The sequence below is a fragment of the Haliotis rufescens genome, unplaced genomic scaffold, assembly GCF_023055435.1.
Source record: "Haliotis rufescens isolate VD_foot unplaced genomic scaffold, xgHalRufe1.0.p SCAF_19, whole genome shotgun sequence".
Taxonomy (NCBI): domain Eukaryota; kingdom Metazoa; phylum Mollusca; class Gastropoda; order Lepetellida; family Haliotidae; genus Haliotis; species Haliotis rufescens.
This window is the reverse complement of record NW_025963879.1, coordinates 3,493,056-3,556,470: the sequence shown is the minus strand read 5'-3', so window position 1 is coordinate 3,556,470 and position 63,415 is coordinate 3,493,056. Positions and strand designations below refer to the sequence as shown.

General features: G+C 42.9%; 2 protein-coding genes across 2 annotated transcripts; both read left to right on the top strand.

Annotated features, from left to right (window-relative positions):
• Positions 1 to 5,490: 5,490 nt before the first annotated feature.
• LOC124121468 (60S ribosomal protein L14-like) lies at positions 5,491 to 7,514 on the top strand (the record flags this gene model as incomplete). Its single annotated transcript, XM_046484477.2, has 4 exons — positions 5,491 to 5,625; positions 6,097 to 6,291; positions 7,071 to 7,124; positions 7,407 to 7,514. Coding segments are annotated over 4 exons (453 nt in total), but the record flags the coding sequence as incomplete, so codon positions are not given.
• Positions 7,515 to 16,874: 9,360 nt separating this feature from the next.
• LOC124121457 lies at positions 16,875 to 32,741 on the top strand. The gene is made up of 4 exons (XM_046484454.2): positions 16,875 to 17,026; positions 25,871 to 26,011; positions 31,327 to 31,446; positions 32,518 to 32,741. The coding sequence occupies exons 1-4, from the start codon at positions 16,928 to 16,930 to the stop codon at positions 32,674 to 32,676; spliced, it is 519 nt and encodes a 172-aa protein (XP_046340410.1). The 5' UTR covers positions 16,875 to 16,927; the 3' UTR covers positions 32,677 to 32,741.
• Positions 32,742 to 63,415: the final 30,674 nt, after the last annotated feature.

Sequence of the window (63,415 nt, the reverse complement as noted above, 5' to 3'; positions counted from 1 at the left end):
TGATCGTTTGCAACTTTGTGCAATTTTGTGGATCACTTCACACACGATTTTGCCAAAATTAATGTATACAATATTGAATGAAATTTGGAATGAACTTAATAAAGTTGATTACAAACATAAGTTGTAATATGCGATGAACATTTCTTATGATCAGATACTGTAATATAACAGGACTAACTGCATACTTCTGTACAGCTTTGTTAACATGCTATTTCCGGTTACATGTAAAACTTCATTAAATGTGGTTGTGATTGTGCACAGGAATCAAAGCATCGTGGGGCCTGGGTATAGTTACGAAATAGCTTGTGTGATCAAAGATACTCCAATGTCTGTTTCAAATGGTCTTTGTACATACCGGTATGGGAAGAAGGACAATATCTGACAATACCAATTCAGCGTTTGTTTGGAAGGCTCATGGATGGTCTTAAGAGAAGATTGTAATATTACTATTAAGGGATGTAAATAGTGATTGGATGTCATTGATTATGGCAAGCAAGATCAGTGCACTGTGATTATTTTGCATGATGTGGAGCATACAGTAAGCTACCATCTTGTCATGACCTGCATATTCACATGTAATGATGAGCCTTGTATGATAGGAATTGCCGTCAGAATTGTATTGCTGACAATTTCTAATCTGAAACATGTGGGTTGTAGGTTATACACAAGACAGGATACCAATTTGTGAATAAATTACTCAATTGTGATGGCTTTTTTATGTTAACCAATTGCAGTTTCACAAGTCCCTCGCTTACACTATCATAATTTCTTTCATCAAGGAAAGAGAGAGTATAGTATCATCGATTACTCACAAGGATGTTATATATTGTCCACATCTTTGATCAAATAGGATTCAGGGGCCAGCCACACAGACTTCATACAGAAAAAAACAACCTTAAAAGGACTTGGATTTTACTGATTTATCCATTAAAAAACAACATTAATAGTTCTCTACACTGAGAATAATCATAGTAATTTGCAATCTAAAGTCTATTCTTGCTGCATGTATTCCATTATACCATAATTTCTTTGTATTAGACATCTAGGTTGATGAAAAAGTTCTTAAAAAAAGTTATAATACTATCTGTTTAAATTGTTTGCCTAGTAGTGGTCCTCTTTAATTAGGAGGCGTTTTCAGGTGATAATTATCAGATTCATTGGTTTTGTCTAACGTAGATCATGAACACCAATGCCACCATACCAGAATCTTTGCACTATGCTCAATGTTAATGATATGTTGTTTATATCTGTTTACTTTAATATCTTTCTAAAATAATGTTGTATGTTGTTATGACTTAGGCTTTTAGTATACTGGTTGATGCATGTCATCGATCCGATGTGCGTGTGGATCGGTGCTCATGATATTAAAGACTGGATTGTATGGTCCAGACTCGATTATTTACAAACCGCCGTCATTTAGCTGGAATATTGCTGAGTGCGGAGTAAACAACACTCCAATCAAGAACCAAGAACTCCAATTAAGATGGCAGGGGGTTTTAACAGTGTACACAGATCAGGGTTTCAAGTTAGTTCTTTGTCTAGGGCATGGATAGATGGATAATGTCATCCAAAATGTCAAAAAATATTTTTTAAATTTGGAAATGATGCATCAGTAGTTAATAAGATCATGAAAATGTCCTATTGCCATTTGTCTTCTGTAAAATCACTATAATTACATTTTAATGGTTAAATTTGAAGATGTCAATCGTGATAGTATCATAGAAACCCATCGTTTGTTGCATTACAGCTCTATCCAGTCAGCTTCTCCACATGAAATGATGAGCCTTGTATGATAGGAATTGCCGTCAGAATTGCATTGCTGACAAATTTCCAATCTGAATCATGTGGTATTGATAAAACAAACATATGTAAATCTGTTCACTACAGTTTAGGAGATTCACTTGGTTCCTATTTGTGTGGTCACATTCCCCTAAAGCATTTGACTCTCAATGTTAGTGGATGATAAACCTTAATGTGTCAGAGACTGAATCACATGAAGGGAGCTAACTGCATGTACACCAATATTTCTTAGGAACTTGAAACACCACATTGCCTATCTGCAAAACAGTTAATATTGTCACATGATCAATTTTATGAATGTGTGGAGTTTTGACCACATGTTTCAGCATGAATGCAGTGTTTCCATCGCCATGTTTTTGTCAGCTTGGCCCCGCACAAGTTGAATTAAATAAGCTTTCGTAAGTGATTTATTATCTATAATTACCAAAGTTATTCAAAATACAACATATTTGTTTGAAATGTGGCCCCAATGTATGTAGCTGAAGAGGTTGCGACATGCCACTTCTATTTTCAGATGTTTGGATTGTAGGGCTGGGACAGGTAACTCGGGTCGGGTGGGTCCTGGTTGGGACCCGGGAACTGGGAACTAAAACTCTATGTTTAGACTACAAGTCACTAATGTTCACAGTTCTTCCTGACTACTACGCCCTTTCCTTCTCACTTTTATATGTTTGAATAAGAATAAAACTTCAGTGTATACACCTGATCGTTTTATAAGTGTATCTTAACACATTTTACAGGCTATGGTCAAACTTTTCCCAATCAGATAGTTTGTACCAACCTCTTGAGACCTACAGCGAGTACCTGGTACCTGGGTAGGGTCGGGTAATAGTGGGGTGGGTACCCGGGGAGTAAATTTGGACTTGTCCCAGCCCTATTGGATTGATATTCATTTTTGAGGTTTACTCATATTTAACAATACAAACGCAAGCAGATTTTTTTTTTCCTGGTTATTTTGAGCTTTATTGCATGTGTACCCATGCTTCACGTATGTATAGGCTTAACAAAAATGTCGGAAGTGAATACCAGCATCATGGCATGGTACTCTTAACATAACTCTTTTTCACATAAAATTACACTTCTTCTTTTTAATACTCATAATACTACAAGCCAAACTTTTGTTGCATTTCCAAATAGTTCTTTAAACTTGATGTTTTGTCCAATCTGTTCACATGAAATGATGAGCCTTGTATGATAGGAATTGCCGTCAGAATTGCATTGCTGACAATTTCTAATCTGAATCATGTGGTATTGATTGAAGAATTTAAAAAGATCCATAACTCCATCATCTAAGTTTGTGTATTGTCCCAGCCCTAGTGGCTATTGGTGTCACCTAAGATGGTCGAAAGGCCGGATAATCTAGACATTTCATGTTTCTTGGCACTCACGGGTCGGTTAGGTAGCCTAGTGGTTACAGAGTTCGCTTGTCACACTGAAGACCCCGGTTCGATTCCCGACATGGATACAATGTGGGAAGCCCATTTCTAGTGTCCCCAGCCATGATATTGCTGGATTATTGCTAAAAGTGGCTTAAAACCAAACTCACTCACTCATTCAGTTTGAATTGAAGTTAAAATAGGCCTCCAGAGACCAATGATTGTCATAAGTGGCAACTAAAATGGATAGTTGTCAGATTTGGTGGCTTTGTTGATTGTATGTTGTCACTACCTGATGGTAGAAAGGTGCTTGTAATATCAGCCTCTTGCTTGTTTGTTCCAGACATGATTGTTTGTTGGCTGCTGTGGTGCAGCTGGAATATTGCTGACTTAAGCATGAAACATTTACTGACTTCACTCATTATTTCTTTGCACTATCCAAACGATTTGTACAAACAGTATTAACATGTTGGTTATTGCTGATTGTTCGGGGCTCTGTTTGCATTTATGACAGGAAGAAATAGTACTAAATGATGAGGTAGATTCTTACTGCCTGTACAGACCTACATGTTCATGATGAGCCTTGTATGATAGGAATTGCCGTCAGAATTGCATTGCTGACAATTTCTAATCTGAAACACATGGTTTGCAGGCATAGTTACTACATGTTTAGTGTTGGTATGTAATGTTCCCCCCTTTTGCGTGTCAGTCAAGATGCTCTATTTTATGCTACCCTGGTTGTTACTTTTACATTAAGTATTTAACACTACTATCAGGAAGCTTCAACATCAACAGACTAGACCATTAGTTGATAATAAGTATGCTTCTTTTAAAGCCAATAAATGTCAGATAATCAATATGACTTTGCATAAAGGCTGAATGGGTCAGCATTATAGGATCATACTTACATGTTAGGAAAAAACCAACATAACTATCAACTTCCAGCTGCAGTGGACACACAAGTTGCTCAGGGCAAAACAACAGTTTGAATGTATGAACTGGGATGGGTATTTTGTCTTGGCTAACCCTTTGTTCGCTCAAGGCAAATTACCAGTATTGTGTCACTAGAAGTGAAGGAAATAATATTTGTTGTTTTTCTTGAATTAGTGGAAGGAAGTATTGGTAACATAAGATAATGAACAAGGTGTTCAGTAGCTGGCTACAGTGCAGGTTAAACAGATCCCAGACCATATTTCTTTCCCTGAGTGTTACAAAAAGAATTTGGATTTGGTCTAACAGTCAAATTTGCACTGTAATGAAGTGATTGAGGTACCAGCGTTAGAAATTGGCACTAGTCCCATAGTCCTTGCTAAACTGCCCAATAGTTAAGGTATCATAAGGACTAGTAGAAATTTGCTATTTTAAAGGTGTTTGCTATATGTTATCATTATAAAAATATAAGGACTAGTGGACTAAAACGGTTAGTTTCTACCACTGGGTACACATCAATAAACCAACACGGAAGTAAAGAGCTGTTTTGACTGGGTACAGTTATCACAATTACCCAAAATGTTGACATTCAAATAATGTTTTGAAGCCTCCATCCCATAAATGATATGTATCGATACTTGAGTTGCCATTTACCTTTTTAAATGTGTACAAACATGATCAAAAGAGTCTGAATGTTAATTTTATTACTTGCATACAGAGAAGTCAGATGTACGTTTTGGCCTCAGTATTCTAAGGATAGGATTTTGACAAAACTATTGTTTGAGGAAATAATGAGTGGTACCAGACAAATTCCAATTTGGACGTGTACATGTTTTTGTATAGGCCTAACAAAATTGTCGAAGTGAATACAAGCGTCATTGGCATGGTACTCTTCACATAACTCTTTTTCACACAAACTTACACTTCTTTTTTTTAAATACTCATAATACTACAAGCCAAACTTTTGTTGCTTTTCCAAACAGTTCTTTCAAAATGATATTTTGTCCAATCTGTTTGTCCACATGAAATGATGAGCCTTGTATGATAGGAATTGCCGTCAGAATTTGCATTGCTGACAATTTCTAATCTGAATCATGTGGTATTGATTAATTGATTTAAAAATGTTAATTTCATTACTTGCATACAGAGAAGTCGGATGTTCGTTTTGGTCTCAGTATTCTACGACAGTATTCTATTTTGACAAAACTATTGTTTTAGGAGATAATTCCATTTTGGACGTGTATATGTTTTTGGTGAGAGGTCCAGTACCAGATGGCTTCTAATAGAACCCCTGCAGTCTTTTGGTGGTATCATAGAGTTCAGAATGTTTTAAAATCCCTGATTTTCCCTTCAGATTTATCAGAGATGGAACTATTAACATTAAGACAACTATCTGGACCTTTTTCTTGTATTTCAGCCTTTCAAACGATTTGTGGAAGTTGGTCGTGTAGCCTATATCGCCTTTGGCGATGACAAAGGAAAACTGGCTGTCATTGTTGATGTGCTGGATCAGAACAGGGTAAGGGTGGTGCGACAGTAGTAGTGAATCATCCATGTTAATGATGAGCCTTGTATGATAGGAATTGCCGTCAGAATTGTATTGCTGACAATTCTAATCTGAGACATGGATGATCAAGGTTTTTAATTTTCCCAGACAAAATTTTGCAGTGCCTAAATATGAGAAAATACTTCATATTATTTCTCATTGATAAATTTGTGCGCACTTCTTATGTGACCTTGACTGTAGACTGGGCACATCAAGATGAAGGCTTAGATTCAATATTGGCCTGCTGTTCACTTTTCTGGAAGACCTGTTTGGTTTAAGGATGTCAGACAGACTATCTTCTCGAGACAATTTTAGAGAAAGTAAATATCCTTGCAGATATTTCATGACTAAAGCTGATAATTGAGAAATGCATGTACCCAAATATTGATGCATTCTTGTGCACTTGCAAGGGCATTTGCCTCTGACTGTGTTCCATGTCAACAGGCTCTTATTGACGGACCCTGCTCCAACGTGACCCGCAACAGCATCAACTTCAAAGCTCTCCAGCTCACCCCCCTCAAGCTAAAGCTGGGCAACTCTGCCCGCACTGGCACAGTCGTCAAGGCATGGAAGAAGGAGGGTATTGACAAGAAGTGGAGTGAAACCACATGGGCACAGAAACTCGCCAAACAGGAGAAGGTAACTCCCCATGAGCTACTCCTTTCTCTTCACACAAATACATGCACACCACAAACACCATCTGATATCTCCTTGCCATGGGCTCAGAAACACGCAAAACAAGAGAACGTAACTCATGATCATGATGATGGCCAAATCTGAGAAAGTGTGATCACATCACAAATGCCTGCACAACATCACACCCAATCTGATTCGTCCCTGACTGTCAGTGTTGTTGACCCGCAAAAGCAAACACAGGATGTCAAGACCAGTGAAGATTCGGGGTAGAATAGGTCTTCAGCAACCCATGCTTGTCGTAAAAGGCGACTAACGGGATCGGGTGGTCAGGCTTGCTGACTTGGTTGATGCATGTCATCGGTCCCAATTGCGTAGGTCGATGCTCATGATGTCAATCACTGGATTGTCTGGTCCAGACTCGATTATTTACAGACCGCCTTCATATAGCTGGAATATTGCTGAGTGCGGCGTTAAACAACAAACCAACCAACCAAATCAATGATGGGACCAAATGAAGAAGGGTGGGTGATTTCTCATCTGCTGCCATTGGTTATGAACCACCTTTACCAATAATTACCCAAAACTGTTGCTTGGAGAACACAGGAATACAAATGGGGTGTTCTGGGGCTTCTCATGTGTATGGAGCAAACCTATTTGATGGCAGAGAGGGACGTTGCAGGTGAACCTCTACAACTTCTCACCTTTGATGATAAACGTCCAATATGAATACTGTCCTAACATTTGTGTTCCTGCTCTTACTATGATTTATTCTTCCTTGACAGAAGTCCAAGTTGTCTGACTTTGACCGATTCAAGCTGATGAAGGCCAAACAAGCTGTAAGTGATTTTTCTGAATGTTTTAACATAATAACAAATATCTTTTGTCTCTTGATCAAAGTTTCTAATATTGTTTCTTTGCTGGAAATGAATTAGAGATAGGAAAATGTTAGTCATATTTATTAACAAGATAATGTATACAATTATGTTCATTAAAGGAAAGAATATGAATTTTAGAAACAGTATGCCACAATGGGTCTTATGTTGTTTTGCAAACATATGAATTTTGAAGTTCACTTTCATTGTGTATAAGCACTGCATTGTTGTTTTTTCTTCCTTCAGAGAAATCGTGTGATTAAGGCTGAGTTTGGCAAGTTGAGGAAAGCAGCCAGAAAAGCTGCAAAGAAGTAAACTTGTATATTGTCAATAATAAAGCTGTGAGATGGTAAAGAAGTGTTTAGTGTTGTGACTGGATTACATGAAAATATTCAGTGTGGATAGCTTATGCAGCAAATCACTGGCTGGGGTTCTGCTTGCAGAAAACAACATTCTCTCCCTTCATGGAACCCAGATTGGACAGTCCTTGTACACCTAGACAAGTTCTTGAGAAAGACTTGCAAGGTACATGTTCCCAGCCTGGCACTACAGGGCTACCAGTATCACTGAGCTCCCTGTGTCACAATCATTTTGCCATTGTAGGTAGACCCTGTGGAGGTCATACTCCTGCTACTACTTGACACATTTGAGGAGAAGGATGTAGAACTGCCCAGTCTATAGTGAAACACATCTCAAACACATGGAACGTATGGAACACATTTTGTAAAGAATTATTAACATGAACATGTCTGGAAACTGGGAGCTGTTGGGTAGCCTAGAGGTTAAGGTGTTCGTAGGTCAGGCCTGGGTTTGATTTCCCACATGGATACATTGTAAAATGGCATAAAACCATCCTCATTCATTCTGGAAAGTGGTAGAGTGAGTATGGGTATGGTTTTACACCGCTTTTACCACTATCTCAGCCATATGTCGAGACTCCAGAAATGGGCTTCACACATTGTACCCATGTGGGGAATTGAACCCAGGGCTTTGGCGTGACAGGCTAATGCTTTTACAACTAGACTACCCAACCGACCCCGAAAACTGGTAAAAGAATAAGCAAATGGAGGCAACCACTTTAATGTAATGACAATGTGTGGTTGGTTTGGAGAAGAGGTTTAAGTAATTACAGTGGGGCCATCATGTAGCAAATGTACAAATTCTTACAAATGCCGAATAAAGACAACTGAAAAACATGTATGTAAATTGCAACTTGACATCAAGGAATAAAGCAAATATGATACATTATGTCTGTTGAAGAAAGAAAGTAAGAAAGATGATTTATCTGAAGACAAACAAGATAGATAACTTACACTTATACCCCGTTCACATGCACATTTACTAACGTTAGTAATTTTGCACATGTGTAACTATACATACGTGTGTATATGTAAATTTACTATGCGTTCACATGAAAAGCATCTTAGGTGTGTAAATAAAGTATGTAAATTGTGTAAGGCACACATATTCGTCAGTCTGTTTGCGACTTTCCACACAAAACAGGTTGTTTTCCAATCAAAGTTGAATAAGAAGAGAGTTACTTAACTGAAAATTTTCGTGTGAAGCAACCTGTATAATTTGTACACAAACTTTTGGCTCCTTGAAACCAAAAGAAAACATCATATACGTGTAAAGGTTGGCAACTGTTGACAATTTGGTGTTGACAAAAGAACAGATATTACATTAGACAATCCTCTTACGTTGACATAGACTTCACATTGCAACATGTACACACGGTGCAAATTTACATTTACATTTGCACCTGCTCAAGACATGATGCAAATTTGCTCCTGGTGTAAATATACACACATGAGTAAACGCGTTCACATGACAAGTATACTCACGTATGTATTTCTACACACGTAGGCATATTTATCATATAATGGGTAGGTTTCTCGGCAGGATAAAGCCAACGGATAAAAACGATATCCGTTGGGGTCATATGCGGATAAAGATGCAAATATCAAAGGTCAAGTAGGGACTACTTTTACTGTTTATAAACAAACATGGCGTCGCCCTTGTCATTCGGCGATCGAGTCAGAATTAACCATCGGGAATATGGATAAACTACAGGGATAATTGCTATCATTATCAAAAGAACAGTCATATAAACTTATAAATTTCGTAACAATTTTGCGAGGGCACGAGGCCTAGCCAAGCGGGATCAGTAACCATATCTGCAGCTTGAAACCTTCTCCACAAATTAAAATAGTTGGATTTGGCCGAAATATGTTTGAATTGTTACCTTGTTTCGTTTTGTCGCTGTGTGTACATCTGACTACACTTCTTAACGTTATGACAGGACCGACCGACTGTCAACAACGTCTGACCGTGGCCGTGACGTCTCATTGACTAGGGTTAGAGTAGCTTCCCTTTGACAAAGGGCAGTTACTCTAGCGGACAGACCGATGGATTGCTGCGAAAGGCAATTAAAAACAATTGTTGTTTTGCGTATATGTTGCTTCGCCACTGTATAAGAAACAGATTTTAGTTGGAACTATATTGGTTTCTGTCACTGTCCGACTGACACATCACTTACCCTGTGACGTAATAAATATCAATGCGCGCATTCCACGAAAACTCGCAATGTTTCGGTAATGTTTGTGAGAGAGGGAAAGCGATTTTGAAGCACAGAATTAAAGAATGACATTATATGATAAAGAGGTTATCACGCTTGTGTGTTTGGGGATGATAAATATCCTGTATTAGGAATAAACACTATGTATTTAGCTCGCCAAGGCTCGCTAAATACAATGTTTATTCCTAATGCAGGATATTTACCATCCCCAAACACACTCGCGTGATAACCTCTATATACACACATATGTTTAGAGGCGCATGTGAACGGGGTATTAGAGACACCAGCAGCAGTAACACATTCCCGCTCAAACATGCTTCCTTGACCGTACTGGTTACCACACTCTGCTTTTGAGGCACACTGAATTGGGGATCTAATACTTGCAATGTGGAAGTTTGCTCATTGTGTGTGTCTGCACACAGCTGGCGTCGATAGTTGTTCTAAATGTCGACTATGGTTTGCTTGGCCCAAACACTTGAGGACACGTTTCGGAAGGCATGTCTGACAGTTCACGAAGACAACATTATTTCACTTCGTATGGCAATATCAGACACACACTGAGACAATCCGCAGTCTGACAAAAGTAATATCCGTATGAAGACATTCACCATCAAGCTCCTACTAAATTGTATAGGTTATCGAAACGGCCGTGTTTTGTTATGCAATCTGTAAAATAATGGCGATGAGACGGAAGTAGTATAGAACGGGTCCGCAGGAACCTTTTTTGGTTGAGGGAGGTTGAGTGAAAATAGGGAAGATGATTGGCTGATCCAAGTCACGTGATCGGATAGGATGACTCATGCATCAACAGCGCGTCGGGAAAGGGCGGGGAATGAAAGGTGTGTGTTTATAAGACAGAAAAGGATTCGTAAGTAAACAAAAGTAAAGGGTATTCAATAGAGCTATGCGTTTGGCGTGTTGCCCTGAATAGACAAGCAGCCCAGTTTGAATTGAGCGCGCTTGACAACTCACGTGACCACGTCGTTTCAAATTGTTTATTGGTCGTAATGGTTTCGTTAATTTCAGGCGTTAGTAGAAATTACAATTAGTGTACAACTCACGTAGTCGTTTCAAATTGACCGCTGGTTTGATGAATGCAGGGTGTGTGTTGAAAGTACGACCATACCACCATAGAGACGGGTTGTGTCAACATGATATACGCCGGGTAATGTAAGGGAAAAAAAATGTACGTCTAGCTGGATCAAATTCATCTTGTACGGTCTACACGTTGTACACCATGAACGTTAGACAACCTGTATAGAAAAGAAATATAGACAAAATAGATAAGACTACGCAATCAGCAAGCTAGCAGTTTACGTTTAGCGCGCAAGAACGAGCTAATGTATAGCAGAGAGACTAAGCGACCGGCCGCCCATAACAATGTCAACATACACTACCCCGGCCTTACAATTAATGTTAACATAACAGCCTCGCCTGAAGCTTCCCATTCATAAATTGTGTGACCAGTGTCCCGTATGTATGATACGTTAGGGAACATGTGTTGTACATTTGTTATTTTAAAAGGGAGTTATTTCAGAGAGGATATATATGGGTATTCCCCCTCATTAAACCTTTCTTTCGTTGGTGTCTATTAAACGTATCCGGTATTTAATACATTTGAATGATGTAGGAAAGTATGTGCGTGAAGATGTTGTACCTATATCCGAACACGAATGTATGACACCTTTCAATAGATCAATTACGATTCTAACCACGACACGCAACATGACTATGAGCGTGGTTAGCAGTTCACATTTATAAACACATCGTAAATGACAGATTTCTGATGAATGAACTCGCCCGCACACATGTCTATAGGGTTATGTTCGCCCGAACTGTAAACAGTGTCACATTGATAACAGGAAGGGTGTGTGGAATGCACTCGTCCTTGTAAGGGTAAAATACGCGTTTAAACTCACCATTTAAATGATGACATTACTTTTTTAGATGTATTGGTATCAGTGAGTGAGTGAATTTAGTTTTACGCCACACTCGGCATTATTCCAGCTCTAGGACGGTGGTCTGTCAATAAACGAGCTTGGACCAGACAATCAAGTGATCAACAGCATGAGCAGCGATCTGTGCAACTAGGAACCGATGGCACGTGTCATCCGAGTCGGCGAGACTGACCAATGGATCCCCGTCGTCAGTCGCCGATAAGCATGGGTTACTGAAGGTCCATTCTATAACCCGGGACCTTCACGGGTGTAGTATGACGAAGACTATATACTAATATGATCACTTTTTTAACATACTAACAAGTGTGCTGTGAAGAAAAGAGTGTCTTCCAAGAACCCCTGCTCGTGTAAGACAGTATAAACTCTACAGTAGTGTAGCCCAACAAACAGTTTTACTCTCGCCAGCAAACGGATTGGACGTGAACAACATGAAGAAAGCATCAGAGATTAGTCTTGACCCTAGAGAAATATTTAGGAAGACTACGTTGAGAAAATCACAACAGAGAAAGAAACCACAGCAGCCAAGAAGTCGACGCTGAAGACAAAGAAGAGACAGGTGACACCTAAAATGAAAACGATGACAACCAAACAGGGATCGAAGACAACACCCCAACCCGTGAAAATACAACATGTGTCGGAGGTGAAGGCTGTGGTGGAACGGGCACTTGCTGCCTTGAAGCGTCAACAGAGTCAAGGGTATAAAAGAAAGCTTCATACCCTCTAATCGCACACCGTATTGGATCACCATGGGGGTTGCCACCTGTCCGGACTGTGAAAAAATGTTTTCAAGGAGAGATGTCATGTTATGACACAGGAGAAATAAACAAAGCATACCGCCACCGTTACAAGCCCACCTGCCACCGCAAGTCCATTCGCCATTACAAGCCCACCCGCTAACGCCGCCGCCGCCGCTGCGTCAAGCCAACCCGCCGTTACAAGCACATCCGCTGCCGCCGCCGCCATCGCAAGTCCACTCGTGGCTGCCTCATTTACCATGTATATCTGATCTTTGAGAACAATTCAAGTTCCTGATTCCCTCAAATGCGCTCGTTGTGGGACCCAGTGGTTGTGGAAAGTCTGTGTTTACCTCTCATGTACTCCGGCATGGCCTGATCCAACCCCAACCTACCCGCATCGTTTGGTGTTATACTCAATGGCAGCCATTATATCAGGACCTCGGTGAGCAGCTGCCTCAGCTGACCTTTGTCAAAGGAATTCCCTACGATATCTTGGACGAGGATTACTTTGATGCTTGTCAACAGAACGTGTTGGTCCTGGATGATTTCCTGGCCGAAGCAAAGCACGACAAGCGTATTTCGCGGCTGTTTACTCAAACCTCACATCACAAGAATGTATTGATCTTTCTCTTGATACAAAATCTGTTTCCGAGAGGTAAGGAATTGAGAGACATTGCTTTGAACGCGCATTATGTCACCCTGATTCATTCCCCCATAGATAAACAGCAAATCAAACTCTTCGCTCGTAGAATTTTCCCCGAACATATGGATCACTTTATGGCTATGTATGAAAAGGTTGCTGAAACACCCTATGGACAACTCACCATCGATCTAAAACCTACCACCAAAGATAAGGATCGACTGCATGTTTACCTCATAAATGAGGAAAACAGGAGAACAACAGCACAGTCTGAACCTGATCTGCGTAGGGAGAAGTTGACTACAACAGAATCTCTTGATAGTCCTCTGTCACAAGAAGAGAGATTGCCCCAACATCAGCTCACTCCAACTGAAACCGATTCAGACACAAGTAGTGAGACATCATTGACTATGGCCATGGCTTGCGCAGATTGCGGGGTGCTGATAGATAACATGCACGATCTACAGCGACATATCAAACACTGGTGTCCGGCTAATAGCCTTCAACCTAAGAGAAAGCGTGCCAGACTCGAGAGTGATGACGATGACAGTGACTTTGACGACCTAGCCTCTTCCCAGAAAGGCAGTGGTCTTGCCGTCAAACCTCCACGTGGGAAGTCAACATTCACTAATATGGAAGCCGAGGAGTGGCAAAATGTAGGCTTACAACGCATCTGGAAGCAGGTGTACGATACGTTTCATGACAAGATGAAACTGCAGAAAAAACAGTACAAGCGACAGGGACGAACGCAAGAATGGATTGAGAGAAGATTGAAACTGAGGTGGGAGGATCTAGTGCGTAGTACTCTCAACTATGCGATGGAATATACCACGTACTTTAAAGAGGCACCTCTGTTTCAAAACATGCTATACAACCTGGGAGACATGAATCCTTCCACGGAACAATCCGTTCTCAAAAATAAAATCAAACTCCTCCTAAAACCCAAGATGAAAGAGATCCTGCCTTTGATGGATATGCCGGAAATAGAAAGTGAGACTGAATCTGATAGCGTTGCAGAGGATAACGACGGTGATGACGAGGAGGAGGATGATGATCGTGAGCAGAACGATTAGGCATAAATACCCATCACTACTATATCAGTCTAACAGTCAAAAGAGAATGCCGAGTCAACGCCACGCGTCTAGTTTGATTCATATTTTGAAAACACCTCGTAAACTGAGGCGTTTGAACGATAAGAAACGCCGAATTTCCCTCTACGTGAGAGGAATTGTGAAACTGGGACCTCCTGGACGGAAATCGTTACAAGCAATGGATAAAGCATAGACTATAGACAACCATTCAACCTTAAAACAGCGTAGACAAGGAAACATTCAACAGTGCGAAATGTGTTTCAAAACATGGACTCGCTGTTTAAACAATAGGGCCTTCGAGCAGCAGCAGCATGTGTATATGAGTGACTAAATAATGTTCCAGAGTGAATACTATTGTCCATTCGTATATCACGGCTTTGTATGGAACCGATTGACTCGAATCAATAAATGATACGAATGAATTCTTTGTTTTTTCTAAGTTTTTTTTGCATATTAGTATATAGTCTTCGTCATACTACACCCGTGAAGGTCCCGGGTTATAGAATGGACCTTCAGTAACCCATGCTTATCGGCGACTGACGACGGGGATCCATTGGTCAGTCTCGCCGACTCGGATGACACGTGCCATCGGTTCCTAGTTGCACAGATCGCTGCTCATGCTGTTGATCACTTGATTGTCTGGTCCAAGCTCGTTTATTGACAGACCACCGTCCTAGAGCTGGAATAATGCCGAGTGTGGCGTAAAACTAAATTCACTCACTCACTGATACCAATACATCTAAAAAAGTAATGTCATCATTTAAATGGTGAGTTTAAACGCGTATTTTACCCTTACAAGGACGAGTGCATTCCACACACCCTTCCTGTTATCAATGTGACACTGTTTACAGTTCGGGCGAACATAACCCTATAGACATGTGTGCGGGCGAGTTCATTCATCAGAAATCTGTCATTTACGATGTGTTTATAAATGTGAACTGCTAACCACGCTCATAGTCATGTTGCGTGTCGTGGTTAGAATCGTAATTGATCTATTGAAAGGTGTCATACATTCGTGTTCGGATATAGGTACAACATCTTCACGCACATACTTTCCTACATCATTCAAATGTATTAAATACCGGATACGTTTAATAGACACCAACGAAAGAAAGGTTTAATGAGGGGGAATACCCATATATATCCTCTCTGAAATAACTCCCTTTTAAAATAACAAATGTACAACACATGTTCCCTAACGTATCATACATACGGGACACTGGTCACACAATTTATGAATGGGAAGCTTCAGGCGAGGCTGTTATGTTAACATTAATTGTAAGGCCGGGGTAGTGTATGTTGACATTGTTATGGGCGGCCGGTCGCTTAGTCTCTCTGCTATACATTAGCTCGTTCTTGCGCGCTAAACGTAAACTGCTAGCTTGCTGATTGCGTAGTCTTATCTATTTTGTCTATATTTCTTTTCTATACAGGTTGTCTAACGTTCATGGTGTACAACGTGTAGACCGTACAAGATGAATTTGATCCAGCTAGACGTACATTTTTTTTCCCTTACATTACCCGGCGTATATCATGTTGACACAACCCGTCTCTATGGTGGTATGGTCGTACTTTCAACACACACCCTGCATTCATCAAACCAGCGGTCAATTTGAAACGACTACGTGAGTTGTACACTAATTGTAATTTCTACTAACGCCTGAAATTAACGAAACCATTACGACCAATAAACAATTTGAAACGACGTGGTCACGTGAGTTGTCAAGCGCGCTCAATTCAAACTGGGCTGCTTGTCTATTCAGGGCAACACGCCAAACGCATAGCTCTATTGAATACCCTTTACTTTTGTTTACTTACGAATCCTTTTCTGTCTTATAAACACACACCTTTCATTCCCCGCCCTTTCCCGACGCGCTGTTGATGCATGAGTCATCCTATCCGATCACGTGACTTGGATCAGCCAATCATCTTCCCTATTTTCACTCAACCTCCCTCAACCAAAAAAGGTTCCTGCGGACCCGTTCTATACTACTGACGGACGGCTCGTGTCACTTGCTCAAAGGTCGACGCTGAGCACAGCGAAGCACACGTAAAATGACTGGTATAGGGCAGCGTATTTGTCGGTGGGAGAAATTTATGTTGTGTTCACGTTGAAAATAATTCTTAGCTTCTGGAATCCGTGGTTTGTTTGATGGACTACATTTTGCAAATTGAATTATCCTACGCATTTGACATAACGTTGATGGTCACAGTGCGGGTAAACATATTAAGAAAGGAGCGACTGGTTAAAAACATCTCCCCATTGTATCGGCTGTATTAGGAATAGGAATTAAAGGTTTTGGACCACGAGACGGTACCAAATGTAAAATATATAAATATTCAAGTGATCCGCAATTGGATTTTCAAACTCACTTTAAGAAACGAAAATGGAATTCCATCTCTTGTCTTTGCTGTAACCCTCCCAAAATCCGAAATATCTGGAGGGAAAAACTTCCGATTATGTTAAATTCACACATTAATTAATCCAGTCTCGAACCTTATTATAAACGCACAACGTGTAAGTGTTGAGGACAAACATGGACGGCGTCGATCCTTTTTCACATGTTCTAAACTTTTTGCCAACAAGTTTGATATTTGTTAAGCCTTGTATTTTTTCTGAAAATTCAAAATACCTGCCAATCATATTTCTGTGAGGCATTCATATCTGAGTGAGATGATTGTCTATGACGTCACAAAAGCCTGACGTCATCGTTTGTTTGCGCCGTGTAGCGCCATTTAGTTGCCACTATCTCGACAGCAGCCATGTCGGGCAGCCCAGGTGACGGGAACCGTATGTCCATGTACGGCAAGTCTTACCTTAGTCCAGGGGCCAAGGCTGGATTGTGGAAAAATGTCCTCAGCGTATGTACTGTATACATATACTGTATTATAATGTGTTTTGTTTGCAGTGATACGTCGTGATTAATACTGGGATATACTCAGAAGCATCTTTTGGACCACCAGTAAATGTCATGTATGTGCGCTATTCCATAGCTGCACACCAGAGTTCCACCAAAAGTCGCCACTGTCTTTTCCAATATCCAAACTCTCAGTGTGACATTTTCTCACATTATGAAATTTAAACTATGCAAACCTAGACACTTGCCCGTTTTGTCCACACACTACTACTATACTTTACGCAGGCAGTCCAAACCTGCAAGTGCTTAGTAAACAGTCATATTAATATGTGCAATATATATCCCAACAGTTGAAAGAAATGTTTTCCTTGTTCTAAAGTACCAGGGACATTTTTGGTCTTCTGGAAATGTTAAACATAGTTACGGGAAAATACATGGCCTGTTTCAATTATTTGCATGTTATGCACTTCTGATATGACCAAGTCCAGAACTATGGCTAAACTTCCGATTATGTTAAATTAGAAAATGAGAAAAGGGCCGCTTTCTAAATGTAAAGATAAAATAAGTCCCTCACCCATGATGAATTGTCCACCAAGTGCTTGTACTTTCTGTACCACCAAGAAAATCATAGGATATGAATATATGTATAACGCTTCCTGAAAACCCCCCAAGTCGGCTATGCAGGTCTTGTTGGTCGACAGGTAACCGTGTCATACATTGTCCTTGGGATTTTGAAAAACAAACAACAATATGTAATATAATACAAGTTACTGATCATGGCCGTATTCCATCTACAGTAATGGAGGTTATATACAAGTCACGTCACGTTTCCCCAGAGATACAAGTTAGTGTCACGTTTCCCCCTGAGATACAAGTCACGTCACGTTTCCCCAGAGATACAAGTTAGTGTCACGTTTCACCCTGAGATACAAGTTAGTGTCACGTTTCCCCAGAGATACAAGTTAGTGTCACGTTTCCCCAGAGATACAAGTTAGTGTCACGCTTCCCCCTGAGATACAAGTTAGTGTCACGTTTCCCCCTGAGATACAAGTTAGTGTCACGTTTCCCCAGAGATACAAGTTAGTGTCACGTTTCACCCTGAGATACAAGTTAGAGTCACGTTTCCCCAGAGATACAAGTTAGTGTCACGTTTCCCCCTGAGATACAAGTTAGTGTCACGTTTCCCCCTGAGATACAAGTTAGTGTCACGTTTCCCCCTGAGATACTAGTAGGTGTCACGTTTCCCCCTGAGATACAAGTTAGTGTCACGTTTCCCCAAAGATACAAGTTAGTGTCACGTTTCACCCTGAGATACAAGTTAGTGTCACGTTTCCCCCTGAGATACAAGTTAGTGTCACGTTTCCCTAGAGATACAAGTTAGTGTCACGTTTCCCCAGAGATACAAGTTAGTGTCATGTTTCACCCTAAGATACAAGTTAGAGTCACGTTTCCCCAGAGATACAAGTTAGAGTCACGTTTCCCCAGAGATACAAGTTAGTGTCACGTTTCCCCCTGAGATACAAGTTAGTGTCACGTTTCCCCCTGAGATACAAGTTAGTGTCACGTTTCCCCCTGAGATACAAGTTAGTGTCACGTTTCCCCCAGAGATACAAGTTAGTGTCACGTTTCCGCCTGAGATACAAGTTAGTGTCACGTTTCCCCCTGAGATACAAGTTAGTGTCACGTTTCCCTAGAGATACAAGTTAGTGTCACGTTTCCCCAGAGATACAAGTTAGTGTCATGTTTCCCCCAGAGATACAAGTTGGTGTCACGTTTCCCTAGAGATACAAGTTAGTGTCACGTTTCCCCAGAGATACAAGTTGGTGTCATGTTTCCCCATGAGATACAAGTTGGTGTCACGCTTCCCCCTGAGATACAAGTTAGAGTCACGTTTCCCCAGAGATACAAGTTAGTGTCACGTTTCCCCCTGAGATACAAGTTAGTGTCACGTTTCCCCCTGAGATACAAGTTAGTGTCACGTTTCCCCCAGAGATACAAGTTAGTGTCACGTTTCCCCCTGAGATACAAGTTAGTGTCACGTTTCCCCAGAGATACAAGTTAGTGTCACGTTTCACCCTGAGATACAAGTTAGTGTCACGTTTCCCCCTGAGATACAAGTTAGTGTCACGTTTCCCCCAGAGATACAAGTTGGTGTCACGTTTCCCTAGAGATACAAGTTAGTGTCACGTTTCACCCTGAGATACAAGTTAGTGTCACGTTTCCCCCTGAGATACAAGTTAGTGTCATGTTTCCCCCAGAGATACAAGTTAGTGTCACGTTTCCCTACAGATACAAGTTAGTGTCACGTTTCCCCAGAGATACAAGTTGATGTCATGTTTCCCCCTGAGATACAAGTTGGTGTCCTGTTTCCCCCAGAGATACAAGTTGGTGTCATGTTTCCCCCTGAGATAAAAGCTGGGGTCATGTTTCCCCCAGAGATACAAGTTAGTGTCATGTTTCCCCCTGAGATACAAGTTAGAGTCACGTTACCCCCAGAGATACAAGTTAGTGTCACGTTTCCCCAGAGATACAAGTTGGTGTCATGTTTCCCCCTGAGATACAAGTTGGTGTCATGTTTCCGCCAGAGATACAAGTTGGCGTCATGTTTCCCCCTGAGATAAAAGCTGAGGTCATGTTTCCCCAGAGATACAAGTTGGTGTCATGTTTCCCCCTGAGATACAAGTTGGTGTCATGTTTCCCCCTGAGATACAAGTTAGTGTCACGTTTCCCCCTGAGATACAAGTTAGTGTCACGTTTCCCCTTGAGATACAAGTTAGTGTCACGTTTCCCCAGAGATACAAGTTAGTGTCACGCTTCCCCCTGAGATACAAGTTAGTGTCACGTTTCCCCCTGAGATACAAATTAGTGTCACGTTTCCCCCTGAGATACAAGTTAGTGTCACGTTTCCCCCTGAGATACAAGTTAGTGTCACGTTTCCCCAGAGTTACAAGTTAGTGTCACGTTTCACCCCAGAGATACAAGTTGGTGTCACGTTTCCCCCTGAGATACAAGTTAGTGTCACGTTTCACCCTGAGATACAAGTTAGTGTCACGTTTCCCCCTGAGATACAAGTTGGTCTCACGTTTCCCTAGAGATACAAGTTAGTGTCACGTTTCCCCAGAGATACAAGTTGGTGTCATGTTTCCCCCTGAGATACAAGTTGGTGTCATGTTTCCCCCAGAGATACAAGTTGGTGTCATGTTTCCCCATGAGATAAAAGCTGGGGTCATGTTTCCCCAGAGATACAAGTTGGTGTCATGTTTCCCCCTGAGATACAAGTTGGTGTCATGTTTCCCCCTGAGATACAAGTTAGTGTCACGTTTCCCTAGAGATACAAGTTAGTGTCACGTTTCCCCCTGAGATACAAGTTAGTGTCACGTTTCCCCAGAGATACAAGTTAGTGTCACGCTTCCCCCTGAGATACAAGTTAGTGTCACGTTTCCCCCTGAGATACAAGTTAGTGTCACGTTTCCCCCAGAGATACAAGTTGGTGTCACGTTTCCCTAGAGATACAAGTTAGTGTCACGTTTCCCCAGAGATACAAGTTGGTGTCATGTTTCCCCCTGAGATACAAGTTAGTGTCACGTTTCCCCCTGAGATACAAGTTAGTGTCACGTTTCCCCCTGAGATACAAGTTAGTGTCACGTTTCCCCAGAGATACAAGTTAGTGTCACGCTTCCCCCTGAGATACAAGTTAGTGTCACGTTTCCCCCTGAGATACAAGTTAGTGTCACGTTTCCCCCAGAGATACAAGTTGGTGTCACGTTTCCCCCTGAGATACAAGTTGGTGTCATGTTTCCCCCAGAGATTCAAGTTGGTGTCATGTTTCCCCCTGAGATAAAAGCTGGGGTCATGTTTCCCCAGAGATACAAGTTAGTGTCATGTTTCCCCCTGAGATACAAGTTGGTGTCATGTTTCCCCCTGAGATACAAGTTAGTGTCACGTTTCCCTAGAGATACAAGTTAGTGTCACGTTTCCCCCTGGGATACAAGTTAGTGTCACGTTTCCCCAGAGATACAAGTTAGTGTCACGCTTCCCCCTGAGATACAAGTTAGTGTCACGTTTCCCCCTGAGATACAAGTTAGTGTCACGTTTCCTCCAGAGATACAAGTTGGTGTCACGTTTCCCTAGAGATACAAGTTAGTGTCACGTTTCCCCAGAGATACAAGTTGGTGTCATGTTTCACCCTGAGATACAAGTTAGTGTCATGTTTCCCCCAGAGATACAAGTTGGTGTCACGCTTCCCCCTGAGATACAAGTTAGAGTCACGTTTCCCCCAGAGATACAAGTTAGTGTCACGTTTCCCCAGAGATACAAGTTGGTGTCATGTTTCCCCCTGAGATACAAGTTGGTGTCATGTTTCCGCCAGAGATACAAGTTGGTGTCATGTTTCCCTCTGAGATAAAAGCTGGGGTCATGTTTCCCCAGAGATACAAGTTGGTGTCATGTTTCCCCCTGAGATACAAGTTGGTGTCATGTTTCCCCCTGAGATACAAGTTAGTGTCACGTTTCCCCCTGAGATACAAGTTAGTGTCACGTTTCCCCAGAGATACAAGTTAGAGTCACGTTTCCCCAGAGATACAAGTTAGTGTCACGTTTCCCCCTGAGATACAAGTTAGTGTCACGTTTCCCCAGAGATACAAGTTAGTGTCACGTTTCCCCCTGAGATACAAGTTAGTGTCACGTTTCCCCTTGAGATACAAGTTAGTGTCACGTTTCCCCCTGAGATACAAGTTAGTGTCACGTTTCCCCCTGAGATACAAGTTAGTGTCACGTTTCCCCCTGAGATACAAGTTGGTGTCACGTTTCCCCCTGAGATACAAGTTAGTATCACGTTTCCCCAGAGATACAAGTTAGTGTCACGTTTCACCCAGAGATACAAGTTAGTGTCATGTTTCCCCCTGAGATACAAGTTAGTGTCACGTTTCCCCCAGAGATACAAGTTAGTGTCACGTTTCCCTAGAGATACAAGTTAGTGTCACGTTTCCCCAGAGATACAAGTTAGTGTCATGTTTCACCCTAAGATACAAGTTAGTGTCACGTTTCCCCCAGAGATACAAGTTGGGGTCACGTTTCCCTAGAGATACAAGTTAGTGTCACGTTTCCCCAGAGACACAAGTTAGTGTCACGTTTCCCCAGAGATACAAGTTAGTGTCACGTTTCACCCTGAGATACAAGTTAGAGTCACGTTTCCCCAGAGATACAAGTTAGTGTCACGTTTCCCCCTGAGATACAAGTTAGTGTCACGTTTCCCCCTGAGATACAAGTTAGTGTCACGTTTCCCCCTGAGATACTAGTTAGTGTCACGTTTCCCCCTGAGATACAAGTTAGTGTCACGTTTCCCCAAAGATACAAGTTAGTGTCACGTTTCCCCCAGAGATACATGTTAGTGTCACGTTTCCCTAGAGATACAAGTTAGTGTCACGTTTCCCCAGAGATACAAGTTAGTGTCATGTTTCACCCTAAGATACAAGTTAGAGTCACGTTTCCCCAGAGATACAAGTTAGAGTCACGTTTCCCTAGAGATACAAGTTAGTGTCACGTTTCCCCAGAGATACAAGTTGGTGTCATGTTTCCCCCTGAGATACAAGTTAGTGTCACGTTTCCCTAGAGATACAAGTTAGTGTCACGTTTCCCCCTGAGATACAAGTAAGTGTCACGTTTCCCCAGAGATACAAGTTAGTGTCACGCTTCCCCCTGAGATACAAGTTAGTGTCACGTTTCCCCCTGAGATACAAGTTAGTGTCACGTTTCCCCCAGAGATACAAGTTGGTGTCACGTTTCCCCCTGTGATACAAGTTAGTGTCACGTTTCCCCAGAGATACAAGTTGGTGTCATGTTTCCCCCTGAGATACAAGTTGGTGTCATGTTTCCCCCAGAGATTCAAGTTGGTGTCATGTTTCCCCCTGAGATAAAAGCTGGGGTCATGTTTCCCCAGAGATACAAGTTAGTGTCATGTTTCCCCCTGAGATACAAGTTAGTGTCATGTTTCCCCCTGAGATACAAGTTAGTGTCACGTTTCCCTAGAGATACAAGTTAGTGTCACGTTTCCCCCTGAGATACAAGTTAGTGTCACGTTTCCCCAGAGATACAAGTTAGTGTCACGCTTCCCCCTGAGATACAAGTTAGTGTCACGTTTCCCCCTGAGATACAAGTTAGTGTCACGTTTCCTCCAGAGATACAAGTTGGTGTCACGTTTCCCTAGAGATACAAGTTAGTGTCACGTTTCCCCAGAGATACAAGTTGGTGTCATGTTTCACCCTGAGATACAAGTTAGTGTCATGTTTCCCCCAGAGATACAAGTTGGTGTCACGCTTCCCCCTGAGATACAAGTTAGAGTCACGTTTCCCCCAGAGATACAAGTTAGTGTCACGTTTCCCCAGAGATACAAGTTGGTGTCATGTTTCCCCCTGAGATACAAGTTGGTGTCATGTTTCCGCCAGAGATACAAGTTGGTGTCATGTTTCCCCCTGAGATAAAAGCTGGGGTCATGTTTCCCCAGAGATACAAGTTGGTGTCATGTTTCCCCCTGAGATACAAGTTGGTGTCATGTTTCCCCCTGAGATACAAGTTAGTGTCACGTTTCCCCCTGAGATACAAGTTAGTGTCACGTTTCCCCAGAGATACAAGTTAGAGTCACGTTTCCCCAGAGATACAAGTTAGTGTCACGTTTCCCCCTGAGATACAAGTTAGTGTCACGTTTCCCCCTGAGATACAAGTTAGTGTCACGTTTCCCCCTGAGATACAAGTTAGTGTCACGTTTCCCCCAGAGATACAAGTTAGTGTCACGTTTCCCCTTGAGATACAAGTTAGTGTCACGTTTCCCCAGAGATACAAGTTAGTGTCACGCTTCCCCCTGAGATACAAGTTAGTGTCACGTTTCCCCCTGAGATACAAGTTAGTGTCACGTTTCCCCCTGAGATACAAGTTAGTGTCACGTTTCCACCTGAGATACAAGTTAGTGTCACGTTTCCCCCTTAGATACAAGTTAGTATCACGTTTCCCCAGAGATACAAGTTAGTGTCACGTTTCACCCAGAGATACAAGTTAGTGTCACGTTTCCCCCTGAGATACAAGTTAGTGTCACGTTTCCCCCAGAGATACAAGTTAGTGTCACGTTTCCCTAGAGATACAAGTTAGAATCACGTTTCCCCAGAGATACAAGTTAGTGTCATGTTTCACCCTAAGATACAAGTTAGAGTCACGTTTCCCCCAGAGATACAAGTTGGGGTCACGTTTCCCTAGAGATACAAGTTAGTGTCACGTTTCCCCAGAGATACAAGTTAGTGTCACGTTTCCCCAGAGATACAAGTTAGTGTCACGTTTCCCCCTGAGATACAAGTTAGAATCACGTTTCCCCAGAGATACAAGTTAGTGTCACGTTTCCCCCTGAGATACAAGTTAGTGTCACGTTTCCCCCTGAGATACAAGTTAGTGTCACGTTTCCCCCTGAGATACTAGTTAGTGTCACGTTTCCCCCTGAGATACAAGTTAGTGTCACGTTTCCCCAAAGATACAAGTTAGTGTCACGTTTCACCCTGAGATACAAGTTAGTGTCACGTTTCCCCCAGAGATACAAGTTAGTGTCACGTTTCCCCCAGAGATACAAGTTAGTGTCACGTTTCCCCCTGAGATACAAGTTAGTGTCACGTTTCCCCAGAGATACAAGTTGGTGTCATGTTTCCCCCTGAGATACAAGTTGGTGTCATGTTTCCCCCTGAGATACAAGTTGGTGTCATGTTTCCCCCTGAGATAAAAGCTGGGGTCATGTTTCCCCAGAGATACAAGTTGGTGTCATGTTTCCCCCTGAGATACAAGTTGGTGTCATGTTTCCCCCTGAGATACAAGTTAGTGTCACGTTTCCCCCTGAGATACAAGTTAGTGTCACGTTTCCCCCTGAGATACAAGTTGGTGTCATGTTTCCCCCTGAGATACAAGTTAGTGTCACGTTTCCCCCTGAGATACAAGTTAGTGTCACGTTTCCCCAGAGATACAAGTTAGAGTCACGTTTCCCCAGAGATACAAGTTAGTGTCACGTTTCCCCAGAGATACAAGTTAGTGTCACGTTTCCCCAGAGATACAAGTTGGTGTCATGTTTCCCCCTGAGATACAAGTTGGTGTCATGTTTCCCCCTGAGATACAAGTTGGTGTCATGTTTCCCCCTGAGATAAAAGCTGGGGTCATGTTTCCCCAGAGATACAAGTTGGTGTCATGTTTCCCCCTGAGATACAAGTTGGTGTCATGTTTCCCCCTGAGATACAAGTTAGTGTCACGTTTCCCCCTGAGATACAAGTTAGTGTCACGTTTCCCCCTGAGATACAAGTTGGTGTCATGTTTCCCCCTGAGATACAAGTTAGTGTCACGTTTCCCCCTGAGATACAAGTTAGTGTCACGTTTCCCCAGAGATACAAGTTAGAGTCACGTTTCCCCAGAGATACAAGTTAGTGTCACGTTTCCCCAGAGATACAAGTTAGTGTCACGCTTCCCCCTGAGATACAAGTTAGTGTCACGTTTCCCCCTGAGATACAAATTAGTGTCACGTTTCCCCAGAGATACAAGTTAGTGTCATGTTTCCCCCAGAGATACAAGTTGGTGTCACGCTTCCCCCTGAGATACAAGTTAGTATCACGCTTCCCCCTGAGATACAAGTTAGTGTCACGTTTCCCCCTGAGATACAAGTTAGTGTCACGTTTCCCCCAGAGATACAAGTTAGTGTCACGTTTCCCCCAGAGATACAAGTTGGTGTCATGTTTCCCCCTGAGATAAAAGCTGGGGTCATGTTTCCCCAGAGATACAAGTTGGTGTCATGTTTCTCCCAGAGATACAAGTTGGTGTCATGTTTCCCCAGAGATATCAATACATCAGGCGCCAGCACCTGTCCATCAAGGGAGACGGGACGGAGTACTTCTCCGGTGAAACCCTGTACAGCCGGGACACGTTGGACAAACTTCGGACCAGCTGCTACGGCCCGCGGACACGCCGAACCATGGTACGCCACACTTTCATGACATGATATCTATACCACCTACAAGTAATAACGGAACAAATGATTTGAATGTAGTACTCGTTGAGGTGTTCATTTACAGTACCCTGGCGTTGCACCTGACCGCAACATCTTATCACGTTGAAATTTCACATCATGCATGAACAGCACGTGTTGCACGCTTAAAATGCCTTCGAGACATCTCATTGAACAATCAGGGGACGTCAATCAAAATCAAAAAGTGTAATTTCTCGACTGTGGAAAAAGTTCCGTCAAACGTGTGGGCTTGCAATGAGACCTGTGGCGTGGTAGGCTTAAACACGATACCAAGACAAGCTCGTCTCATAACACTAATTGCACAACGCAATAGATTCCTATTATCAATAGTGAATTCCATATAATAACAGAGAAGCGAATTTCAACATCGACCTTCAACACCCGGCTCCTGGCAGCCCGCCTGGAAGCGAGACGTCATGTGCTGGGTGTGTCCGTAACACACGAAGATTGGGCAGCAAAGATTTGGGTGGGCAAAGAAACACCAGGGAGGAACCACTCACCATGGCGATTGGTATGTCCTACAGCAGATGTGGACGTGATGTCTGCTAGGGGCTATGAATCACTCACCATGGCGATTGGTATGTCCTACAGCAGATGTGGACGTGATGTCTGCTAGGGGCTATGAATCACTCACCATGGCGATTGGTATGTCCTACAGCAGATGTGGACGTGATGTCTGCTAGGGGCTATTAATCACTCACCATGGCGATTGGTATGTCCTACAGCAGATGTGGACGTGATGTCTGCTAGGGGCTATGAATCACTCACCATGGCGATTGGTATGTCCTACAGCAGATGTGGACGTGATGTCTGCTAGGGGCTATGAATCACTCACCATGGCGATTGGTATGTCCTACAGCAGATGTGGACGTGATGTCTGCTAGGGGCTATGAATCACTCACCATGGCGATTGGTATGTCCTACAGCTGATTTGGACGTGATGTCAGCTAGGGGCTATGAATCACTCACCATGGCGATTGATATGTCCTACAGCTGATGTGGACGTGATGTCAGCTAGGGGCTATGAATCACTCACCATGGCGATTGGTATGTCCTACAGCTGATGTGGACGTGATGTCTGCTAGGGGCTATGAATCACTCACCATGGCGATTGGTATGTCCTACAGCTGATGTGGACGTGATGTCAGCTAGGGGCTATGAATCACTCACCATGGCGATTGGTATGTCCTACAGCTGATGTGGACGTGATGTCTGCTAGGGGCTATGAATCACTCACCATGGCGATTGGTATGTCCTACAGCTGATGTGGACGTGATGTCAGCTAGGGGCTATGAATCACTCACCATGGCGACTGGTATGTCCTACAGCTGATGTGGACGTGATGTCAGCTAGGGGCTATGAATCACTCACCATGGCGATTGGTATGTCCTACAGCTGATGTGGACGTGATGTCAGCTAGGGGCTATGAATCACTCACCATGGCGATTGGTATGTCCTACAGCAGATGTGGACGTGATGTCAGCTAGGGGCTATGAATCACTCACCATGGCGATTGGTATGTCCTACAGATGATGTGGACGTGATGTCAGCTAGGGGCTATGAATCACTCACCATGGCGACTGGTATGTCCTACAGCTGATGTGGACGTGATGTCTGCTAGGGGCTATGAATCACTCACCATGGCGATTGGTATGTCCTACAGCTGATGTGGACGTGATGTCAGCTAGGGGCTATGAATCACTCACCATGGCGATTGGTATGTCCTACAGCAGATGTGGGCGTGATCTCTGCTAGGGCTATGAATCACTCACCATGGCGATTGGTATGTCCTTCCGTTGATATGGACGGGATGTCTGCTAGGGGCTATGAATCACTCACCATGGCGATTGGTATGTCCTACAGCTGATGTGGACGTGATGTCTGCTAGGGGCTATGAATCACTCACCATGGCGATTGGTATGTCCTACAGCTGATGTGGACGTGATGTCAGCTAGGGGCTATGAATCACTCACCATGGCGATTGGTATGTCCTACAGCTGATGTGGACGTGATGTCTGCTAGGGACTATGAATCACTCACCATGGCGATTGGTATGTCCTACAGCTGATGTGGACGTGATGTCTGCTAGGGGCTATGAATCACTCACCATGGCGATTGGTATGTCCTACAGCTGATGTGGACGTGATGTCAGCTAGGGGCTATGAATCACTCACCATGGCGATTGGTATGTCCTACAGCAGATGTGGGCGTGATCTCTGCTAGGGCTATGAATCACTCACCATGGCGATTGGTATGTCCTTCCGTTGATATGGACGGGATGTCTGCTAGGGGCTATGAATCACTCACCATGGCGATTGGTATGTCCTACAGCTGATGTGGACGTGATGTCTGCTAGGGGCTATGAATCACTCACCATGGCGATTGGTATGTCCTACAGCTGATGTGGACGTGATGTCAGCTAGGGGCTATGAATCACTCACCATGGCGATTGGTATGTCCTACAGCAGATGTGGGCGTGATCTCTGCTAGGGCTATGAATCACTCACCATGGCGATTGGTATGTCCTTCCGTTGATATGGACGGGATGTCTGCTAGGGGCTATGAATCACTCACCATGGCGATTGATATGTCCTACAGCTGATGTGGACGTGATGTCTGCTAGGGACTATGAATCACTCACCATGGCGATTGGTATGTCCTACAGCTGATGTGGACGTGATGTCTGCTAGGGGCTATGAATAACTCACCATGGCGATTGGTATGTCCTACAGCTGATGTGGACGTGATGTCTGCTAGGGGCTATGAATAACTCACCATGGCGATTGGTATGTATTACAGCTGATGTGGACGTGATCTCGGCTAGGGGCTATGAATCACTCACAATTGTGATTGGTATGTCCTACAGCTGATGTGGGCGTGATCTCTGCTAGGCGCTATGAATCACTCACCATGGCGATTGGTATGTCCTACAGCTATATATATATATACAGCTACGAATATATTGTATTGTTAAAGCGATAGATATCATGTTCTTTGTCAACCTGTGACCACTGATATACTGTATGATAAAGCGACAGTTATCATGTTCTTTGTCACCCTGTGATTACGAATATACTGTATGATAAAGCGACTGTTATCATGTTCTTTGTCAACCTGTGATTACGAATATACTGTATGATAAAGCGGTTGTTATCATGTTCTTTGTCAACCTGTGACCACTGATATACTGTATGATAAAGCGGTTGTTATCATGTTCTTTGTCAACCAGTGACCACTGATATACTGTATGATAAAGCGGTTGTTATCATGTTCTTTGTCAACCTGTGACCACTGATATAATGTATGATAAAGCGACCGTTATCATGTTCTTTGTCAACCAGTGACCACTGATATACTGTATGATAAAGCGGTTGTTATCATGTTCTTTGTGAACCAGTGACCACTGATATACTGTATGATAAAGCGGTTGTTATCATGTTCTTTGTGAACCAGTGACCACTGATATACTGTATGATAAAGCGGTTGATATCATGTTCTTTGTCAACCAGTGACCACTGATATACTGTATGATAAAGCGACCGTTATCATGTTCTTTGTCAACCTGTGACCACTGATATACTGTATGATAAAGCGACAGTTATCATGTTCTTTTGTCACCCTGTGATTACGAAGATACTGTATGATAAAGCGACAGTTATCGTGTTCTTTGTCAACAAGTGACCACTGATATACTGTATGATAAAGCGACAGTTATCATGTTCTTTGTCAACCAGTGACCACTGATATACTGTATGATAAAGCGACTGTTATCATGTTCTTTGTCAACCAGTGACCACTGATATACTGTATGATAAAGCGGTTGATATCATGTTCTTTGTCAACCAGTGACCACTGATATACTGTATGATAAAGCGACCGTTATCATGTTCTTTGTCAACCTGTGACCACTGATATACTGTATGATAAAGCGACAGTTATCATGTTCTTTTGTCACCCTGTGATTACGAAGATACTGTATGATAAAGCGACAGTTATCGTGTTCTTTGTCAACAAGTGACCACTGATATACTGTATGATAAAGCGACAGTTATCATGTTCTTTGTCAACCAGTGACCACTGATATACTGTATGATAAAGCGACTGTTATCATGTTCTTTGTCAACCAGTGACCACTGATATACTGTATGATAAAGCGACTGTTGGCATGTTCTTTGTCAACCAGTGACCACTGATATACTGTATGATAAAGCGACTGTTATCATGTTCTTTGTCAACAAGTGACCACTGATATACTGTATGATAAAGCGACTGTTATCATGTTCTTTGTCAACCTGTGATAACGAATATACTGTATGATAAAGCGACAGTTATCATGTTCTTTTGTCACCCTGTGATTACGAATATACTGTATGATAAAGCGACTGTTATCATGTTCTTTGTCAACCTGTGATTACGAATATACTGTATGATAAAGCGACTGTTATCATGTTCTTTGTCAACCTGTGATTACGAATATACTGTATGATAAAGCGACAGTTATCATGTTCTTTGTCAACAAGTGACCACTGATATACTGTATGATAAAGCGACAGTTATCATGTTCTTTGTCAACCAGTGACCACTGATATACTGTATGATAAAGCGACTGTTATCATGTTCTTTGTCAATCTGTGATTACGAAGATACTGTATGATAAAGCGACAGTTATCATGTTCTTTGTCAACCAGTGACCACTGATATACTGTATGATAAAGCGGTTGTTATCATGTTCTTTGTCAACCTGTGACCACTGATATACTGTATGATAAAGCGGTTGATATCATGTTCTTTGTCAACCAGTGACCACTGATATACTGTATGATAAAGCGGTTGTTATCATGTTCTTTGTCAACCAGTGACCACTGATATAATGTATGATAAAGCGACCGTTATCATGTTCTTTGTCAACCTGTGACCATATATACTGTATGATAAAGCGGTTGTTATCATGTTCTTTGTCAACCTGTGACCACTGATATACTGTATGATAAAGCGACTGTTACCATGTTCTTTGTCAACCTGTGATTACGAATATACTGTATGATAAAGCGACAGTTATCATGTTCTTTGTCAACCGGTGACTTCGAATATACTGCAGGATTAAGCGACTGTTATCATGTTCTTTGTCAACCGGTGACTACGAATATACTGTGGGATAAAGCGACTGTTATCATGTTCATTGGCATATGGCATTATGTTCCTGACTGACAGTTCAGGAACTTGTTTGCATGTCCGGGTACAACAGCACCGTCGTCTCTTTACAGGCGGACGTTCAGGACAACATCTACGACAGGCTGTTTCACCAGAAGGAGGGCTTCGACAGCAAGCTACATCGAGACGATAGAAGACACATCTTAGAGATAGGCAGGGCTGTGCATGAAGAGGTGGGTGTAAAGGTCGTATTTGCAGGCTAGCCATTTACCTTTATTCTCAGTTGTCCAATAGGTCGCTACTGCTGGCTACAAAAACAGGGATATGTTTCTGAAACCAAGATGGCGACCCTCTTTCAACCGATTTTGGTTTTATCTTTTATCTTACTCACAGTTCACTTTTCGTGGGAATAAAGCGTATATATTTTGAGATAAATCCTAAATCATACATTGGCAGACTTTTCTAACGGGTCCCCATAATGACGACTATGAACGGATGAGGGGCTGTGGTAACCGCAGCTACAGACTGATGTATGTATAGAACACATAATGACGACTATGAACGGATGAGGGGCTGTGGTAACCGCAGCTACAGACTGATGTATGTATAGAACACATAATGACGACTATGAACGGATGAGGGGCTGTGGTAACCGCAGCTACAGACTGATGTATGTATAGAACACATAATGACGACTATGAACGGATGAGGGGCTGTGGTAACCGCAGCTACAGACTGATGTATGTATAGAACACATAATGACGACTATGAACGGATGAGGGGCTGTGGTAACCGCAGCTACAGACTGATGTATGTATAGAACACATAATGACGACTATGAACGGATGAGGGGCTGTGGTAACCGCAGCTACAGACTGATGTATGTGTAACATTACCGCTCAGATACTTGCAGATGACCTGATACTTATAGCAGATTCTACTATAAGATTACAGAGGAGATTAGACTGGTGATGTTATTCCGCTGAAAAAACATATTGTTTAAAAGATTGTCATCGCCATAGTTTTATGTTGTATTTTATGACTAAACAAGGATTTCGCGACGTTCCTCCTTGTGCACCAAATACGAACGGGTTGGACACATTTTATGTTCTTTATTCCGATATATTATTTCAAATTTGTTATCATCATGCCATCTGGCTGAGTTTGTGCTTATCAAAATAAACACAATTCATTCTGCCCATCCAAAGCATTTTATTTAAATTTTTAAAAAAAGAAGATTTTAACGCATTTTGAAGCTATTTAGTTAAATAGGTTTTCAGTCTAAATTATTTCTTATGTTTCAGGAAACCAATCGGGTATGTCCCATGCAGTCGTCATCCGAATATGGCAGAAGAATACACGCTCCGCTTGAGCCTTTTGACCGCAAGAGGGTGCGTATAGATCACGTGGTGAAAGGTTTCTCTTACCCACGAGGAACCGGTCTGCCGCCACTTGAGTCATAAACACATTGCTCTCACCCCATTTAAATAGGGAGTCTTTTCACTGAACATTAAAATTCACGAAATTAGCGGATTTCTATATTTGTTATTTCTTCCAAAATGGAAGGGTATCCAACGGGATATTCCTCTCTATAGTAGCATAAAGAGAGGTACCCAACAGTTAAGTATCGTGTATTGTTTTTGTGAGTTGCGTTATACATGTATCTTAAATTGTGCCTTGAATACTTCTAATGTCGTGGAAAGTTCACCAAGTGGTAAATGGCTTCCACCTGCGTCACTTCCGCTGACTCTCCATGACATAAGTGAATTACAGTGGCGGTATACCCCAAGTTACTGGGGTGTCGTGAGATGCAGCGTCATACCTAGAGCGTGATCGTCGCTTTTACTGGTGTGTATTGATGCTGTCCGTCAGTGTGTGACTAGTCTATCTTGATAGAGATTGACCGTCACAAAAACAGAGCCAGAAAAAGTCCGAGTTGTGACATTTCACGAAATCATTTAAATTAGTGTTCTAAAGAAAGCTCTACCGCCTTCTTGGTCAAGTGAATAAAGCGTCTGCCCGGGGAGCGAAAGGTCGTGGGTTCGATCCCCGGCCGCGTCATACCAACTGACATTACTATGTGGTTACCCTTGTCGTTACCCTGCCTGACGCTCGGCATTAAACTGCGGCATGGTATCTCAGTGGGCTAGCACTATAAAGTCGGCATTAGCCCGAACTAATACAAGCAGACACACACACGCACGCACGCACACACACACACACACACACACACACACACACACACACACACACACACACACACACACACACACACACACACACACACACACACACACACACACACACACACGTGCATGTACGTCGCTACATAAGTGCAATAATCTTGAACGCGAAAGTAAGCCACATTTCACGCCACCTGTAGAAAGCCCAAGTTTAGGAAAACTATTGTATTCGAGCGAATGAATTGATTTTGGATTCCAATTTGAAATGTGGTTTAATTCAAATGTAATCCTCTAAAGATTCAAATGTCTGTAAAAGATGACACTGTGTGACAACAATGTCCATGAACATCTTCATGAAGCTGGGGAAGACGTCACATAGCTTCTGAGTTGTCGTATCATCAAAGTTCAGAAAAAGAAATGTCTACACAACTGACACGCCTGATTCCGTCAAGTAATCAGTGTCCACATCAGTTGTTCAGGCCCTACTTTGTCTGCTAACCAGGACTGCACGAAGTGGGTACACCTGGATCCTGATGGTCACACAAGGTACAGAGTCTCGGGGTCACACACGGCACACAGTAGAAACCCTAATGAGACCGACATAAAGATACTGTGCACAACCCAACGACCAACATTATAAACGACCAACAAATAACAAGCGATTAGGTATAACAGCAGTATAATTCAGGCGTCCAGGGCCCACTTGCACAAAGCAATCTTAGCACTACGACTATTGTAAGCCTATGTTAAAGTGTGGGAGTTACGATCATCTTAGCGCTAAGATCGCTTTGTGCAAGTGGGCCCTGGAATAACTGAGATAGCAGGATAATTGACGCAACTTGCTATAATTCAGATATCAGTATATTTGAGGCGACTTGGAATAACTGAGATAGCAGTATATTTGAGGCGACTAGGAATAACTGAGATAGCAGTATATTTGAGGCGACTTGGAATAACTGAGATAGCAGTATATTTGAGGCGACTATAGGAATAACTGAGATAGCAGTATATTTGAGGCGACTATAGGAATAACTGAGATAGCAGTATATTTGAGGCGACTAGGACTAACTGAGATAGCAGTATATTTGAGGCGACTAGGAATGATTGAGATAGCAGTATATTTGAGGCGACTATAGGAATAACTGAAATAGCAGTATATTTGAGGCGACTAGGAATAACTGAGATAACAGTATATTTGAGGCGACTATAGGAATAACTGAGATAACAGTATATTTGAGGCGACTATAGGAATAACTGAGATAACAGTATATTTGAGGCGACTTGGAATAACTGAGATAGCAGTATATTTGAGGCGACTAGGAATAACTGAGATAGCAGTATATTTGAGGCGGCTTGGAATAACTGAGATAGCAGTATATTTGAGGCGACTAGGAATAACTGAGATAGCAGTATATTTGAGGCGACTATAGGAATAACTGAGATAGCAGTATATTTGAGGCGACTTGGAATAACTGAGATAACAGTATATTTGAGGCGACTTGGAATAACTGAGATAGCAGTATATTTGAGGCGACTAGGAATAACTGAGATAGCAATATATTTGAGGCGACTATAGGAATAACTGAGATAACAGTATATTTGAGGCGACTATAGGAATAACTGAGATAACAGTATATTTGAGGCGACTTGGAATAACTGAGATAGCAGTATATTTGAGGCGACTAGGAATAATTGAGATAGCAGTATATTTGAGGCGACTTGGAATACCTAAGATAGCAGTATATTTGAGGCGACTTGGAATAACTGAGATAGCAGTATATTTGAGGCGACTAGGAATGATTGAGATAGCAGTATATTTGAGGCGACTTGGAATAACTGAGATAGCAGTATATTTGAGGCGACTAGGAATAACTGAGATAGCAGTATATTTGAGGCGACTATAGGAATAACTGAGATAGCAGTATATTTGAGGCGACTATAGGAATAACTGAGATAGCAGTTTATTTGAGGCGACTAGGAATAACTAAGATAGCAGTATATTTGAGGCGACTATAGGAATAACTGAGATAACAGTATATTGGAGGCGACTAGGAATAACTGAGATAGCAGTATATTTGAGGCGACTATAGGAATAACTGAGATAGCAGTATATTTGAGGCGACTATAGGAATAACTGAAATAGCAGTATATTTGAGGCGACTATAGGAATAACTGAGATAACAGTATATTTGAGGCGACTAGGAATAACTGAGATAGCAGTATATTTGAGGCGACTAGGAATAACTGAGATAGCAGTTTATTTGAGGCGACTATAGGAATAACTGAGATAGCAGTATATTTGAGGCGACTATAGGAATAACTGAGATAGCAGTATATTTGAGGCGACTATAGGAATAACTGAGATAGCAGTATATTGGAGGCGACTAGGAAAATGTGATATAGCTGTATATTTGAAACGACTAGGAATAAGAGAAATGGCAGCATATTTGAGGCGACTAGGAATAAGAGAAATGGCAGTATATTTGAGGCGACTAGGAATAAGAGAAATGGCAGCATATTTGAGGCGACTAGGAATAAGAGAAATGGCAGTATATTTGAGGCGACTAGGAATAAGAGAAATGGCAGTATATTTGAGGCGACTAGGAATAAGAGAAATGGCAGTATATTTGAGGCGACTAGGAATAAGAGAAATGGCAGCATATTTGAGGCGACTAGGAATAAGAGAAATGGCAGTATATTTGAGGCGACTAGGAATAAGAGAAATGGCAGCATATTTGAGGCGACTAGGAATAAGAGAAATGGCAGTATATTTGAGGCGACTAGGAATAAGAGAAATGGCAGTATATTTGAGGCGACTAGGAATAAGAGAAATGGCAGTATATTTGAGGCGACTAGGAATAAGAGAAATGGCAGTATATTTGAGGCGACTAGGAATAAGAGAAATGGTAGCATATTTGAGGCGACTAGGAATAAGAGAAATGGCAGTATATTTGAGGCGACTAGGAATAAGAGAAATGGCAGCATATTTGAGGCGACTAGGAATAAGAGAAATGGCAGTATATTTGAGGCGACTAGGAATAAGAGAAATGGCAGTATATTTGAGACGACTAGGAATAATTGAGATAGCAGCATATTTGAGGCGACTAGGAATAAGAGAAATGGCAGTATATTTGAGGCGACTAGGAATAAGAGAAATGGCAGCATATTTGAGGCGACTAGGAATAAGAGAAATGGCAGTATATTTGAGGCGACTAGGAATAAGAGAAATGGCAGTATATTTGAGGCGACTAGGAATAAGAGAAATGGCAGTATATTTGAGGTGACTAGGAATAATTGAGATAGCAGTATATTGGAGGCGACTAGGAAAATATGATATAGCTGTATATTTGAAACGACTAGGAATAAGAGAAATGGCAGCATATTTGAGGCGACTAGGAATAAGAGAAATGGCAGTATATTTGAGGCGACTAGGAATAATTGAGATAGCAGTATATTTGAGGCGACTATAGGAATAACTGAGATAGCAGTATATTTGAGGCGACTATAGGAATAATTTAGATAGCAGTATATTGGAGGCGACTAGGAAAATGTGATATAGCTGTATATTTGAAACGACTAGGAATAAGAGAAATGGCAGCATATTTGAGGCGACTAGGCGACTATCTCTGGTCAGATAACAACCGAGCCGTCCCTTTATCCTTGTTTTAAATACATATCTGCTGGGGTTTTAGATTTACTCTTTCAGTTTATCTATATACATTAAAAATAACATCAATTATATGCACAGTTAAAAGATACCCCCACAAAGAATTAAATATAATTTCCTAGGTGTACCGAATTACATCGCAATACCTGTTAACTCCGTGCTATTACTCTCTACATAGATTTAGACACATGTACATACTTTTCTGTCGAGCATTCTTCAACCTTAACATCTAATAGCAAACATCGTGATAAGGTGACGTCATCATGCAGAGAAGCTCCATGTGTTGCTGTTGTTCCGGTGCACGGACTAACAGTCACATATATAAAGAGCCAGGAAGCTGCCAATGCCAAAACAAGTGAAACATACAAAGAATATGCAATCTAGCATCCTGTCCAGCGGCATCTTCCTGGTCTTCCCCAGCCTCTGACCGGTCTCATCGATAGGCTGTCCGGCAGCGGCATGGTCAGTGCAGTCCTGAGGCTTGACCTTCACCTGTCCGAGCCCTGGGTGGAGCGGGCGCCTTGGTCCTGGTCGTTCTTGCGGCCGTGGTAGACATTCTGGACGAAGATGGTGGCATCGATGGCGAGAAAGCCTTGGATTTGGATCATGGCGAGGTACATAGAGAGATTGGAAACAGAATCAGACGTTGAGGACACAAACACAGTCATGAGAAAGCCCATCTTCTTCCCCGAGCTAGCCGGCAGCAGAAAGACGAAGCTGTTCAGGAAAGATAGTAGACACATTGGGAAAACCAGGTTCAAGATGTGGAACAAGTACTTTCTGGACAGATGTATGTAGAATGTGGCTGGATGGTAAGTGACTCCATCAACATAAGTTCGTCTTACCGACGTCATGTTTACAGTTTCCCATTCCCCATTGGTTTGTAGGTTTAGCCTTAGACCTAGGACTGTCCGGCTGGCAGTTATTGTAAACACTGTTACTGTACACCTGGCGATTATAAAGTGAGAGCATTAACGTGAATTTGGTCGAGACTCTGTCTCTGTTGTATTTAACACAAGAATTGTCTGTTGCTGAGTAACACGTTTACCTGGAAAAGGATAAAAGTTAACATCAACTATGTATATACTCTCATACATGTATGTTGATCACTTTCACGGACATTTTAAACATAAATGGTTTAGTTACGAGTGTTCCAAGTGCCTGTTATTAGCACTGCAAACAGGAAAGCATCGTTATTTTCCGTAGATAGAAAATTCATTAAAATTAATTAGATGTTGAATGTCTACAAAGCGTAGAAAATTCGTTATTAGTGTCAAGCTAAAACTCGACGCTTAGCGGACACGTTGGACGCTTTTGCTCCAATCAGGGATACTTTTACGCAAATGCATGTACATATACTGACATGTTTGTCGATTTGGTTTACCTTGAAATGGGATGTGTACGTGAAGTCTAGTCATGATTTGTAAAGATGACTCGAATTCCACCATTTCTATGAGACATTTGGCTACAGTCGTGAGTTCGACGGTTTCAAATGTTGCGCCTCCCTGGGTTGTAAGGGGTGTTGAGGTGAGAGTGCTGTGCCTCGTCAACACCAGTTTTGGAGCACTTTTGTGGATCTTCTTGGTATACCTTGTAAAGATTTTTCTACTGCTTAGTGTTTTCAGTCATAGTTACAACACTACTCCGAGATTTGAGTTGAAAATATAAAACCTCGAGTCCGGGAAAAGCCCCGGTGGCTCAGGGGAAAACAGTGGCTTACAATACTAAACATCGTATGTGAGGTTGCCGGTACGATTCACGTCATGGAATAATCATGGGTAAAACCTCTCATTTGAAAGTAGTACCTCTCACGGGGTTACTATGAGATAGCAAGATACTTACAATAGTATAGGCAAAAGTGGCAGTAGCTTCATATTTGTGGATAAGACATTAGGGCAAGACGTGGGCATCCCGAAGGGCACCAATTGTGCAGCCCTTCTTGCTGATCGTTTTCGTTATGCCCAGGAATGTGTTTGTGATAGTGCCGCCGGTGAGGCAGGGAGGGCTTATTCGCGAACACCTGGTATAATCACTATTTGATAGTGATTCATAAACACGCGCTTACAACAAAATAGTGGAAATCGTGCAATGCACGCCGCCTTCAGGGGAGGTTACTTATGACTATGTAAATGCTTTCGTCGTTTTCATATAACCGGATGTGATTTTGTGTGTGTAAAGTACATATTGATCGCAACTTTCAGATGACTAAAACGTGTGTTATACTTGTGTTATGGTAGTGACGTCATGTATACTACAATGTTCGACCACGTACTCCCGATAGCCCACTTACATCACAGTCTGAGCCTGTACTAACCGTGAAGGCAAATAGCAGTATGCAGCGTTAATATGACTATAGATATAAGAGTTTATTTTATTACTGTTGGGTGTATGTAAATATGCAATTAACAAATTGAGTAAAATAGTGGGGCCTGACTTTCTACACAGACCAGTGTCATCGCATATACTAGTATATTACATGTATTTTAACAAGATCGTTCTTCATTGATCAGATAAAGCTTGACGCTTAGCTCACTAATTAACACTTATGGAAAGATCTCAACAATAGCTTAAACCTCTATTGCGTTAATGATCAAAATGGTATTTGTATATGTCTCATTAATTAGGGACGACTTTACGTGAGCGTGTGATATTCTGTCTTGAGATTATCAGAACAAATGCACTACGTGACTCGGGTATCAGGTAACGTTGTGCTACATAAGTTTAAGGCAATTACAGGTATGTATAGTTAAAGTCGCAAATGACTTCCAATATTTCAGCCCGCAACTTGGCGATTGTACCTCAAATACCCAGGGGCAATGTTTGCAGTTTAGAAAGAAGGCCAAACATTATATTATAAAGTGTGATCAAAAGTATTTATCATAAAATGGGGATTGGCAGGACACAGCCAACGGATTAAAAAACGTATCCGTTGGGGTCATTTACGGATAAATATGCATATGTTACACCCAATCTGTGCATCTGCCCATTGCGTGCTTTGGGCAGTCCGTTTGCAAACAATTTTCTTCTCATTGCGTGCAATGGGCAATAGTTGCGAATGAAAAATAATTCTCCAAATATTTAATAATATGGGCAACCAGCTTGCTCATTTCACGCAATGGGCAGGTAATTGTTCTGCCCAAAGCACGCAATTGTAACTGGTGTTGTTTTTCATGTTTTGTTTTTAACAATCGTCATCATATGTTTTAACAAACTCCCTCACTGTGAGTAGATATAATTATCGTAATGTTGTTCATATCAAAGATGAAGATATTTGCGCCGCAATTGCATTAGTTTAACCTTTTGAATATAATTTACCATCATAGTGTTTGTAAAAATAAGAGAAAACATAACTAGTTGTCATAAAGCCTTTACGAATGCTCCGGGGATGATCAGTGGGTAACAGTGCATTTAGATGAAAGGTGATCTTGTTTACGTTATCAAAACACCTCTCAGGATGGAGAAACTAATTGTAACTAAATGTATACAGTTATACATAACCCAACCCATGCTTGTAAGCAGGAAATACAATTTTGTGAGGAAATATAGTTCAGCGAGGATCATCGTTCAGTAATTTGAAAAAAATAAAATGATTGATCGCATTTATTTGGTGCGCATTTGGTCAGATGAATTATTTTAGAGCCGTATTTTATTTGTGTGTTTATAGTAGTTAAGAATAAATAGTAATTTATGATTTAATGTTGATGCCTCCGTGTGTGAAAACAATTCAGTGAACAGATCTTTGTAAAATACCTCGATAAATAGATCCTCATAACATAACTTTGTCCTTTTGACTTCTGTAAATAAGATTTTAAAACTCATACACGTCACTGTCCAGTGCATGCATTGGGCAAGCTTTATTTCTCATTGCACGCATTGCGCAAACGGCCTGCTCAATGTACGCAGTGGGCAGTTGCACAGATTGGGTGTAAATTCCAAGGGCGGCGCCATATTTGTTTGTAAACACTGAAAGTAGTACCTACCTGACCTGTCATATATATACACTGAAAGTAGTACCTACCTGACCTTTCATATATATACACTGAAAGTAGTACCTACCTGACCTGTCATATATATACACTGAAAGTAGTACCTACCTGACCTTTCATATATACTTTTAGTGTTTACAAACAAATATGGCACCGCCCTTCAGAATTTACCATCGGGGATCTGGACAAATCATTAGGATAATAGTTGCCATCATCAAGATGGTAGTCTCAGATACAGAAAATCGGTGTCTAAAAGGGGCATAGCTAAGGGTCAGGTAAGCTCTTCACAAAAGTGACGTCTCATAGTCTAGAGTAGCTTCCCTTTGATAGTTTTCTCTGGCGGACAGAGACATGGATTAGGGCGAAAGGCGTTCACTAACATTGAAACTTATCTGTATACAATTGTCTTATTGCCTATGTGTTAGTTTCGCCACTGTCTGAACGACAAGTGTCGGTTGGAACTATATTGTCACTATCCGACTGACTAATCATCTACATTGTGACGTAATACTAGTATATTAATGCTACATTCCAGGACAACTTGCAATGTTTAGACACCGTTTGTTAGGGGTGAAAATACTAATTTGGATGATAGAATTTGATAATAGTGAGTGAGTGAGTGAGTTTGGTTTTACGCCGCGTTTAACAGTATTCCAGTTATATCGCGGCGTGTCAGCTTAATGTGGGAGGAAACCCGGAGTGAAGCAGGTCTCAGACGTTTACCACTTCGGTGAAACCCACGAGCACGGGTATGGTGCTGACAAACCTAGAAACATAATCGGGGCGAACCGGGATTCGAACCCACAATCATAGGTTTCTGGCGTGCCCAAGGGACGCAACTCTGCACAGCGAATCGCGGCGCCTTAGACGACTGGGCCACCCGTGCCCCCAATTTGATAATAACAAAGACCAAATATTATAAAGAGGTTATCACGAAAATGTATTTTGGGAAGGTAAATATCCTGCGTTAGGAATAAACACTATGTATATAACTGGCCAAGGCTCGACAAAACAAATGGATCAACCTGTGCAAGTCAGTACAGCCAATACTAGAGACATCTATGACGTCACAACGTTCCGCCTTTTGCACTGTAACGCAATAAATATGACATCACAGTCCGTGCGCTCCAAGTTTGTTTTTCATAGTGTTTTCTGTGAAACGCATACTTTAAATATGCTTGTAACTGCACTTCGGTATTTAAAAAAATACTTTTAATAATATTATCGTTTGAAACTGTCTATCGACAACGGATAAGAAAGCCCCAGTTATATTTTACGACTATGTCACAACCGTCTTTCAATAATCGAATGTGTGGACAAGGAAATCCCTTCTCAACTAGGTTTCCTGTACCCCTCATGCTAGGAGCAGGCAGACGTTATATCGAAGGTGTTGTCAAGGAAACCCATGACGTCGGTCTCCTGTACCCTCAGCTAGGGGCAGGCAGACGTTATATCGAAAGTGTTGTCAAGGAAACCCATACCGTCGGTCTCCTGTACCCCTCATGCTAGGAGCAGGCAGACGTTATATCGAAAGTGTTGTCAAGGAAACCCATACCGTCGGTCTCCTGTACCCTCAGCTAGGGGCAGGCAGACGTTATATCGAATATCTCAACAACATATGGGATGGCAATTGTACATGTATACACGTGAGTCAAACTTTACAGTCATTCTCTAAGGGGCATGGGATGGCCTCTTATACATCTTATATTGAAAGAATAATCGACACAAACAAGATACCAAGATGAGTGAGTGAGTGAGTCAGCTGAGAGGGCAATGTTGACACAGCATCAGTAACGATCAACGTGGTCGGTGTAGCGTAAAGCCGTACATTGTGTCCAGCCAATCCTCATTACTTTGTGCTCGAGCGAGGACACTATTTCGCCTCATTACTTTGTGCTCGAGCGAGGACACTATTTCGCCTCATTACTTTGTGCTCGGGCGAGGACACTATTTCGCCTCATTACTTTGTGCTCGGGCGAGGACACTATTTCGCCTCATTACTTTGTGCTCGAGCGAGGACACTATTTCGCCTCATTACTTTGTGCTCGAGCGAGGACACTATTTCGCCTCATTACTTTGTGCCCGAGCGAGGACACTATTTCGCCTCATTACTTTGTGCTCGAGCGAGGACACTATTTCGCCTCATTACTTTGTGCTCGAGCGAGGACACTATTTCGCCTCATTACTTTGTGCTCGGGCGAGGACACTATTTCGCCTCATTACTTTGTGCTCGAGCGAGGACACTATTTCGCCTCATTACTTTGTGCTCGGGCGAGGACACTATTTCGCCTCATTACTTTGTGCTCGGGCGAGGACACTATTTCGCCTCATTACTTTGTGCTCGAGCGAGGACACTATTTCGCCTCATTACTTTGTGCTCGGGCGAGGACACTATTTCGCCTCATTACTTTGTGCTCGGGCGAGGACACTATTTCGCCTCATTACTTTGTGCTCGAGCGAGGACACTATTTCGCCTCATTACTTTGTGCTCGGGCGAGGACACTATTTCGCCTCATTACTTTGTGCTCGGGCGAGGACACTATTTCGCCTCATTACTTTGTGCTCGGGCGAGGACACTATTTCGCCTCATTACTTTGTGCTCGAGCGAGGACACTATTTCGCCTCATTACTTTGTGCTCGAGCGAGGACACTATTTCGCCTCATTACTTTGTGCTCGAGCGAGGACACTATTTCGCCTCATTACTTAGTGCTCGGGCGAGGACACTATTTCGCCTCATTACTTTGTGCTCGGGCGAGGACACTATTTCGCCTCATTACTTTGTGCTCGGGCGAGGACACTATTTCACCTCATTACTTTGTGCTCGGGCGAGGACACTATTTCGCCTCATTACTTTGTGCTCGAGCGAGGACACTATTTCGCCTCATTACTTTGTGCTCGAGCGAGGACACTATTTCGCCTCATTACTTTGTGCTCGGGCGAGGACACTATTTCGCCTCATTACTTTGTGCTCGGGCGAGGACACTATTTCGCCTCATTACTTTGTGCTCGGGCGAGGACACTATTTCGCCTCATTACTTTGTGCTCGAGCGAGGACACTATTTCGCCTCATTACTTTGTGCTCGAGCGAGGACACTATTTCGCCTCATTACTTAGTGCTCGGGCGAGGACACTATTTCGCCTCATTACTTTGTGCTCGGGCGAGGACACTATTTCGCCTCATTACTTTGTGCTCGGGCGAGGACACTATTTCGCCTCATTACTTTGTGCTCGAGCGAGGACACTATTTCGCCTCATTACTTTGTGCTCGAGCGAGGACACTATTTCGCCTCATTACTTTGTGCTCGAGCGAGGACACTATTTCGCCTCATTACTTTGTGCTCGAGCGAGGACACTATTTCGCCTCATTACTTTGTGCTCGGGCGAGGACACTATTTCGCCTCATTACTTTGTGCTCGGGCGAGGACACTATTTCGCCTCATTACTTTGTGCTCGAGCGAGGACACTATTTCGCCTCATTACTTTGTGCTCGAGCGAGGACACTATTTCGCCTCATTACTTTGTGCTCGAGCGAGGACACTATTTCGCCTCATTACTTTGTGCTCGAGCGAGGACACTATTTCGCCTCATTACTTTGTGCTCGAGCGAGGACACTATTTCGCCTCATTACTTTGTGCTCGAGCGAGGACACTATTTCGCCTCATTACTTTGTGCTCGAGCGAGGACACTATTTCGCCTCATTACTTTGTGCTCGAGCGAGGACACTATTTCGCCTCATTACTTTGTGCTCGGGCGAGGACACTATTTCGCCTCATTACTTTGTGCTCGGGCGAGGACACTATTTCGCCTCATTACTTTGTGCTCGAGCGAGGACACTATTTCGCCTCATTACTTTGTGCTCGAGCGAGGACACTATTTCGCCTCATTACTTTGTGCTCGAGCGAGGACACTATTTCGCCTCATTACTTTGTGCTCGGGCGAGGACACTATTTCGCCTCATTACTTTGTGCTCGGGCGAGGACACTATTTCGCCTCATTACTTTGTGCTCGAGCGAGGACACTATTTCGCCTCATTACTTTGTGCTCGAGCGAGGACACTATTTCGCCTCATTACTTTGTGCTCGAGCGAGGACACTATTTCGCCTCATTACTTTGTGCTCGAGCGAGGACACTATTTCGCCTCATTACTTTGTGCTCGAGCGAGGACACTATTTCGCCTCATTACTTTGTGCTCGGGCGAGGACACTATTTCGCCTCATTACTTTGTGCTCGAGCGAGGACACTATTTCGCCTCATTACTTTGTGCTCGAGCGAGGACACTATTTCGCCTCATTACTTTGTGCTCGAGCGAGGACACTATTTCGCCTCATTACTTTGTGCTCGAGCGAGGACACTATTTCGCCTCATTACTTTGTGCTCGAGCGAGGACACTATTTCGCCTCATTACTTTGTGCTCGAGCGAGGACACTATTTCGCCTCATTACTTTGTGCTCGAGCGAGGACACTATTTCGCCTCATTACTTTGTGCTCGGGCGAGGACACTATTTCGCCTCATTACTTTGTGCTCGGGCGAGGACACTATTTCGCCTCAGAACTTTGTGCTCGAGCGAGGACACTATTTCGCCTCATTACTTTGTGCTCGAGCGAGGACACTATTTCGCCTCATTACTTTGTGCTCGAGCGAGGACACTATTTCGCCTCATTACTTTGTGCTCGGGCGAGGACACTATTTCGCCTCAGAACTTTGTGCTCGAGCGAGGACACTATTTCGCCTCATTACTTTGTGCTCGAGCGAGGACACTATTTCGCCTCATTACTTTGTGCTCGGGCGAGGACACTATTTCGCCTCAGAACTTTGTGCTCGAGCGAGGACACTATTTCGCCTCATTACTTTGTGCTCGGGCGAGGACACTATTTCGCCTCATTACTTTGTGCTCGGGCGAGGACACTATTTCGCCTCATTACTTTGTGCTCGAGCGAGGACACTATTTCGCCTCAGAACTTTGGCATAGTTGTTCAATATAATTGGAAATTAGGACTATACTATCGCATTTACGACTAGTAAGAATTCCTGGACACAGTTCATGGCTAGCTGATAATGACGGAGGGATTTTTGGTCGATCGTAAATGTACACAACTTAATATCTGGACATGGTGTTGAGCAAATATTCTCGAGATAAAGATCATTTAGTTAATATTAAAGGGACGTCAGTGTAAACCCACAACTAATAGACTTATAGCGCAACTTTTCTATCAGCAACATCAGCATTTTGTTGAATGGCCTCGTTTAGTCTGTCTCCTTGACCCTGAGAATAAATTAATAAAGGAATCCCAATGAAGTCTAGAATGCCCAAGCTCCTGAAATTAAGTATTGTTATGGGCTCCATTTGGAGTTAATTTTTATTTGGTAGACACATACTTTTAAATAAGATAGTTATGGTTCTGGGACGAAATGTTAGTCTAGGTCCCATCTCAAGCCAAGACAAATGTACCGTGTGTGCGAGTACTGCTCTGTTACATTTTGGACTGTGCTTACAGCACACTGACTGTAGAACAAGGCCGTCTTGTACAACTTGTGGGGTTTCATCATCACTCCTGGCGCCCCTAGCGACATAATAGAACATTCCGGCTGCGATTAGGTTGATATTCTAAGTTAATCCCCAGGACATTGAGTAGCCACGGTCTGGTGCGTCTTGGGAGCGATATCGTATTAAAGACGAATCGCTGTTGTGGACATGTATTGAACGCCAGGTGCTTTACAACAAAGTGTCGGCCCGAAAATATGATTTCCAATGGAAGGGAGCCACATGAACATTAACCGTATATGTACCAGTCAGTATGGCAGCTCAGTCGGGACAGTGCAAAAACAGGGGAACGCAGCCATTAGTAGTTCGGTGAGTGATGTGACAGGGGGATTGACTAAGTGATTGAGTCAGGGATTATGTGAGGGATTAATCGAGAAATTGAGTGAGGGATAAAATCAGTGGGTGAGGGATTAAATGAGTGATTGTGTTAGTGATTAAGGGTTATTAAGAGGGAGTAAGTGAGGTTAAGTGAGGAATTAAATGAGTGACTGATTGGGGGATTAAGTGATTGAGTGTGGGATTGAGTGATTTATTGGGGGATAGAGTCAGTAATTAAGTGAGTGATTGTATGCTTGTCGTAAGGCGCGACTAACGGGATCGGATGGTCAGGCTCGCTGACCTGGTTGATGCATATCATCGTATCCCAATCGTGTTGATCGATGCTCATGATGTCAGTCACTGGACCAGACCAGTCTGGTCCAGACCCGATTATTTGCAGATGGCCGTCATATAGCTGTAATATTGCTGAGTGCTGCGTTAAACAATAAACAACAACACGTGAGTGATTGACTGAGGGATTAAGTGATTGGGTGAGTGAGCGAGGGATTATGTAAGTGATTGATTAAGGGATTAAATGAGGGATAAGTGAGTGATTAAGCGACTGAGTGATTTAGTGCTGGATTAAGTGGGTGATTGGGTGAGTGATGAGTGTGTGAGTTTTTGTTTCGTTGGGTTTGTTGTTTTACGCCTCACTCAGCAATATTCCAGCTATATGACGGCGGTCTGTAAATAATCGAGTCTGGACCAGACAATCCAGTGATTAATATCATGAACATCGATCCACGCAATTGGGATACGATGACATGCATCAACCAAGTCAGCGAGCCTGACCACCCGATCCCTTTAGTCGCCTTTTACGACAAGCATAGTCGCCTTTTACGGCAAGCTGAAGTGTGTGGTTAAGTAAGTGATTGCGCGAGGGATTAACTTAGTGATTATGTGAGTGATTATGTGAGGGATTGAGTGAGGGATTAAGAGAGGGATTAAGTGAGGGATTATATGAGGGATTGAGTGAGGGAGTAAGTGAGGGATTATGTGTGGGATTGAGTGAGAGAGTAAGTGAGAGAGTAAGTGAGGGATTATGTGTGGGATTGAGTGAGAGAGTAAGTGATAGAGTAAGTGAGGGATTATGTGTGGGATTATGTGTGGGATTGAGTGAGAGAGTAAGTGAGGGATTAAGTGAGGGATAATGTGGGGGATTATGTGTGGGATTGAGTGAGAGAGTAAGTGAGGGATTAAGTGAGGGATAATGTGGGGGATTATGTGTGGGATTGAGTGAGGGAGTAAGTGTTTGATAAATTGAGCGATTATGTTAGTGGTTGATGGAAGATTGAGTGAGGGATTAAGTGAGGGATTATGTGTGGGATTATGTGTGGGATTGAGTGAGAGAGTAAGTCAGGGATTAAGTGAGGGATTATGTGTGGGATTGAGTGAGAGAGTAAGTGAGGGATTATGTGTGGGATTGAGTGAGGGATTATGTGTGGGATTATGTGTGGGATTGAGTGAGAGAGTAAGTCAGGGATTAAGTGAGGTATTAAGTAAGGGAGTAAGTAAGGGATTAAGTCAGGGATTATGTGTGGGATTGAGTAAGGGATCAAGTCAGGGATTAAGTCAGGGATTATGTGTGAGATTGATTGAGGGAGTAAGTCAGGGATTAAGTAAGGGATAAAGTGGGGGATTGAGTGAGGGATTGAGTGAGGGATTAGGTGGGGGATTGAGTGAGGGATTAGGAGGGGGATTGAGTGAGGGATTGAGTGAGGGATTAAGTGTGGGGTTGAGTGAGGGATTAAGTGAGGGATTATATAAGGGATTAAGTAAGGGACTAAGTGGGGTATTGAGTGAGGAATTAAGTGAGGGATTAAGTGATACATTGAGTGAGGGATTAAGTAAGGGATTAAGTGGGGGGTTATGTGAGTGATTGAGTGAGGGAAAAAGTTAGTGATTGAGTGGCTTATTGAGTAGAGTGTTAAATGTTGTAGTAACAGCTCTATCTAGAGTGGGCCTTGTGTCTGCCTTCACCTGTAACACCGCGAACCAAGTCGTGCTGGACTAACATAATGACTATAAAATCTTTTAGAGGAGTAGAACTGGCGAGACTTGCTTATATATATACATATATATTAAGATTGGGTTTGTCTTCATGATATACATATATTCCAGTCATGGGGCAAGGCTAACATCACTAATTCAAAGTATGTGCTTCAATTTGTCTAAATGCAATGCAGAAGTGCCTCTCTTAAATAGGTGTGACAGGAAATTTGATGGAAGCACAGATTCGCCATTGTGTTTCTAGGTTTGTTAGCACCACGGCCAAAGTGTTAAATGTCCAAGACCCTCATCACTCCGGACTTTACTCCCACACCAACCTGTTCAAAGCGGCGTTTAGATCAGACACTTTCTCCCGCTATATTTCAATTGTGTGTACCCTGGAAGATCCGGGTTAGAATACGTCGGCAGCAACTCATGTTTGTCGTGAGAGGCGACTACGCTTGCCGTAAAAGGCGACTAGCGTGATCGGGTGGTCAGGCTCGCTGACTTTGTTGATGCATGTCATCGTATCTCATTTGAGGAGATCGATGCTCTTTATGACAATCACTGGACTCGATTATTTACAGACCGCCGTCATAAAGCTGGAATATGCAAGAAACAAACAATTGTGTGTGTTGATGTTTGGAGGAGAAAGAGTGCACAGTCGTGGCACAGTGACCGGGTATCTAATGACAGCAAAGTTGAAATCCATACACACTGTTATCACTGCATCAACATTTCTTCAATCCCACGCAAAGACATCAATCTAGGGTTTCGTATTTTAACCTCCCCGACGCGTCACCCTTCAACAGCGTCTTGACAACAAACACCTAGTATGCTGATCTTAACTAACTTGTGCTGAGGTACCCGTGTGTGGGGACGACCTGTATAACATCATTCATCAGTCTCGGTCTAGTTGCTGTATGATGAACAGCCAGCGTGACTTGTCCCATGATTCATGTGTTCTCAAAATGGTGGTCACAGCTGAACCGCGTCACTGTCGTATGCTGCCCATACAGAATACTAAACTCGCTACCTTGTAATACCAATTTGATTAAACGAGTGAGCTGTTCTGGTATTGATCCCCGGCCGCGTCATACCAAGGGATGTTATAAGATGTTACTCGTTGGTATTACATGCGAGTTTAGTATTTTATTTATTACTTGCCGTTTATAACTTTCTTTTCGAATTTCACTTTCGTGTGTGGATAGGTAGACATCTACGCGATCCACAGCATAATCCAATTGAGTTTAACAGAATAATACTTCAAACACGTCCAAAGTTGACACGTAGTAACTTAGTACCATACAACGACCCACCTTTAGAATTCAGGGGTCCGTTCCACAAGCCGTCTATACATAGACGTATGAGTGCCGTTGCGTTAAGATCGCCTTGTCGAACGGGGCCTGCACCACAAAGTTAACAATCACGTTACAATACCCTCTGAAGTAATTTGCGGAATTTTGTTGCAAGAACCACCGTAAGCTGGTTCTCGGATCCCTTTTCGCATCGTCTACTTGCGCCAGGCTATATCGTCATATGAGAGACTGCGCAAGTTGACGCGCATATGGGGCCGCGAACCAGCTTAAGATCCACCGGCGAAACAATGTAATGTGACGTCATCATAGAAACAGCTGTTGCTAGGGTCATCGAGTGTGCATAAGCTCATCGCTTTCGCTCGTCAGATACCAGAACTATTCACTCGTTTCATAAAATTGGTATTACACGAGAACTCGTTTAGTATTCTATATTTATCATCCAAACTGGCTTTCACAGGAGATATTGTTTGGCTGTGATCCAAAGTGAACTTGCATCACAATGTTTTGCGGACCACTGTGACCTCATCAGTACCATGATGTCCCAACTCCCAATGCCATGACTCCACTCATCTCTCTGCCACTGAAGCTGGTCAGGTGTACTTTTGACATTCAAGACACTGCTTATTACTGTTCACAAGCCAGACAAGCTGGAAGAATCATTTTGGAGGATAAATCTCACCCGGATGTCTTTTGATATCAAATATATAAACACATGTCGGCGTTTTAAACTTTTATCGACTCGTGTTGATATATTTGATATCAAAGGATACAAACTCGGGTGAAATTCTTTCATATGTCAATGAATATTGCTTTACTCCGTTCTAGAAGTACTCCAGACACATTAGAAAGAGACTTCGTGCTAAACTTACTATAAAGTGAAGGAATTGTCTTAATTGCCGCTTTGTTTGTTTGTTGTTTAACGAGACAATTCTGCAGAGCCAAAATAATTTTGGTAACCTTTGTCTCTTTAGCTGCCCCACCATCGTGAATTTCAAAAATTGTTAACTTAATTTAATAAGTTGTTGAACATTTGGCTAAAGAGGGAACAGACATGCCGCGTGGTAGGTGCCACGGCCTCCACCGTAAGCAGGACAAAGTCGTTCTCTGGCTCCATGTATTTTATTAATACTGAAGATGTTAGACCCCCAACTACCTCTCTCACATCTGTAAACGACTGTAAAGGGCCTCCAGGCCTGGTAGGACGAAATCATTGATAAGTAACTAATGGAGCTGGTCAAAAAGGTGTTGAAACAACGTGCTCGGCTGGCTGGCAAAAACAATGGAATTGGCCTGGGCGCGAGATGGAGTGATAGGCAGAGCATCTTTGGATATCTCACAGTTATTAACAAAGGCCAGATACGTATTTATGAAGTTGTAGGAAACAAACAAATCCTAAAAGGATATGGTTACATTAATGAGACATAAAAATACTTCTTAATCTGGAATGTTTTCAAACTTTTCCGAGCACAGTCGGAAGCAAAAGTGCGTGTCTGATAGCAACTTTACAAACAGACAACAAGGTCACCGAGCCTGACCACCCTTGTAAGTGCACTGTCGTGTCTGATAGCTACTTTACATACAGACAACCAGGTCACCGAGCCTGACCACCCTTGTAAGTGCACTGTCGTGTCTGATAGCAACTTTACAAACAGACAACAAGGTCACCGAGCCTGACCACCCTTGTTAGTGCACTGTCGTGTCTGATAGCTACTTTACATACAGACAACCAGGTCACCGAGCCTGACCACCCTTGTAAGTGCACTGTCGTGTCTGATAGCTACTTTACATACAGAAAACCAGGTCACCGAGCCTGACCACCCTTGTTAGTGCACTGTCGGGTCTGATAGCTACTTTACATACAGACAACCAGGTCACCGAGCCTGACCACCCTTGTAAGTGCACTGTCGTGTCTGATAGCTACTTTACATACAGACAACCAGGTCACCGAGCCTGACCACCCTTGTTAGTGCACTGTCGTGTCTGATAGCTACTTTACATACAGAAAACCAGGTCACCGAGCCTGACCACCCTTGTAAGTGCACTGTCGTGTCTGATAGCTACTTTACATACAGACAACCAGGTCACCGAGCCTGACCACCCTTGTTAGTGCACTGTCGTGTCTGATAGCTACTTTACATACAGACAACCAGGTCACCGAGCCTGACCACCCTTGTAAGTGCACTGTCGTGTCTGATAGCTACTTTACATACAGACAACCAGGTCACCGAGCCTGACCACCCTTGTAAGTGCACTGTCGTGTCTGATAGCTACTTTACATACAGACAACCAGGTCACCGAGCCTGACCACCCTTGTAAGTGCACTGTCGTGTCTGATAGCTACTTTACATACAGACAACCAGGTCACCGAGCCTGACCACCCTTGTTAGTGCACTGTCGTGTCTGATAGCTACTTTACATACAGACAACCAGGTCACCGAGCCTGACCACCCTTGTAAGTGCACTGTCGTGTCTGATAGCTACTTTACATACAGACAACCAGGTCACCGAGCCTGACCACCCTTGTTAGTGCACTGTCGTGTCTGATAGCAACTTTACATACAGACAACCAGGTCACCGAGCCTGACCACCCTTGTTAGTGCACTGTCGTGTCTGATAGCTACTTTACATACAGACAACCAGGTCACCGAGCCTGACCACCCTTGTAAGTGCACTGTGTGAAGTGTCCGTGGTGCGGCTGGAAAGGTTCGAAGCCGATCTAAAAAGGATGTGCACAAGACGGTGCACCCATAACATAAAAAACAAAACTTCCATGCTCACAGAGTGCACAATCAGGCAGCATATTTCTGCCGGCATCAAAGTTATTATAGTTATTCTCTATTCTCTATTATAAATATGGACAAATTTGGCTACCCCGCTGTTTCCAAACGAAAAGGACTGCCTCCGTGGACTTGAGAATAGGGTGTCTGTCCGGAGAGCGGAAGGTCGGTGTTCGATCCCCGGCCGCGTCATATTAAAATATGTCAAAAGATTTCACTCGTTGTTATCCTGCCTGGTGCCGCCATTAAGGGGCTATAACAAGGTCCGGTCAGCTCGAAGTCAGTATTATATATCTATGTAGGGTATCAGATGAATAAATCTATAAATCCGACTTAAGTCCGGTATAGCACAGGCAATCAAGTGCACACACACCTGCACGCATGTCCTTGTATAAGTGCAATAATCCTGTTGGCGAATAATATATTGGGCTTGACTGAACTGGAGAGGGGTCGAAAAACCAGATACTGAATTCCATCGAAGCCACAGTAGTTATAGAGCTGCACGGTTGCTTTAGATGAGCCCTGGAGACCAAATGTATTTATATTGTGTTATGATTTGTTGACGCTGGTGTCGTGTTTGCTGCCTCTGCGTGAAGTACTTTATATTCTTCAACTTGTGTCTTCGCTTTCAAAATGACACGCTCTTGTTAAGAAATACAAATAATAGTGCCAACTCACCTGGGTATGTCAAAAGTTACGAAACAAACGCAGGCATTGAACATAAGTTTATCATAGATATTTTCCGCATAAACACTAAAAAAAGAAAGAATTTAGGAGCATGTCCAAACAGAGGCAAAGCTTTAAATATCGCAAAGAAAAACATAACATATGTGTTTGAATCCCTCTACTAACTGCATATCACCAAATTTCATTACATTTCCTTTTCACAGTAATGGAAGTAAAGAGATTGTTTTTCAATATGGCTTCCGTGGCGGCCATATTGAAATTAGGATTCTAGCCTCTTGAACAATTTCAGGCATCATCATTGGTCAATTATTTATACTAGCGCACAAAATGGAGCATATTTATGTTGCGCCACGGTCCCGCTACTAACGACACGTGGACCAAATTGCATTATATTTAAATACCACAAATTGTTGGGTTTTTTTCGATACGGTTGCCTTAGATTCGAAACTCTTGATTATTGGTAGGAACAAACATGTGAAGTCTCACTTCGAGTGGTATCCGAGAAAAAGCTGTATAGTGCGGATGATTCATGATGACTTCTAATTTTCCCGTAATGCCAATGGCAGCCAAAAAAATTGACTCCCGATCAATATGCCTTGAACAAACATGTTACTCGACCATCTCACCGATCAAGTTTCAATACTTTGACAATATCAAGAAGAATTGAGAACTTGTTTTCTTTTTCTTTTTCTTTTTTTCAATCAAAGATGACTAAATGGCGGCCATAATAAAATTCGATTTTGAAACCCCTTGTGGAACCAACTTACAGTAACAAACATCCACACAAATTTCAGCTGAATCCATGAAGCAAAGTCGAAAATGGAAAAAACCAACTTCTCACCCCCCAAAAACAGCACACTTGGCTTGTCAGGCCTCTGATCCAAGCAACTAGTTGCGATTCTTACAGAAACGGTATTTATATTTAATTCCGAAAACCGGTTGTTTAATGAGAAATCATTAATATGAAAGCTTCAAATTGTCCGAACTCAGTTTTCACTTTTATTTGTCAAAATAATATATAAATACTCCCAGAGTTTGGACATAAAACAGTATTCCACTAATCTTTCTCAAACATTCCTGGGGTCTTTTATTACTTAACGTCATCAACTGAATTTGAGACGAGACGTTATGTGGAGGCGATAATAATGAAGATTTACTTATGAGAACCCCAAAGAAAAAGTGTTCAGAAACAATGCATTAATCTCATCAACTCGCTTAGGTTTAACCTTCACCCGATTAACCTAGATACTTGTAATGCAACGCACCAGTCAAAGTCTGTATTCACATGCGTCTTATCAACCTAACAGTGTCTATTACACACATATACGTTATCAGACCATCGCCGTAACTAGTGACTACTCTGTACGTATATACGGATTGATTATTTTGTTCGTGGTAAATGTTCCCTGTGCAAGTGTGCCGAACGTTCATTCCAGTGCCATGCGGATAACGTTTAGTATATAGATTATCTGGGTGACATACTTTACACCAATCACCGCTCTTTACCTTGAAACAATCGACCAGTGAGGACGCACCCTTTCAGTCTTTGTAACAATGCAAGTCTTAGCACAAACATATAGTTCCAAACTAAGAATTCAAAGAAATTAAGTTAAACGAATAGGGCTGTTATTGTTGAAATCATTCTTAAGAACAGTATTGTATAATAGATAGAATTATTATTTTGCTTATTCAATTATAATAGGTTGACACTGAATCAAAGAGGCATGGGTGGACATGCAGCCTGGTACCTTGGCCGTTCAGTATCTACTTGTTATGGGTACATAGGCCGTGCAGTATCTATTGGTTGTGGGCACCTTGGCCGTGCAGTATCTACTTGTTATGGGTACATAGGCCGTGCAGTATCTACTGGTTGTGGGTTCCTAGGCCGTGCAGTATCTAACGGTTGTGGGTTTCTGGGCCGTGCAGTATCTAATGGTTGTGGGTTCCAAGGCCGTGCAGTATCTAACGGTTGTGGGTTCCTAGGCCGTGCAGTATCTAATGGTTGTGGGTTCCTAGGCAGTGCAGTATCTAATGGTTGTGGGTACCTTGGTCGTGCAGTATCTAATGGTTGTGGGTTCCAAGGCTGTGCAGTATCTAACGGTTGTGGGTTTCTGGGCCGTGCAGTATCTACTGGTTGTGGGTTCCTAGGCAGTGCAGTATCTAACGGTTGTGGGTTCCTAGGCCGTGAAATATCTAATGGTTGTGGGTTCCTAGGCCGTGCAGTATCTAATGGTTGTGGGTACCTTTGTCGTGCAGTATCTAATGGTTGTGGGTTCCAAGGCCGTGCAGTATCTAACGGTTGTGGGTTTCTGGGCCGTGCAGTATCTACTGGTTGTGGGTTCCTAGGCCGTGCAGTATCTAACGGTTGTGGGTTCCTAGGCCGTGCAGTATCCAACGGTTGTGGGTTCCTAGGCCGTGCAGTATCTAACGGTTGTGTGTACTCAGGCCGTGCAGTATCTAACGGTTGTGGGTTCCAAGGCCGTGCAGTATCTAACGGTTGTGGGTTCCTAGGCCGTGCAGTATCTAATGGTTGCGGGTTCCTAGGCCGTGCAGTATCTAATGGTTGTGGGTTCCTAGGCCGTGCAGTATCTAACGGTTGTGGGTTCCTCGGTCGTGCATTATCTAATGGTTGTGGGTTTCTGGGCCGTGCAGTATCTAATGCTTGTGGGTTTCTGGGCCGTGCAGTATCTAATGGTTGTGGGTTTCTAGACCGTGCAGTATCTAATGGTTGTTTGTTTCTAGGCCGTGCAGTATCTAACGGTTGTGGGTTTCTGGGACCGTGCAGTATCTAACGGTTGTGGGTTCCAAGGCCGTGCAGTATCTAACGGTTGTGGGTTTCTGGGCCGTGCAGTATCTACTGGTTGTGGGTTCCTAGGCAGTGCAGTATCTAACGGTTGTGGGTTCCTAGGCCGTGCAGTATCTAATGGTTGTGGGTTCCTAGGCAGTGCAGTATCTAATGGTTGTGGGTACCTTGGTCGTGCAGTATCTAATGGTTGTGGGTTCCAAGGCCGTGCAGTATCTAACGGTTGTGGGTTTCTGGGCCGTGCAGTATCTACTGGTTGTGGGTTCCTAGGCCGTGCAGTATCTAACGGTTGTGGGTTCCTAGGCCGTGCAGTATCTAACGGTTGTGGGTACTCAGGCCGTGCAGTATCTAATGGTTGTGGGTTCCAAGGCCGTGCAGTATCTAACGGTTGTGGGTTCCTAGGCCGTGCAGTATCTAATGGTTGTGGGTTCCTAGGCCGTGCAGTATCTAATGGTTGTGGGTTCCTAGGCCGTGCAGTATCTAACGGTTGTGGGTTCCTCGGTGGTGCATTATCTAATGGTTGTGGTTTCTGGGCCGTGCAGTATCTAATGCTTGTGGGTTTCTGGGCCGTGCAGTATCTAATGGTTGTGGGTTTCTAGGCCGTGCAGTATCTAATGGTTGTTGGTTTCTGGGCCGTGCAGTATCTAATGGTTGTGGGTTTCCGGGCCGTGCAGTATCTAATGGTTGTGGGTTTCTAGCCCGTGCAGTATCTAATGGTTATGGGTTTCTAGGCCGTGCAGTATTTAACGGTTGTGGGTTTCTGGGCCGTGCAGTATCTAATGGTTGTGGGTTTCTAGGGCGTGCAGTATCTAATGGTTGTTGGTTTCTGGGCCGTGCAGTATCTAATGGTTGTGGGTTTCCGGGCCGTGCAGTATCTAATGGTTGTGGGTTTCTAGCCCGTGCAGTATCTAATGGTTATGGGTTTCTAGGCCGTGCAGTATTTAACGGTTGTGGGTTTCTGGGCCGTGCAGTATCTAATGGTTGTGGGTTTCTAGGGCGTGCAGTATCTAATGGTTGTGGGTTTCTAGGCCGTGCAGTATCTAATGGTTGTGGGTTTCTGGGCCGTGCAGTATCTAATGGTTGTGGGTTTCTGGGCCGTGCAGTATCTAATGGTTGTGGGTTTCTGGGCCGTGCAGTATCTAATGGTTGTTGGTTCCTTAGTTTGTTATCACCATTATAATGCTCGTTGGTTTGAGAAAGAAGCAGATGTCTCCTATTAGTGGCTAATGTGGGTTTTGGAAAGACGCAAATGTCTGCCACTTTTGGTTAATGTATGGATGATATACCTCAAAATACACAAGAAAACATGTGGCATGTATGCAATTTCAAATAATAATCATTCAACGTCCTCGTCAAAATGTGACCCGTATGTATATTAAAACAAGGACCGCCTCTATGGTCTTGTGGTAGAGCGTCCGCCCGGAGAGCGGAAGGTCCGGGGTTCGATCATACCAAAGACGTTGAAAGATGGAACTTGTTATTACCTTGTCTGGCGCTCGGCATTAAGGGGCTAAAACAAGGACTTGTCGGCTCGGAGTCAGTATACTGTGTCTGAGTGGGGTATTCATGTTAAACTGCGGCTGCGGCATGGTATCTCAGTGTGGTAGCACTATAAATCGGCATCAGTCTGGACTAGTACGAGCACACACACACACACACACACACACACACACACACACACACACACACACACACACACACACACACACACATACATGTGCATGCACGTCGCTATATAAGTGAAGTGCAATAATCTTGACGACGACCGATCAGCGCGAGTGCGTATGTAATGTCCTTGTCTGTGTATGCTTACTAATAGTGAGCGAATTGTTGTAATACGATCCTGCCACTTTTGTCTTGAGCTATACACACGACAGGGTCCGGGGACAGACCGATAGCTGGAACCGAAAAAATAAGTCGTATGCGCTTCTGAACAATGATTACCCACCAAGACTCCTACGTCATGTTAACCCTCCACGTACCACATCCCCATTCTCACCCCACCCTCATTCCTCGAAACAAATACACACACGCACACGCACACGCAGACACGTACATACACACAGACACGTACATACACACACGCACACGTACACGCACACGCACACGCACACGCACACGCACACACAGACACGTACATACACACACTCACGTCTGAACACGACCCCTACTGAACACTTCTTTGACTTCTTCTGTTATTAATGTTTCAGAAACAAAGTTAAGAAAAGCAGAAGAATAAGGTTTGGCTCAATATTCTTAAATGTAATATGGACGCAAAGTGCCTTTGATGTTCCTGGCTGTCAATAGTAAAAACACTTGCCTCCATTTCAGCAACAACGATATCCGTCAAACCCACGATTGCGTTTGACCCACAAAAGAAAATATTCCAATGTCACCTATTCGCAACGTGTTACCATAGTGTCCAAAGTGTCGGCATTGATTGTATGACATCAGCTATAGCTCCACTTTGAGAATACCTAAAGTGTGTCGTCTATATTTACCTGATGATATTAGCCACGCATGAACCATAAATCACGCATGACAAGATGTCACTGCGATAAGCCGACATAGACACGCAATCTTTAATTTTTTTGTAGTTTTGGTTACGACAAATAGATGCAAAAACTTTGGTCGTTAGATGAGAATTGTCTGTTATAAACTACATCCAATAAAAGTCAGTCACTGTGACAGTGCGTCGTAATACATTTACTTAAAGTACAAGACGTCACTTGAACTTTATCTAACAACGAGCCATCTTCTGAGTATTTACAATGTCTGCATGTGTGACGCCACACCCCTCGTTATAGCCCGAGTAATCGCGACAAACATGGCCGGCCGTCCGTAAAGGTACGACATTGGAAGACATGATCCCACGATGCCAGTACTTTATTTACAGGACCTGTGGTACCAGTACATGCAGCATGTACCCATCATATCACCCACCAATGCATATACCCAGCACACATTGTACCAGTACATGCAGCATGTACCCATCATATCACCCATCACTGCATATACCCGGCACACATTGTACCAGTACATGCAGCGTGTACCAATCATATCACCCACCACTGCATATACCCGACACACATTGTACCAGAACATGCAGCATGTAATCATCATCTCACCAACTACTGCATATACCCGGCACACATTGTACCAGTACATGCAGCGTGTACCAATCATCTCACCCACTACTGCATATACCCGGCACACATTGTACCAGTACATGCAGCGTGTACCAATCATCTCACCCACTACTGCATATACCCGGCACACATTGTACCAGTACATGCAGCGTGTACCAATCATCTCACCCACTACTGTATATACCCGGCACACATTGTACCAGTACATGCAGCATGTACCAAGCATATCACCCACAACTGCATATACCCGGCACACATCGTACCAGTACATGCAGCGTGTACCCATCATATCACCCACCACTGCATATACCCAGCACTCATTGTGCCAGTACATGAAGCATGTACCAATCATATCACCCACCACTGCATATACCCGACACACATTGTACCAGAACATGCAGCATGTAATCATCATATCACCCACCACTGCATATACCCAGCACACATTGTACCAGTACATGCAGCGTTTACCCATCATATCACCCACCACTGCATATACCCAGCACTCATTGGACCAGTACATGAAGCATGTACCAATCATATCACCCACCACTGCATATACCCGGCACACATTGTACCAGTACATGCAGCGTGTACCCATCATATCACCCACCACTGCATATACCCAGCACTCATTGTACCAGTACATGAAGCATGTACCAATCATATCACCCACCACTGCATATACCCGGCACACATTGTACCAGTACATGCAGCGTTTACCCATCATATCACCCACCACTGCATATACCCGGCACACATTGTACCAGTACATGCAGCGTTTACCCATCATATCACCCACCACTGCATATACCCGGCACACATTGTACCAGTACATGCAGCGTTTACCCATCATATCACCCACCACTGCATATACCCAGCACACATTGTACCAGTACATGCAGCGTTTACCCATCATATCACCCACCACTGCATATACCCGGCACACATTGTACCAGTACATGTAGCATGTACCCATCATATCACCCACCACTGCATATACCCGACACACATTGTACCAGTACATGCAGCATGTACCCATCATATCACCCACCACTGCATATACCCGGCACACATTGTACCAGTACATGCAGCATGTACCCATCATATTACCAACCACTGCATATACCCGGCACACATTGTACCAGTACATGCAGCATGGACCCATCATATCACCAACCACTGCATATACCCGGCACACATTGTACCAGTACATGCAGCATGGACCCATCATATCACCCACCACTGTATATACCCGGCACACATTGTACCAGTACATGCAGCATGTACCCATCATATTACCAACCACTGCATATACCCGGCACACATTGTACCAGTACATGCAGCATGGACCCATCATATCACCAACCACTGCATATACCCGGCACACATTGTACCAGTACATGCAGCATGGACCCATCATATCACCCACCACTGTATATACCCGGCACACATTGTACCAGTACATGCAGCATGTACCCATCATATTACCAACCACTGCATATACCCGGCACACATTGTACCAGTACATGCAGCATGGACCCATCATATCACCAACCACTGCATATACCCGGCACACATTGTACCAGTACATTCAGCGTGTGTCCATCATATTACCCACCACTGCATATACCCGACACACATTGTACCAGTACATGCAGCATGGACCCATCATATCACCAACAACTGCATATACCCGGCACACATTTTTACCAGTAAGGCACGTTATTTAATACAGCAAATATTAATTTAAAGAAGCAGAAAGAACGTTCAAGTGTAACTGCAAGTAAATGAAATTAATATGTTGTGTGAAGAATATATTGGAAATATCAATCGGGTATTATGTAATCGACATTTGTTGAGGCAAATACCGATTAACGAGAAGAGGTTCATATTCCCTGTGTCAAAACACGAGCAGTGAATGAGATTTATCAATTCAACCTTAAATGTGTCCCCATTTAGAAACAAATACACCGACATGCGTAGAGATACATTTTTTGCAATGTGAAAGAAAATCCATTCGGAGATGAATAAGTTCCTGGAACTAAACAATGATTGAACGATGTGTTGCTGCATATTTTAAATGTTTGTTTTGTAATTACAACAATAACGATTCATTGTGTTGTATTTCATTCTATCTGCGGTGTGATTTAACTTTAGTCACGCGGGCGAATAGACCACAACAGCACACTTCAGTCGGTGTCACTGTCACTTGGGGTGAAACTCAGGACTCGGAGTGGAGGTATAACAAGATTAATCGTTATGTTTTAAAAAGTTACATAACCAGCAAACACCAGAAATATATATAATTTGAGATTGCTGACTGTTGCCTCTTGACGATCTGAACATGCATGGACCACTATTATGCAACACCGGTTTTCGTTTTATCAACAGACATTCACAAGGAGAATTTTGCACAACCCCTTCAACATCTACACACATACAGAGTATTTACTGCGAAACCTAAAAATGAGATAAACATACTGTGTTTTCAATGTAGAGCTAGGTTACCTGTAGATTAAACCGCGCGGAATTTGTAACCGAACGCGAATTTACTTCAAGTTACACGCATGTGTATATGTGTAGTGTAGTAATATGTGTGTGCGTGCGTGCGTGCGTGCGTGCGTGCGTGCGTGTGCGAGTGTGAGTGTGTAGTATTTGTAAATACTTTATTTAATGCTGTTAAAGTCATTAACAATATGCTCCCTTATTTATCTAGCTCGCAGAAACTTGTGATGATGCAACGCAGACTTCTTATTCTATTGCTGTAACAATAGGTGTATGTAAATACGTATGTGTGTGTGTAACGGATAGCTGGATGGCTGAACTGACGGATATGGATGTGTGGATTCAGGAGTTATGCAGGGTAAGAAATGAATCGGAGAGTGTTTTTTCATGATGTGTGTGATGTTCTTGGTGTTACACTCAGTGTGCGCAGTCGACTGCATGAAGGTCGGGTTGTCTGGCCCTGTATGTTGGTGAATGATCAGCTAGTGGTTGTGTGAGCCGGCCTGTGTGTTTGGATCACGGATACAAGCACTGTGATGTGAACATCTATCTACAGAGAAATTTGAGTATACGATAATGTTTCTTGACTCACTATGAGGCGAAATGGAGTTTAATGTCGCGTTCAAAAGTATTTCACTGATATACTTATACACGTGCATGCAAATGTGTGTCTGTGTCTGCTTGTACTAGTCCGGTCTGAAGCCGATTTATAGTGCTAGCCCACTGAGACACCATGCCGCAGTTTAAAATGAATACCCTACTCAGACACAGTATACTGACTCCGCGCCGACCAGTCCTTGTTTTATTAGTCCCTTAATGCCGAGCGCCAGACAGGGTAACAACAAGTAACATCTTTCAACGTCTTTTGGTATGACGCGACCGGGGATCGAACCTCGAGTCGTCCGCTCTCCGGGCGGACGCTCTACCACTAGACCACGGAGTAGGTCGTCTCAATATGAAAGGTATCTAGGTGGGCATGTGTGTATCTTGTCTCAGTATGAAGGCTATGTAGGTGGGCATGTGTGTAGCTTGTCTCAGTATGAAGGCTATGTAGGTGGGCATGTGTGTATCTTGTCTCAGTATGAAGGCTATGTAGGTGGGCATGTGTGTATCTTGTCTCAGTATGAAGGGTATGTAGGTGGGCATGTGTGTATCTTGTATCAGTATGAAGGCTTTGTGGGTTGGCATGTGTGTATCTTGTCTCAGTATGAAGGCTATGTAGGTGGGCATGTGTGTATCTTGTCTCAGTATGAAGGGTATGTAGGTGGGCAT

Coding starts and splice junctions, on each gene's coding strand:
- LOC124121457 (XM_046484454.2), top strand. CDS start 16,928: ATGTCGGGCAGCCCAGGTGACGGGAACCGTATGTCCATGTACGGCAAG. Junction 17,027..25,870: donor TGTGGAAAAATGTCCTCAGC/GTATGTACTGTA, acceptor ATGTTTCCCCAG/AGATATCAATACATCAGGCG. Junction 31,447..32,517: donor GCAGGGCTGTGCATGAAGAG/GTGGGTGTAAAG, acceptor CTTATGTTTCAG/GAAACCAATCGGGTATGTCC.